Here is a 61981-nt window from a genome sequence, read left to right as displayed (position 1 = left end):
AAGCTGCAGACCCTCCAGACCAGGCAGTTTATGTATGTGGAGGTCCTGCCTAATTAATATTGGGAAATTAGCCAGATATTAATGAGGCAAGTAAAGCAAGAATCATATGTACATGATAGTATCCCTTTAAACTGATGTAGGTCATTAAATCATTTCACTCGATTGTCTCGTTTTTGCCTAAGCACCAGTTTGTTTTTTTTAGTAAATTTCTTGCTTTGTGCGCCGGGAGTCGTAGGGCACAGAGCTGACATTTCCCAATCAATGGCTTGTGTCCCACTGGGCTTTGTACAGCACATTCCGTTCCAACATGTTACACAGAATATACAGAGAATTCTCCGTCGCTCCTGCCCATTTATGTGTTTTTTTCTGCATTTCAGGAAAATCTCTGCTGCCTGAGGATCAGGGGCAAGAGGGTAATTGCCCGGGTAACGTGTCGGGTACAACGGGTACAGCAAAGCAAGATGTAGAAGATAACTGCGTCAGGGGTGCTGGGAGTTGTGCTTCAACAACAACTGAAGATGTTTGCTTCGATTTCTCTACATTACCGTCAGTAATAATGAATTCATTACCATGCAAATGCCCAGAATTCTCCTGTGCCCACAAATGCCACAAGAATGTAAATAACCCACTGACATTTGCTCTGATGAATTTTTCACCCTTTATTGAGGTCGGGAAGTCTTCTGGCATTGCCCTTCCTCTGCATTCCACTCTTCCTGATCAAGGTGCTGCCATGTCGGTTACATCCGGAAGTGATAATTGCAAAGGAGACAAACAAAAAAGTGGTCCCTGTAGCTACACCACTGCTTGTGCTGGGGGGTGATCATTCTGCAGCAATCAGGCCTAATGATGGATTATCATCCCCCAGCACAAGCAGTGATGTAGCTACAGGGACCACTTTTTTGTTTGTCTCTTATCACTTCCGGATATAACCGACATGGCAGCACCTTGATCAGGAAGCGCCAATGAGGAAGGAGACCCAGTGATAACCTGTGGCCCCCAGATGCGTCCCATACTAGGGCCCCAGGGGCACTGAATTAAGGAATTAATTAAAGGATTAAGGACCTTGTGCTCCTACTTTAGATGCTGCTGTTTCTTTCAGCCTGGAAATAAGTGAATTATTCCGGTTATTTGCCTTTAAATTGGTTTGAATCTGGCAGGATGGGTGGAGGTTCCATGGAATTATTTTATTCGAATTAATCGCAGAATAATATATAACTGTGTAACTGCCAGAATGTAAATAGCTGTACAATTATACAACATGGGAGTAAACTAGGAAACATCCCATGAGAGCCATGTACCAAGCAGTGACATTTACCCAATATATTTGGCTCCCATGAGGTGCCCTGTGTTATAAATGACAACTTGATTGTAACCGCTGCGTTCAACAGGACCTGACACTGTTACAGCGACAATATCAGCAGCCGTATATACGGCAAAGGGTAAGCAAAGAGTTATCAATGTATATTGCAAAGGGTGTTAAACTGTTCTGCCTCACTTTGGTGGAGATACTTTACTTCCCCTTTTATATTTTTTCAATGGATGATGGATTCAGCATTCTGCCACTAGGTGGCGCATAACAATGAAAATGAATGAGAGAAACCTTGATACTGGCGCTGCTGCTCAACATGCAGAATAGATTTGCCAGATAAAAGGTGAAGCTGCAAATCACAGTAATATTGACTTCCGTTGATTATAACTGGAGCATCTCAGGGAATGAGAGAGAGAGAGAGATGGATTGATGATAGATAAATAAACAAATAGATGATAAATAGATAGATGATGGATTTTGTGGCAAATTTGTGAATTTGCACATTTTGCCACTAGCTAATACATTTGCGAATTTGCTGCGAAAATTCACTGACAAAAATTCGCGACCGAATCGACTCCGGCGACAATTATACACGTCAATTTTGACGCCGGCGACATTTTCCCACCCATCAAATTATTGCGGGCATCAAAATCGGTGTTGCACAAATTTTTCGCCGTTATCGTGGCAGAGCAAAATGGGACAAATTCACCCATCACTAATAATAGATAGATAGATAGATAGAGATAGATGATAGATAGATAGATAGAAAGATAGATAGATAGATAGATAGATAGATAGATAGATAGATAGATAGATAGATAGATAGATAGATAGATAGATAGATGATAGATAGATGGATAGATAAATAGATAGATAGATAGATAGATAGATAGATAGATAGATAGATAGATAGATGATAGATAGATAGATTGATAGATAGATAGAGATAGATGATAGATAGATGATAGATAGATAGATAGATAGATAGATAGATAATATATAGATAGATAGATGATAGATAGATGATAGATGATAGATAGATGATAGATAGATAGATATATAGATAGATAGATAGATAGATAGATAGATAGATAGATAGATAGATAGATAGATAGAGATAGATGATAGATAGATGATAGAGAGAGAGAGAGAGAGAGAGAGAGAGAGAGAGAGATATGATAGATGGATAGATAGATTGATAGATAGATAGATAGATAGATAGATAGATAGATAGATAGATAGATAGATAGATAGATGATAGACAGAGAGAGAGAGAGAGAGAGAGGTGATAGATCGATACATTTGAATTAAAAATGCATTTATGCACTTAAACAAGTAGGATGGCTCTGGAAACACCCCACAGGGTCCAGAGCTCTAATATAAAACTTCAGTCTAGTGGGCAGAGTAGAGGACAACCAAGCCAAGTGCCAGTGGGAGACCTTTGGGCCAGTCTGATCTTGCCTACAACTTGATGACCAGGGGGTGGGCAATAGAAGTAGAAAGGGTTTCTCCTGAGTAGTTCAGTTCCCCTCTAGTTAGGAATTTAGTCTATACAGACCCTGCAGAACCAGGGAGACAAGGAAACTCATTTCTTCCCTGCCTGCTGGAAAGGAATGATCCTGATATGGAATTTATTGCAGTGTTGTATTATTTTCACAATTACCATGTATTTATAAAGTGTCAGATATTCCACAGTGCTGTACAATAAATGGGTGTATACACTGGTGTGTGAGGTTGTGTATCTATATATATATATATATATATATGTGATTATTTACTGTATGAGTCTATATGTAGGGTGTGTAGTACAGTAAGCAGGGCCGCCATCAGGGGGGAACAGGGGGTACAGTTGTCCCAGGCCGGTGGTTTAAAGGGGGGCTGCGCTTTCTGAATTAGCTGCGTCCCCCTTAAGAGCGTGGATGTCGCCAAAGACCCAAAGCCACAAATGGAGTCAAAAGCCGCCGATTGGAGCTGAAAGCCACAAAAACACCCGAAAGAAGCCGATTTGACCCGAAGAAGAGGAGGCTAAAAGTCGGCAAATAGACCCAAAGAAGAGGAGAAGGAAGAAGACCTTTAAAGGCAAGTTCCACTCAGCACCAATGGTCTTTTTTTATTTTTTTTAAACCTCTTGGCCACCAATGGACTTTTTAAAACTTTTATGGGAGACCCCTAGCTGAATTTTTTTTTTATAGGGGGGCCAATGATTTTTTTTAACTTGTAGGAGGGGCCTGACCACCAATGTTTTTTTGAAAAAATGTAATGGGAGACCCTGGCAGCCAATTTTTTTTTTTCTTATATAGGGGGCCTGGCCACCAATAAATTTTTTTAACTTGTGTGTGTGTATTAACCATTTACTGTTTGTGGCCTTTTTACTGTGGTGTGGAGTGGGTGGGATCTGGGGTGGGGCCAAGCTGTGGTGGGCGGGGACCAGGTACAGGACCCTGTGGTTTCTGGTGGCAGTTGGTATAGGTAGATATATGTATGTAAGGGTGTCTGGGCATGCTCAGTAGTATTACTATGACTCAGGGATTTCTATATTGGACTTTAGACAGTTCTCTATATACAGTGTCTGGAGACTACAGACTCTTAACAGTTAACTGGCTGCCTGGTGAGTAGCAGGACAATCTCTAGTACTGGATGTACCAGGCAAACGGAGTGGAACACTTAACCCCTTCAGGGCAGTAGCTGACACTTAGGAGTGGGCCCCTGGCAATGCAGAAAACTTGTGGGGAGGAGTAAAGAAAGGAATCATTTAGTATCTTCCAGCTGTTGTTGAACTACATCTCCCATGCCAACCCCAGCTAGAGAAGTGTCAGTTACCAGCATAGTGTAGTGTGTCCTTTGTTCACCTTTGAGTTAAATGTTAGTATGATGCAGAGAGGGAGATTCTGAGACAATTTCCAATTGGTTTTCATTTTTTATTACTTGTGGTTTCTGAGCTATTTAGCTTTTAATTCAGCAGCTCTCCAGTTTGCAATGTTGGCAGTCTGGTTGCTAGGGTACAAACTACCCTAGCAACCATGCATTAATCTGAATGAAAGACTGGAATATGAATAGGAGAGGGTCTGCATAGAAAGACGAGTAATAAAAAGTAGCAATAACAATAAATGTGTAGCCTTACAGAGCAATTGTTTTTTAGATGGGGGTCAGTGACCCCCCTTTCGAAAGAATCAGAAGAAAACATACACAGCACAAAACATAATGTACAACATTTCTAGCCGACTTCTTTACTCTTCTGCTTCTCACACTTGATGTACCCAGTATAGTCTTATGAATAGTCTCTGGAGGAACGTTATTTCGTTTCTACTATGTTCTGTGTATGGCTGAAATGGCAATAAAATCCACTCGACTTGACTTAGGGAAATAATTCAAAAACTATACAAATGGGATTGGCCATTCTATAACATATTAAAAGGTAGTTTAAAGATGAATCAGCCATTTATATCTGAGCCCCCACCCACATAGCACCCATTGTAAGTGTGGGACTGGGGTGCCACCCTATTGATCCAGTTATAAGTACCAGGGTGGGCAATTAAACTAGTTCCCCCCTTTGATACAGAGAGGCATTGACCAGAGCAACTAACAAACCCCCAGGAATCAGAGACTCTTCTCTATATCAACTTAATAACTATATAAAGCTCTCCTGCCCTCTCTGCTTCTCCCTTATTCTCCACTTTTACACTAGAGAACCCCATTGTAATTAACGGGAATACGTATATAAAGGAATATGTATAAGGGAATATGTATATAAGGGAATATGTATATAAGGGAATATGTATATAAGGGAATATGTATATAAGGGAATATGTATATAAGGGAATATGTATATAAGGGAATATGTATATAAGGGAATATGTATATAAGGGAATATGTATATAAAGCAATATGTATATACGGGAATATGTATATAAGGGAATATGTATATAAGGGAATACGTATATACAGGAATATGTATATAAGGGAATATGTTTATAAGGGAATATGTATATAAGGGAATACGTATATAAGGGAATATGTATATAAGGGAATATGTATATAAGGGAATATGTATATAAGGGAATACGTATATAAAGGAATATGTATGTAAGGGAATATGTATATAAGGGAATAAGTATATAAGGGAATATGTATATAAGGGAATATGTATAAGGGAATATGTATATAAGGGAATATGTATATAAGGGAATATGTATATACGGGAATATGTATATAAGGGAATATGTATAAGGGAATATGTATATAAGGGAATATGTATATAAGGGAATAAGTATATACGGGAATATGTATATAAGGGAATATGTATAAGGGAATATGTATAAGGGAATACGTATATAAGGGAATATGTATAAGGGAATACGTATATACGGGAATACGTATATACTGGAATACGTATATACGGGAATATGTATATAAGGGAATATATATAAGGGAATATGTATATAAGGGAATACGTATATACGGGAATATGTATATAAGGGAATACGTATATAAGGGAATATGTACGTATATAAGGGAATACGTGTATAAGGGAATATGTATAAGAGAATATGTATAAAAGGGAATATATATAAGGGAATATGTATAAAAGGGAATATGTATATAAGGGAATATGTATAAAAGGGAATATGTATAAGGGTGAGCTGCACCCCTAAATGTGACAGTTCAGCAGCCAACTCCCCAAACTGCTGAGTTTATTAATGGGCTGAGCTGGGAGGAGGCAGAGAGCACAGGAATGTGAGAGGAGGGGTGAGAGGAGGGGGTTACTGTGCACAAGAGAAGCAATTATATTGGGGAATTGAGTGTGAGTCCCAAACTAAGCCCAGAAGGGTTAATAAGAGGAGGGGCTTGGCTGCAAAGGGGCGGATCCTGGGACTTTGCTACGTGTCTCCAGCCTATAATAGCGCCTGCAGCCGCCGGGTCTGCACTCACTTGGCTCTGCTCTAGCGCTGCCTCCTCCTGCCTCTCTCATCCTCTCAGCTCAGCTCAGCATGTCCCAGACGGTAGGAAACTTGCACTTTATTCTTCTCTGTCCGACAACTTGTAACATAATAACTTGTCTCACTGTTCCACAGCTTCTCAGCTGCCTCCCTGATACACTGGCAAAGGCTTATTCAATTACCTTTTAGTATGTTATAGAATGGCCAACTTTTCAATTGGTCTTCATTATTTATTTTTTGTAGTTTGTTAGTTATTTGCCTCCTTCTTCTGACTCTTTCCAGCTTTCAAATGGGGGTCACTGACCCCATCTAAAAAAACATATATTCAGTAAGGCTACAAATGTATTGTTATTGTTACTTTTTATTACTTGTCTTTCTATTCAGGCCTCTCCTATTCATATTCCAGTCCCTTATTCAAATCAGTGCATGGTTGCTAGGGTACTTGGGAGCCTAGTAACCAGATGGCTAAAATTGCAAACTGGAGAGCTGCTGAATATAAAGCTAAATAACTCAAAAAACAATGAAGAACAGTTGCAAATTGTGTCAGAATATCACTCTCTACGTCATAGTAAAAGTTAATTTTAAGGTGAACAAACCCTTTAATGGGGCTGGCAGTTTTGGGGAAGATGCCCAATACCCACGGAAATGGAAATAGTGATCCAGCAACGAGGGGCATCACCTTTAAATGGATTGTTCACGTAGGATGTAGAGAGGGATATTCGGAGACAATTTACAATTGGTTTTCATTGGTTATTATTTGTGGTTTTTGAGATATTTAGCTTTTTATTCAGGAGCTTTACAGTTTTAGCAATCTGGTCGCTAGGGTCCAAATTCCCCTAGCAACCATGCACTGATTTCAATAAGAGACAGGAATATGAATAGAAGAGGACTGAATAGAAAGATGAGGAATATAAAGAAGCAATAACTATAAATGTGTAGCCTTATAGAACATTTGAATTTTAGATGGGGTCAGTGACAAAGCTGATAAGAGTCAGAAAAAGAAGGCAAATAATTCAAAAACGATATAAAAAATAAATAATGGCGACTAATTTATTAGTTGCTTTAAATTGACTATTCTATAACATACTTAAAGGTGAACCGCCTCTTTATCTATCCCCAATATTAATATAGTGTTAATATATGTTATATTTAACATAAAGGGTTAATGTACTTATCACTGGCACTTACCTGCCTCATTACAGGCATCAGGGTTAAAACCATTGCAGGGCTCCCCATTGGATATGAAAGGGGGATACAGAATAGCTTTATTCTTTACTTGTCATTCTTTTATCTACTAACTTTGTAAAGAGAAGTTTGATTTAATTCTGTATTCTGCATTATTGAACTCCAACTCCCAGCATCCTTGGTTGCCACAGTAAGAGCTGTATGAATGAATGGGCACTAACGACATGATTAATTGCACAATTTATACTGTACTGAGTGATAATATCATTTAGTGGGAGGGTGGGCTTTAGTTTGGACATGATTTTGGGCAATGGGACACCCCGCGGGGTCAGTTAATTATAGAGACATATTACACCAACTCTCATTTATTTGCATATTTCTCACAATTCTAGAGGTTTCATGGATAAATCCACCAGTGTGCAGTAAGAGTGTAACACCAGCGGACCTTTGTTTATTCTTTAAAGGAGAACTAAACCCTTAAAATGAATGAGACTAAAAATGCCATATTTTATATAATGAACTTATTGCACGAGGCTAAAGTTTGAGCTTGTCAATAGCAGCAATGATCCAGGACTTCAAACTTGTCACAGGGGGTCACCATCTTGGAAAGTGTCTGTGACACTCACATGCTCAGTGGGCTCTGATTGGCTGTTGAGAAGCTAAGCTTAGGGCTCGTCACTAATTATCCAGCAGAAAATGAGCTTCCCTGGCTGTAATATAAGCTGATGCTACAGGTTTGCTGATTATTCAATTCTGATGCTAATTGCACTGGTTTCTGTGCTGCCATGTAGTAATTATGTGTATTAATAACTAATCAGTCTTATATTGTGACATTTCTATTCTATGTGTACTGTATATTGTGAGTGGCTCCCTAAGCTCAGTAAGCTCCAAATTTTTTAAAATAATTTCCTTTTTCTGTGTAATAATAAAACAGTCGCTTGTACTTGATCCCAACTAAGATATAATTAATCCTTATTGGAATTATTTAATGTTTATATGATATGCTTTCAGATTTAAGGTACGAAGATCCAGATTTCAGAAACACCCATTATCCAGAAAACACCAGGTCCTGAGTATTCTGCATAACAGGTCCCATACCTGTACAGACCTATCCTTATAAATGATGGCTTAGTGATGCCACGTGTCATTTGAGTCATGTACAGTTGTACAGGTGTGGGACCTGTTATCCAGAATTCTCGGGACTTGGTATTTTCTGGATAATGGATCTTTCTGTAATTTGGATCTTCATACCTTAAGGGGCACATTTACTTAGCTCGAGTGAAGGATTAGAAGGAAAAAAACGTAGAATTTCAAAGTTTTTTTTTGGCTACTTCGATCTTCGAATGATTCGAACTAAAAATCGTTCGGCTGTTCGACCATTCGATAGTCGAAGTACTGTCTCTTTAAAAAAAGCTTCGACCACCTACTTCGCCACCTAAAACCTACCGAGCACCAATGTTAGCCTATGGGGAAGGTCCCCTTCTTTCCTAGAAATTTGTGATCGAAGGAAAATCGTTCGATCGATGAATTAAAACCCTTTGAATCGTTCGATTTTTTTTCCTTCGATCGTTCGATCGAACGAATTGCGGTAAATCCTTCGACTTCGATATTGAAGTCGAAGGATTTAACTTCGATGGTCGAATATCGAGGGTTAATTAACCCTCAATATTTGACCCATAGTAAATGTGCCCCTACGTCTTCTAGAAAATCATATAAACATTAAATAAACCCAATAGGCTGGTTTTGCTTCCAATAAGGATTATATCTTAGTTGGGATCAAGTACAAGCGACAAATAATCCAAAAAATTGGATTATTTGGATAAAATGGGGTCTACAGAAGATGGCTTTTCTGTAATTCTGAGCTTTCTGGATAACGGGTTTCCGGATCCCGTACCTGTATAAGTCAATGTATTAAATGAAGTAGGGCCGGGCCCCCAGACTCAGAAGGGCCCATTGGTCAGAAGTCTCCTTTGGTCAACGTCCCATTCATATGATTTATTAAGAGGGAATCAAACTGATCTCCTATTTATCCGGTAACCAAAGAAACATATACCCAACGTATTGGGTTCAAATGTGCTTCAAAAGGCTCTTTTTACTTTTGCCAATAATACCGGAGCGCTGCTGTTTTTATTGGATTTTTACAAAGAAACATATACCAGTCCCTGGAAGTGTCTCTGTACCTGAACTCTCAGGGGATGCAGAAAATTGTAGTTGAACTACAGCTAGATTGGATTTAGCTTTTCTTGTGCTTGGGGCCCAACTATTCCTGCATGGCTGAGTTCCCACTTCTCCGACCCTGATTATAATTCCTAGTTGAGCATTTGCCTCGCTGCTTTACATCACAGCTCAGTGATTATGCCACATACTGTATATATATATTGTGTATAACGTGTTCCCCCAGTAGCCTAATGAAGAGGATAACGTTTCCAAAATCATTTCCTGATCTAACTGAAGTAAATACAGATTAGAAGTCAGTGATGAGGACAAACCCGTTCTGCTCTGCCAAATATACATTCCCTAATTTCCTGTTCCTAAACCCGGGCCCCTCGACAGCCCCTCTTTGTCTTCCTCAGCCTTACGGGAAGCAAATATTTAAATATTTGTACAATCCAATCAGTTTATTTGCTTTCCAATTGCCGGGATCCCATACAGTGATGATTATATGGTAATATGACCTCCAGTTTCTCATGGCATCAGGCTTCTAAAAAGCCATTGTTGCCTGCTGATTGGTTGCTATGGGTTACTAGACCAGCATTCTGCACTTTTATGACATTAACTCCCGGGAGGTTTTTGTAGGAACATAAGGGTAAATGTTTTCTCCATTTACTGTAATAGCCAATGAGATGCCTTCTTTCATTATTCAGCCTGCAATGCTCCACTAAAAGCTGACTGCTGATTGGTTGCTGTGAGTTTTCAGTTATTGGCAAAGTTTTGCAGAGGTTCTTACATGACCCAAAGTAGTTCAGCAGAGTGAGGCTAAAGGGAGATTTCTCGGGCCAGCAAGTACCCAGGGAAAGGAGAATATCAGTATAGGCAGCAGACCCAGTAGTAGCTGGTGGGATAGTGTCGAGGCACTGCTCATTGGCCCAACACCTTGTCAGATATATGTTGGGCAGGTTAGTAAATCCTGTTCATTTTGATAAAGTCCTCACCCAATGGGTCTCATTGGCTAGTTCGCTAGATTGGCAGAGAATTTAACATGTATGGGCAGATTAAAGGGGTGGTTTACCTTTAAGTTAACTTTTAGTATGTTATAGAATAGCCAATTCAAAGCAACTATTCAATTGGTCTTCATTATTTATTTTTTTATAGTTTTTGAATTATTTGCTTTCTTCTTCTGACCCTTTATCAGCTTTCAAATGGGGGTCACTGACTCCATCTAAAAATAAAATGCCCTGTAAAGGCAAAGACACACGCTCAGCGACAAATCTCCTCTTCTTCGGGCGACTAATCTCCCCGAACTGCCTCCCGTCGGCTAGAATGTAAATCGCCGGTGGATGGCACTCGGTGTGCTTCGTTTTCCGACTATTTACATTCTAGCCGGCAGGGGAGGCAGTTCAGGGAGATTAGTCGCCCCGAAGAAGAGGAGATTTGTTGCTGGGCGACTAATCTTCCCGAATCTGAGTGTGTGTCTCGGCCCTAATTCTACACATTTATAGTTATTGCTACTTTTTATTCCTCATCTTTCTATTCAGGCCTCTCCTATTCCTATTCCAGTCTCTTATTCAAATCAGTGCATGGTTGCTAGGGGAATTTGGATCCTAGCAACCAGATGGCTGAAACTGCAAACTGGAGAGCTGCTGAATAAAAAGCTAAATAATTCAAAAACCACAAATAATAAAAAATTAAAACCAATTGCAAAGTGTCTCTCTATAACATACTAAAAGTTAATTTAAAGGTGAACACCCCCTTCCTTAAGTGCCCCCATATGTACTTTTGCATATTTATATTTATACCCCCCAAGTGACTAGTAGTATTTCCCAGGCAGCATTAGAAGTTACCTATAGCAACCAATCAGTGATTAGCTTTTTGAAGCAAATAGAACAATAAATGCAGCAATCTAATTGGTTGCCATGGGTTTCTGCCCATGGGCAAATTTGCCCAGTGTTGATAAATGAGCCCCAGTGTCTCTTTATACAGCTCAGTAGTAGTTGTATGTACAGAGTAGCGCCTACTAGAGGCAGATGCCATTGCTGAATTGTAATGGAGGAAAAAATTAGATTTCTGGGAATTTGTGCCTCCAGTTGGTACCCAGTGCTTTGTGGCATCATGGAGACCTTCCTGCACTGTAGTCTGCCTTTTATGTTTGTTTGAGAGACCCCCGAAATACAGGTATGGGACCTGTTATCCAGAATGGGTTTTCCAGATGACGGATCTTTTTGTAATTTGGATCTTCATATCTTAAGTCTACTAGAAAATCATGTAAATATTAAATAACCCCAATAGGCTGGTTTTGCTTCCAATAAGGATTAAATATATCTTAGTTGGGATCAAGTACAAGCTACTGTTTTATTACTACAGGGAAAAAGAAGATCAGTTTTAAAATTTTGGATTATTTGATAATAATGGAGACGGCCTTTCCGTAATTTTCTGGATAACGGGTTCCCAGATGATGGATCCCACACCTGTATCACTGAGAGTATTAAGGCAAGTCACGCTGCTTGCTCTGCAGCTTCCCATTGTACAACATTTACATTTCTAAAATAAGTGACGCGTTTTGTACCGCAAATTCTTGAACTGATTCCTAGATTCTACTCCATGAAGTCAACTTTGGTGGGAGACAGGCCACATTTGTAATTCCCACCGAACCACGAGCCCGACACTGTTATATTCCTGTTTAGTGAATGACCCACTGTGCCCCAGATAAGATACACACCCAGCGTAGGGGCAATTAAACTCTGTGTCTGCTTCGTTGACGCAATACGTTGTATTCCTGAATGTACAACAGCCCCACTGCAAGGCCCACGGGAACATTCCATATCACTGATACTCTAACTTCTTCCTGGGGGTGCCCAGATTATACCAATGGGAGCCAGTGTGTGTGGAGGATGCTGGGAGCTGTAGTTGAACCACAAGGAGCACAGTAGTAGACTTTTCATGTTTTTTACACTTCTGTAATTAATATCTGCACAGTCTCATTAGAATTGCATAATGTGTTTGCTCAGGGCTGGGCTGCTCCCACATTACATGACATAGAGTAGGAATGCGGAGACGTACAGACCTCCAGCTGCTCCACCGTCACATCATTCCCAGCTGCAGGTTTGACATCGGTAGCCTAAGTTGTTCCATAGTTCTGATGATGTTCTGGCTCTGTAGTCCAGGCAGGGACCGGCTGGGCCTATAGTAAGGGACTGGACTGTGCCTTAATATATATAGTTGGAATGGTGGAGAAGCTCATGTGTTTGGAAAATATGTATTTTGCAGAGCACTTCAACGAGGGTTCTGTCTTTGGGCAGTTGCTTTGTTTTTATTTATGGCATTTCGAGACATCAGTGGTGCATGGTGGTGATAACCGTTGAAGTCTATGGAGTGGATTTCAGTGGTGATAACTGGTATTGCAAGTCTCATAATGTATAAAAGTCAAAGATAAGTGCCACACTTACACTAATCCGCTGTTTGGAGCCTTATTCCTCTCTGCACAGGTTAATTCACATGAAAATAATGACTCCAGCAGCACTCCGATCAGTGATTTTTTTCCACTAGCAAGGCAACTTTTTGGGCTATACCAGCCCTTAATCAAGCCTTGATAAAGGGCTGGTATAGCCTGAAACGTTGCCTTGCATGTGGCACGAATAAAAGTTAAATCACTGATCGGAGTGCTGCTGGAGTCATTATTTGCAAGTCTCATAGTGACCACCAAATCCATCTTTGGGCTCGGATTCGATTCGGCCAGGCATTTGGCTTCAGCCAAGGCCGAATCATGCTGAAAAAGTCTCAGAAAGTCTAAATCCCAAACCAAATCCAAAGCCAAGGTTTGATTTGCGCTGAATCCTGATCTGAATCCCCAATTCTGTGTATCCCTACGATGAACCATAACCTTCTCACATTAGTTCTGCATAGGCCTCTGTTCTCATCTGATCGTTGCCCCACAGTCCAAACAACTAATGAGCCTAAATTGGCCCAAATTGGGCAAAAATATGCACCTTTGACCTGTGGGACCAGGGCCTTATTTACATAGTGGGCACCCCTAAGCCCGCTGCCGTTCGTCACTCCTGTCCCGTCCCCTTTATTCCTGCACATGTACAAATTTTCATCATCAGGTCGGGAGCGCTGGGGATTGGCGCACATGAAATCTAAAAACCGATTGTCTCTTATGAGCAGCACTAGAGCTTCCAAACCAATGTGGATACGGTTGGGCACAATGCCGCCCCCCTAAAATCCTGCTGCCCTAGGTCCGGGCCTTGGTGGCCTTTCCACAAATCTGGGCCTATGTGGGGCTCCAAAGACCCAACCACCGTCAAGCTCTAGCACCCACAGTATCTCCTGCACCCTTATAACTAGTAGCAGCACCTTCCCATCAATACACAACCACTGCATTAAGTGCTGCAGTCTCAGGAAAGTGCATCTCCTTGCTCTCCATTCTGTGCCCATGGTTTTCACCCTGCTCTTATACATTATTGTAAATGGAGAGTGCAGAAGGGAAATGCCACAAAAAACACTTTTCCCGCAAGCTGTACATATACATTTCTACTGTTGCTGCTTTAAAATCAACATTTTTCCCTACACAAACCGGTGTTTTAATGTAGTGAGACTGGGCTATGGGTCCTGGGACTGCAAGGCTCCCGTCTCTCTGATTAATTTGGCAATGACTTGATATATACTAAATAAACCTTAGGGCCACAAAGAGTCGAGTGTAGGGGACACACACATTTCTCCATCACTTTCCCTTTTACTCAGTCCAAGCTTTGTGCTCTAGTAGGTCCCACACCCTGGAAATACACAGCCCGTCTTTCACTTGGCTGCAGTTCATTGTGGTCGGAGGCTACATCACTTCTATTTATGTTACTGCCTCCTCCACTCATTTACGTTACACTCACACAACTTCTTTGTCCACTGGCACAGAAACCTCCTGAAAAAAGCATGTGCTGCTTCTCATTGACTTTAGTAGAACCCACCTGACTCTACTGGTACAGGTTATAACCTGAAAATGCTCAAATATATATATTTTATGCCAAGAATGACCTGTAGCTGCGGTGCTTGGCAGATTCCATGACCTCCTCTGGTGAGACTCTTGCTCCTCAAGCTTTTTTTCCTCAAGGTCATGCATTTATTACCCAAAAAGGGCCCAATGCAAAAAAAATACAAATGGATATGCAGGGTACAAATCAATGAACCCTCGCTCTCAAGGGAAAGGCTCCAATATCTCCTAAATCCTGTGGCCATATTTCTCCTCAGTCTTCACTGAAGCTATAGAAGGACCTTTATCTTTGGCCATAAGGCACAAAGCAACAAGAATCTTCAGACCCTTCTTCACCTCACGGGTCCCTTCCCTCAGGCCCATCCAGGACTTCCCCTGGGGTTTCTTCAAGTGGAGGTTAGAAAACCTTATCCCTCCCTTAGATCTTTGGGGCAGATCGGTAATGGATCTTCTGCCCCCCAAAAGTATTAAAGGAGACATATGACATAACTTAAAACCTTTCCAGTCTTGCAGACAATAATGAATAATATATAGTGCTGGCTTTACTTTGGGCTAAATTTTTTTTATAATGGCCATTTTATTGGGGCTCCCTATAGATCTGCTATGGTCCCTAGCAAAGACAGGCTTTGGTTCCCTATCAGGTCAGCCTAGATCGGTTCCTACCTTACAATGCAGAGTGCTGCCGGCTTCCCTGGTCTCAGGGCACCTTCTTTGAGTGATTGTTATTTATAAATCAAATAGAACAGAAAGTCAATATTTACTGCAGGCTACATTGTTTCAGCTGAGTGTAACCGTCCCGCTCCATGAAGTCTACTGATGCAGGTGATTTACATTTCCTGATAAATGGCTGCGAGGTTTTACAGAAGGAACGATGGGAGGGGACGGCGGCAGATTAAGTGGAGCAAGATGGCGGCAGTTATGGGATACTAGTGATGTCCAAATTGCTGCTATTCATTTAATGTTGAAGTTCTGTCGGGGAGGCTAGGAGCTGGACCTTCAGGTTCTGAGGATTAACTCACAAGTAGGACAGGTAGGACTAAATTAGGAGTTTAGGTTGGGTGCATGTCACTCCTCCTCTACTTCTGAAGATTCCTTCTCTTGGAACTAAAGGCATGTGCAGAAGTCTTGTATGGAGTGGAATGATAGGGATACAGGTTGGGTGCGTCCTACAAGCCCATATTTTGTGAGTTAGGGTCGGTTGCAGTTGAGATTTCCCTTATTCGCACACCACTAAAGGCTATGCAAAAAAATTGCAAATAAAGATAGTAGTGGAACTTGAGGTGAACTCAGTGGTGGACTGGGAAAGAGCCAACGTTCTAAGAAAAACACAGACAAGACAAAGGTGAATAAATTCCACACCTTGTGCCTCCTACATCCAGAATGACTGCAACATATCTTGCACTTTCAGCTCATCTGTAACATTAGGCTGCAGTGTAGGGCGGACACAATGTATTGGCTGGGTTGGGAGATGACCTCTTGTGATTTCATGTTGTGGCTCAATGTGGTGGGAGCTGACTTGCTGTGGCTCCATAGGAGGCACAAATAATCACTCACCCCAAATCTTCCTCTAACTGACCTTCAGGCTAGGCCCCCTTAGCTCATAACAAGGTTACAGATATATAGAAACATTGGGGTGTCACTCTGCTATAGTTCCAGGGGTACCCAGGGTACAAATAAACACTCACCCCAAATCTTCGTCTAACTGACCTTCAGGCTGGGCCCCCTTAGCTCATAACAAGGTTACAGATATATAGAAACATTGGGGTAACAGTCACCCTGCTATAGTTCCAGGGGTACCCAGGGTACAAATAAGCACTCACCCCAAATCTCCCCCTAACTGACCTTCAGACTGGGCCCCCTTAGCTCATAACAAGGTTACAGATATATAGAAACATTGGGTGTCACCCTGCTATAGTTCCAGGGGTACCCAGGGTACAAATAAACACTCACCCAAATCTCCCCCTAACTGACCTTCAGGCTGGGCCCCCTTAGCTCATAACAAGGTTACAGATATATAGAAACATTGGGGTAACAGTCACCCTGCTATAGTTCCAGGGGTACCCAGGGTACAAATAAGCACTCACCCCAAATCTCCCCCTAACTGACCTTCAGACTGGGCCCCCTTAGCTCATAACAAGGTTACAGATATATAGAAACATTGGGGTGTCACCCTGCTATAGTTCCAGGGGTACCCAGGGCACAAATAAGCACTCACCCCAAATCTCCCCCTAACTGACCTTCAGACTGGGCCCCCTTAGCTCATAACAAGGTTACAGATATATAGAAACATTGGGGTGTCACCCTGCTATAGTTCCAGGGGTACCCAGGGTACAAATAAGCACTCACCCCAAATGTTACCCTAGCTACATTTCACGGAGTCCTGACAATTTGAAGCTCTCAGTTGAATGAACGTCTCTTTAGACAGAGGGCATATTGTGCTCATACTATGAAAACGTTACCTTAAGCAACATGAACCTTTCCCCGGTGCTGCGCGAGTCAATGAATGTCTGTCTGTAGTGTGGCCTGACGTTGTGGTTTGGGTTCCACAAGCCAATGGAAAGTTACTGAGACACAGTTGCTTGTAATTGCGTATGAGTATTTCTGTATATACATTTGGAATCATTCATATACCCCCCTGGGACACATACAGTATGTTAATTAGTTACCGGCTTCCTGCAGCAGAAAAGTTATGATTTATGAGCCAACGTGGGGATATAAAATATCACATTGTAACTGACATGAGCCCGAATTACCCGCAGATCTGGGGAGATCGAATATTTATGCAGAGGAGATGAGAGTAGCGCAGTTATACAGCAATGAGCCAATGGGAGTGAGCTTAAAGGGGTTGTATATCTTTAAATTAACTCTTAGTATGATGTACAGAGGGACATTCTGAGACAATTTGCAACTGGTTTTCATTTTAAATTATTTGTGGCTTTTAAAGTTATTTAGCTTTTTATTCAGCAGCTTTGCAGCTTGCAGTTTCAGCCGTCTGGTTGCTGGGGTCCAACTTACCCTAGCAACGATGCATTGATGTGAATAAGAGACTGGGCCATGAATAGGAGAGGGACAAAAGAGAAAGATGAGTGATAAAAAGTAGAAATAACAATACATTTGTAACTTTACAGACCATTTTGTTTTTTTTAGATGGGGTCAGTGACCCCCATTTTAAATCTGGAAAGAGGCAGAAGGTAAAGGCAAATAATTCAGACGCTATAAAAAAAATAAAGGTCAATTGAAAAGTTGCTTAGAATTAGCCCTTCTATAACATACTAAAAGTTAACGTAAAGGTGAGCTGTCCCTTTAATGCAGGGGCAATTGCCAGCTGTGAGGTGGCAATACACTAGCAATTGCCACATGTGCCCCATAGGGAAACTTCAACCATTATCAAAAAACATATGTTTCTACCTGACAATAACCGTGAAGTAGCAGCTTTTAGGTGTCTCTAGTGTTTCTTTCCTTAAAAAATCCCTTTTCTTTACAAAAATGCCTGAGAGGTGGCAGTTGCACAGTTGGCAGTTGCACAGACGCAGTCAATAGACAGGAGACTCCATTGACTTCATTAAGGCAGAGAAATGAAGCCGTGGCAGGGAAAAAGCAACAAGCAAGGGGCCTATTGATAACGGAACGGCTGGCCGGGGGCCGAGCGAGGACCAACTCAAAGGGCCCTTTTGTACAGGGGGCTGCAGGGTTAACCTGAGACTTATCCCCATGCAGCAAAATCCCCCCCATCAACAGGCTCAAATTCAATGAGTCAGTGTCCATGGAAACAGCAATGACTGTGCCTCTGTTTGGATTGGACTCATATGTTCCCTTCACAAATAGAAAAGCTTCAGTAATCACAGCTTCAAGGGGAAATATACCCTATTCTTTTATTTTTTGCTGCAGAGCTGTATTTTATATAAGGTGGAGCTGCCATAGTGCGGCCATCAGTTACATTTATCTGGGTGCCCATGGGCCATACACGGCCTTTCATTCAACTTGTGCTGCTGACCTCGCTACACTTCTGTGTGTGCCATTGGCCAAGGAACAATGGGGGGTGAGTGGGTTAATTTATATCAAATCTGTAGGGGCCACACAGCCCAGGAGTAGCAGCAATCCAAGCCCAGGGATGAGTATAAGGACTGAGAGTATGTAAGAGCCATTGGGGTAACGTTACTTCTCTGGCCATTTCCATCTGAGCAGGAGCTGCCATACCACTTGCTGTTGGAATCAGTAAAGCAGCCGTGCAGTAGTGGCAGATATATACTATAGAGTAGAGAGTATATAGGAGTAGGGATGCACCGTATCCACTATTTTGGATTCAACCGAACTCCCGAATCCTTTGCATATGCAAATTTAGGATTGGGAAGGGGAAAACATTTTTTAATTAGGGGGTGTGTCACATAAAGGGGCGTGATCAAAACATTTTGCTGCGCTACATGCGAAAAAAAAATTTGTCCCTCTTTTTACTTCCAAAATGTTGGGAGGTATGTATGCATATGCAAATTAGGGTTCGGATTCGGTTCGGCCGAATCTTTTGTGAAGGATTCGGGGGATCGGCCGAATCCAAAAAAGTGGATTCGGTGCATCCCTAAGTCTGACCCTTGTAGTGGGTTCAAGCTGGTGGGGCTCATATAGGATCTGAATCTGCTTTGCACATGCCGGAAGCTCACTGAGCCCATCAGCCCAAATCTGCCCATACAAAGGCTGATAAATCGTATATGTTTATGGGAAATATCTTCATTTAAAATGAATTTGTCATGGGACCCGGTGAATTGTTACCCCACTGCTCACAAGCCGGGCCCCGGCAGTCCAAGATGGGGCCCAAAAACACATAATGTCCTGGAGAGAACAACTGAGACAGGACAAGATTATCTGTAACATCTGCTTTTCCAAGGGCAGAAAATGTTCCCTGATTGAAACAACTGAGCCTCTTGCCCTGAGCTGCCCTTGTACTTTTCCTTTCTGACATCAGGTCGGTGAACTTGGATGAACTTGGCATTGATGTTTATGGGCCGAGCTTCACAGATGCCCTGATCAACCCATTATCTACTCCAAGTACAAATGCTGCTTCTGTCCTACCAAAGTTAAAGGGAACACTATAGGTTTCTGTAGGGCGATGTCCAATGGATGGGGAGATGTTTTAGAAGCACATTATTTAGGTAAAATAGAACTGATGCTGCTGCACGCACCACCATGAATTCTGACATCCCATAAAGAAACGCAGCTAAAAAATTGCAGTATGCGCATACTTTCCCTTTAAACAGGTTCTGCTACTGAGATCCTTCCACTGTGCCAGATGGTTATATTGGAAACACTGGCTCTATGGCACAAGCTGAGAGGATCAGGGAAAGGTTAAATGTCTCAAGCTTGAGGGCCATATGGATTGTAGTACTCTCCCCCAATTCCCAGGATCTTCTCCAAACCGGTCACAGTCCAACCCTAAATGCACCTAAATCTTTCTTCTGCCCTTAGGCCCCTATGCACCAAAGGAGTGATCCAGAATCCAGAATTGCTGCACACTTTCATTGAGATCAATGAACTGTTGACGATTCCTATATAAACTTTATAGATCTATATTTACTTATTCACTGGCACGTTCCACCTTATCATGAGGATTCCTGTACCGGTAACTTGCTGTGCCTGGAAGGGTTGTCTCACAGCAGAACTATTCACAGCTTTACGGCCTTCTCTAAATAAGGACAAGTTAATCTACTTTCTTTAAACGTCTGCATCACATAGTGGTACATAGGGCACAACTGCTCCCAGTGATATCTGAGTATAGTTTATTGTAAGGGTTGTGCCACTGACACTGCAATTCCTTCTTTTTCCCAGGGCCACATATTGCGATCCACGAATGTGGTTTACCAGTCGCACCATGTCAGCAGGAGTAAAAGAGGGCAAGTTGTGGGCACCAGAGGGGGCTTCCGTGGCTGCACCGTGTGGCTCACAGGTGGGACATTTCTACTATTCAATCAAATGTGCCTTTTTTGGGTTGTCGATCAGCAGTCTTAGCCTGACCGGGAATTCCTGGACTCTAGCCTTAAGGTTTTCATATTAAAGGGATACTGTCATGGGAAAAAACATTTTTTTCAAAATGAATCAGTTAATAGTGCTGCGCCAGCAGAATTCTGCACTGAAATCCATTTCTCAAAAGAGCAAACAGGTTTTTTTATATTCAATTTTGAAATCTGACATTTTGTCAATTTCCCAGCTGCCCCTGGTCAGCTGACTTGTGCCTGGAGAGAAATGCTTTCTGGCAGGCTGCTGTTTTTCCTTCTCAATGTAACTGAATGTGTCTCAGTGGGACATAGGTTTATACTATTGAGTGTTGTTCTTAGATCTACCAGGCAGCTGTTATCTTGTGTGAGGGAGCTGCTATCTGGTTACCTTCCCATTGTTCTTTTGTTTGGCTGCTGGGGGGGGAAGGGAGGGGGGTGATATCACTCCAACTTGCAGTACAGCAGTAAAGAGTGATTGAAGTTTATCAGAGCACAAGTCACATGACATGGGGCAGCTGGGAAATTGACAATATGTCTAGCCCCATGTCAGATTTCAAAATTGAATATAAAAAAATCTGTTTGCTCTTTTGAGAAATGGATTTCAGTGCAGAATTCTGCTGGAGCAGCACTATTAACTGATTCATTTTGAAAACATTTTTTTCCCATGACAGTATCCCTTTAACTAATCTCAACTGCCAGAAAAATTGACCCCTTGGTTGGGAATGAGGGGATGATAGACCCAACACTGTTGCCTACAGCTTAGTTTAAGCTCAGCCATCAACACATGAAATCAACTCTTGCAGTTAGGAACAACCAAATGTGGCTGTGACTGCTTTTGACTGCCATTTCCATTGTTGACTAGTCATCGGCAACGTGATCAGTACTGGCCAGATATTTAGAGTGAAGTCCAAATAAATCTTGTTGGGTGACTGCTTTGGTCTGCATCCCTTATTTGGTCAGAATTTTGGCCAGAAGGATCTCGACTTGGTCCACCACTTGTAGTAAAAATCTGGTCTTGTAGTAAAAATGGTCTATTGCTGGGTATGCTCAGGTCTTAACCAATAGGACCTTCACTGATGGGAGGCTCATGGGTGTAAACTTCCCAGTTGGACCATAAATGTGAACCTTTAATATATATGAGAGTTATCATCTTCTTGAAGTTGTGGGGCCCAGTAACTTTCATTTCAATCAGTTTTTTCTCCACCATCCCAGGTCTCTCCGGTGCTGGTAAGACGACCTTAGGCTTTGCTTTGGAAGAGTACCTTGTCACTCATGCCATCCCCTGCTACTCTCTCGATGGTGACAACATTCGCCATGGGCTCAACAAAAACCTGGGCTTCTCCTCAGCTGACCGAGAGGAAAATATCCGACGTATCGCTGAGGTGGCCAGGTTATTTGCAGACGCTGGTCTGGTCTGTATCACCAGCTTCATCTCACCCTACACCAAGGTAATGCACTGGGTCAGGAACTGCAAGGGGAGAACCAAAGTTACCCTTGGTAGACCAACCTATGGTCAGGGTTCCCCTAAGCTCATTTATTACACAATATACTGTTTATATACACATTCAGGCTGCAAACCTCATTTTAGGAAAGAATAACAATTGACACAAATAATTATTATTTTCCCTCTTACACTTTATGGTACTGCAGTTTTTTATAATTACGGGAATTGTTTTCCTTTAATAAGGCCAAATTCATGAAGTTTGAATATTTAAATGTTTATATCATATTTTAATATGGTTATTTTATATCCATTGCGGATATGCATTTTATTGCTGAGCATCTGTAAGGGTGGAGATGTTATGTTATTTTATTCTGATTATAACAGGATCGCGAGGAAGCAAGGAAAATACACGAATCCGCCGGCCTTCCGTTTTTTGAGATCTTTGTTGATGCCCCGCTGGATATCTGTGAAAGCCGAGACGTGAAGGGTTTGTACAAGAAGGCCAGAGCGGGAGAAATTAAGGGTGAGTATATGGGTGTCCAAAGCATTTCTTACATCGATGTTATTTTGGATCATTTCTTTTAGACACCTGTGCGTTGCACAATAAAATCAGTACCAATTCCATGTATAATACCCCAGAATACATTCAAGGATAAATACAGTACCAATTTAATGTAGAATACCCCAGAATACATTCAAGGATAAATACAGTACCAATTTAATGTAGAATACCCCAGAATACATTCAAGGATAAATACCAGGGGTCCTCAAACTTTTTAAGCAGAGGGCCAGTTCACGGTTCCTCAGACTGTTGGGGGGCCGGACTATAGTTTAAAAAAAAAAATCTGCGCCCCCCCTCCCCCCATTCTGTAGGACCATTTACCACCTCCTAATCACTTACAGTTTTTTTTAATAAAGAAACCTTACAACACATTAATGAATTCAACTTTTCTTTTATATAAATATGTAATGTTAACAAACAAAAATAAAGTACACTAAAAAAATATCATAAAAACCAAAACAGTAGGATAATTTTATCCTGTTAAACAAAGTGCAAATACTAGAATATCCACAACATTTTACTTTTAACACAACTACTAAGAGAAAAGTGCAATCCATCAATTATCCATGCAAGCAGCAGCCAAGATATTCTGCCTGTGCCAACAGCACACAAAATCTGTACCTGTGCCAGCCAGCAGCACCTAAAATATTGCCCCCAATATGTACCTGTGCCAGCCAGCAGCACCCAAAATATTGCCCCCAATCTGTACATGTGCCAGCCAGCAGCACCTAAAATATTGCCCCCAATATGTACCTGTGCCAGCCAGCAACACCCAAAATATTGCCCCCAATATGTACCTGTGCCAGCCAGCAGCACCCAAAATATTGCCCCCAATCTGTACATGTGCCAGCCAGCAGCACCTAAAATATTGCCCCCAATATGTACCTGTGCCAGCCAGCAGCACCCAAAATATTGCCCCCAATCTGTACATGTGCCAGCCAGCAGCACCCAAAATATTGCCCCCAATCTTTACATGTGCCAGCCAGCAGCACCCCTGAAAATATTGCCCCCAATATGTACCTGTGCCAGCCAGCAGCACCCAAAATATTGCCCCAATATGTACATGTGCCAGCCAGCAGCACCCAAAATATTGCCCCCAATATGTACATGTGCCAGCCAGCAGCACCCAAAATATTTCCCCCCCCCAAATCTGCACCTGTTGTGCCAAAAAAATTCATTGCCCCCAGCCCCCCCAAATCTGTACCTGTTGTGCCAAAAAATTCATTGCCCCCAGGCCCCCCAAATCTGAACCTGTTGTGCCAAAAAAATTAATTGCCCCCCCAAATCTGTACCTGTTGCGCCAAAAAAATTCATTGCCCCCCCAGCCCCCCCAAATATGTACCTGTTGTGCCAAAAAAATTCATTGCCCCCAGCCCCCCAAATCTGTACCTGTTGTGACAAAAAAAATGCATTTCCACCCCCCAGCCCCCCCCAAGTCTGTACCTGTTGTTGTTGTGTGTCTAATATCAGCAGCAGTTCAGTCGCCACTCACCAGGCACAGGCAGCCACCCACAGTTTTTCAGGAGCCAGGAGGAGGAGACTTTTTGCAGACGAGTCAGAGGCGCCTCATGCAAGAACGCCGGCCGCAGCCATACGACGCGCCAGGGCCCAGGCCACACTACACAGGCGCACAGGTCCCAGCGTGGCGGCGCGCCTCTCTTTATGCCGGCGCATCATTGGATGGATGCGCAAGTCACTGGGCCGGTTTGCTGCTGCCTCTAGACGGATCCAGCCAGCAGGACAAGTAGAGACTGCCTGGCTGGGTCTCGGAAGTCGGAAGCAGAGCGGAACTCTGCATGGGGCCTGGGGCAGCCGCACAAAGTTTAAAATTTAAATAAAAATAAAAAAAAAATTTCCTTTTGTATATTGCGCCCCCCAATTGTCAGCGTGGGCGGGGGCCGGGTAAATGACATTGGAGGGCCGTATCCGGCCCGCGGGCCGTAGTTTGAGGACCCCTGATAAATACTGTACCAATTTAATGTATAATACCCCAGAATACATTCAAGGATAAATACAGTACCAATTTAATGTATAATACCCCAGAACCCATGCAAGTATAAATACAGTACCAATTTAATGTATAATACCCCAGAACACATGCAATGATAAATACAGTACCAATTTAATGTATAATACCCCAGAACCCATACAAGTATAAATACAGTACCAATTTAATATATAATACCCCAGAACACATACAGTACAAGGATAAATACAGTACCAATTTAATGTATAATACCCTAGAATATATGGCAGAATATATAAAACACAGTACCAATTCCTTGTATAAAACCTCAAAACACATGGCAGTCTGAATGCAGTACCATTTCCATGTATAATGCCTCACTTCTGTCCCAATTCCTAACCTGTATCAGAACAATTAGAGATTATGGTAGAACTTCCCTCAGTGACTCTCCCTTTGTAACTTGTCTGTGTGCAGGATTCACAGGAATCGACTCTGGATATGAGAAGCCCGAGGCCCCCGAACTTGTGCTGAAAACGAATGACCACTCTGTGAATGATTGTATCCAGCAGATTGTGGAGCTGTTGCAGGAACGGGTAAGGAGCCTTCATTTGCTTCATGTTATCTGCTGGTTTCCATTATCTGTGTGAATTAAGGACAAACGAATGACAAAACGGTATATCAGTGATTTATGTCCACTAGTCTAAAGCCACGTTTCTTTCTTCTGGATTTTTCATCTTTCTTTTGCAAATAGTTCCATTTAATCTTCAACACGTACTGACTTTTCGCTGCATTTCTTCCCAGGCGATTGTCCCATCGGGAGCTACAAAAGAAGTCCATGAACTGTTTGTTCCAGAGAACAAGTTGGATGAGGTGAAGCGGGAAGCTGAGACTTTGCCGTCAGTAGAGATCAATAAGGTACCGGCCATCATGTATTTATTGTTCTATTGTTATAGGGTAGTGTTGCAATTCAATTATTTACTGAAGGTTCTGGGGAAAATACCGGTAAGTGAACTTCTGTGCTTCCGTGATGGGGCAGTGTCCTGTATTGTTCCTGGGGTGGCCGTTTGCTTCGTTGTGTCTCTTGTGCCCAACATTCTAGAACAGAGAATGACTTTCAAGGTTCATAGATCCTCTGTCAAAAAAGATTCAAGAATTCTACTGCTTAAAGCAATGGAACAAAAATTTGAAGACCAACCCCATCTTTTTTTCTAGCAATCCAAGCGTGGCGCATATTTATTAAAGCTACATATCCGCCACTGTTCCTCAATTCCTACCTGGCTTCTTACAGGCATAAAGGATGGTGAGGAACCCAATATGAATTTGTTTCCAGTTTGCCTCAGAAAAGGAAAGTGACATTTTTACTTTCTGTTTTAAATGGGAGGCATCTATGGGAAATCAGAGGTGGAGTATGATGGAGGCCGTTGCACCAAGATCAAGCCACCATATTGGTTCAGGCTAACAGCAGAAACTGAGAGTAAGCTTCTCTCAATGAGTTGACCCTTTTGTTCTCTTGCTCAATCATCTCACCCTCTTCCTTCCAGGTTGACCTCCAATGGGTGCAAGTTCTGAGCGAAGGCTGGGCCACTCCTCTCAAGGGCTTCATGCGCGAGAGGGAATATCTGCAGGTCCTTCACTTCGACATTCTCTTAGATGGTAGATATCTCCTCTCTTCTATTACATATATGGGTTGGGAGATCTATAGATAGTTTCCACCATAGTTTATTGTCAGATAAACGGGGGTTTGCCCAAGACATAACAATGATGATGATTTTCTATCAGCACTTGGCAATTTTGTCTCCGGAGATTTGTCCACATCTCTATAATAGAACCCCGGCACCCTTTAGAGCTGCTGGGTGAATATATAGTAGATTGTTATGGAGAAGGGTAACTGACACCAGTTGTCATGTCCCTCCAAAAACTGTGCCAACCTAATTGTTTGCTTTAGCATTATTGGATTAATTTATGAGTCACTTGAGGACCAGAACTAGAAGGAAATAATTGGCCTCCTGTGCCTTAAGGTGGCCATACACTATAAGATCTGCTCTTTTGGCCACCTCGGTGTGGATCTTTCCCCGATATGCCAACTAACGTCAGGGTGATATCGGGTTAATCCGAACGTTCGGCCCAAGGCCAAACATTTGGATTATACGAAGGAAATGGGCGCTGACGGGTCGTAGGACTTCATCAACTAGCTGAGCAGGAAAATCAAACCTGCCCAATTGATATCTAACCGATTTTTGGCCTGATATCGATCGGGGAGACCCGTCGGAAGCCCACACACTGGCAGATAACCAAATCGGTTTAAAGGACCGATATCAGCAACTGTAGTCTGCCCGTGTATGGCCACCTTTATTAAAGGGTTGAATGGGGCCCGATGCCTCAATGGGCCTTCTCCTGATAAGCCCCATTACCAACTATTACCGTGGATTGTTTCTCCCTAGAGTCAATGGGAAACAGTCACAGCGACCTGTGTTTTAGGGCCCAGCCAAAGCTGGATCAGACTTACAAGTCCTGTTTCTAAACCAGCAGTGATATAATGTGGTTAGAACATTGATTTCTTTTATACTGATCACCTATAAAATGTGAGTGTGCACCTTGTGATGTATCAAACTGCACTTTTCTTTAGACTGGAACCATAACTTATACCTCAAGTCCAATGGTGAGTTCACGCTGCCTACGGGGCACTTGTACTAAATCACATTCAGATGAATGGACCCTGTTCTGTAAGGGCCGTTTCATATCTCCCGAATACAAGGAGTGTCTTGCACTTGTGGATTTGCAATTTAAATTTTGGACTGAAAATGGTGACAAAAAAATCCTGATTATATTTCCTTTATAACTCCCCCCAAGTGTAACACACCCATTTGTGTATCATCTGAAAAAATAAAACACAATTATTCAAATAAAATAATTGGTCTATACCTTTACTGAACTATAACAAAAAACGGTGAATTTGTAATTGTAAGTTCTTCGATCGGACGGAGGGCACAGGGGTGGCAGGAATCCGCATGTTACTGAATAAGACCCTAAGAAACGATTCGTATTCTCCAAACTTTCAAAGATTTTAATACATTTGCATTTTTTTTTAACCTTATTGTAATAAACTCGCCACCCCTGAACCTTCTCCATCATCGTAAAGGGAACAAATTCCCTGTTTATAAATAGAGATAATCTTGTGTTGATTTTAGCTTGGACAAATAGAAAAGTAGGAGGACTGGGGTTATTATACTCACGGAACATCCCTTCTCTGTTTATTTGTGTAAATATTGTACAAATCCGAGGCTTAGACTTTCCTCCCAGTAACAACTGCACCTCTGGCACTGGGAGAAAGCAATATGGCAGCTTCAGGCTCATATGTGTGAATACAAATAAGCAGAGAAAGAAGGATCCATATGTAATATACTCCAACTATCCTGTTTGTTTAACATAATGAGATGCAAGATATCCCCTATCTATAAATGAATGAATTAATTATGATAAGGCTCTTGCCTGTGTGTATTACAGGGTACCATTAATTAGAAATCATTACAGTTTCTCTGTGTATAATGAATCAATTGACATTATCTTTACAATTATTAGCGAGATGATACCTTATGCCCCATTATAACTACTCTTAGTATAGGTACTATTCTGCTATTATCCCTGTTGCTACTTTAGGTACTACTCTGCTATTATCCCAACTGCTACTATAGGTACTACTCTGCTGTTATCCCCACTGTTACTATAGGTGCTGCTCTGCTATTATCACCACTGTTACTATACGTACTACTCTTCTATTATCCCTACTGCTACTATAGGTACTACTCTGCTGTTATCCCCACTGTTACTATAGGTGCTGCTCTGCTATTATCCCTAGTGCTACTATAGGTACTGCTCTGCTATTATCTGCACTGCTACTATAGGTGCTGCTCTGCTATTATCTCCAATGTTACTATAGGTGCTGCTCTGCTATTATTCCCACTGCTACTATAGGTGCTGCTCTGCTATTATCTCCACTGTTACTATAGGTGCTGCTCTGCTATTATCTCCACTGTTACTATAGGTGCTGCTCTGCTATTATCCCCACTGCTACTATAGGTGCTGCTCTGCTATTATCTCCACTGTTACTATAGGTGCTGCTCTGCTATTATCTCCACTGCTACTATAGGTGATGCTCTGATATTATCCCCACTGCTACTATATGTACTGCTCTGCTATTATCTCCACTGCTACTATAGGTGCTGCTCTGCTATTATCTCCACTGTTACTATAGGTGCTGCTCTGCTATTATTCCCACTGTTACTATAGGTGCTGCTCTGCTATTATTCCCACTGCTCCTATAGGTGCTGCTCTGCTATTATCTCCACTGTTACTATAGATGCTGCTCTGCTATTATCTCCACTGCTACTATAGGTGATGCTCTGATATTATCCCCACTGCTACTATATGTACTGCTCTGCTATTATCTCCACTGCTACTATAGGTGCTGCTCTGATATTATCCCCACTGTTACTATAAGTACTACTATAAGTTATCCCCAGTCTTACTGTAGGTATTGCTATGCTATTATCCCCACTTCTACTATAGGTATTTGTCTGCTCTACATTCCCTATGTACCCACTGGTGCCCTTTGATGCTAATGACTGTTTTGCATTGACAGGAGGAACCATTAATATGAGTATCCCCATTGTGTTACCCGTCTCCACCGAGGACAAGGAACGATTGGCCAATGCCGAATCGATCGCTCTCAAATACAAGGGCAAGAATGTGGCGATTTTGCACAACCCAGAATTTTTTGAACACAGGAAGGAAGAGCGTTGCGCCCGAGTTTGGGGTACCACTTGTGCAAAGCACCCCCATATCAAGGTACGTTAGTGATCCTCCTAAATCCTTAAAGGGCCAGTAACACCAAGACCTGCTTATAGATCTTATCTGACACTCTGAAGATTTAATGTTAATGTACTGCATAACTTACACTCATAACCTCTGTGCATACACATGCCTTCAACTCTTCCTTGTGCTCTTTCACCTTAAATGTACCTCTAAAAAGTGCTTTGGGGTCCCCATCTTCTTCTCACACCACCTTTCCAGGCCTCCATTGTCCCCCACACCCTCAGTCTGATATGAAGTTACACCACTGATTATAACCACCATACCCATATATCTGTATATCTGCTTCAGATGGTACTGGAGAGTGGTGATTGGCTTGTTGGTGGAGAACTAGAAGTCCTGGAGAGAATCAGATGGGGAGATGGATTGGACCAGTACCGACTCACACCCCTGGAATTAAAGCAAAGAGCAAAGGACATGAATGCAGGTAAATTCTATTGTTCTGTGCACCAACAGGCAGAATTGGCTAAATTGCATCAGATTTTTAAGGACAGACATTAAAATATATATTGAAAATCAGAGTGTTAGCCAAGAAGCAACAGGAGGTATTGTGATCAATATTTCTACAAAAATATAACCTTTTTATTCACATTGTAGTCATGGCAGTTCACCTAGTAGTGGAGACTGGAGCCCACTGTTACTATAGACACCATCTCTCCCTACTATACCTGCTATCCCACAGTCACACTCCCTTCCTAGAGACTATTATCCACTGTTACTATAGGCACCATCTCTCCCTACTATACCTGCTATCCCACAGTCACACTCCCTTCCCAGAGACTATTATCCACTGTTACTATAGACACCATCTCTCCCTACTATACCTGCTATCCCACAGTCACACTCCCTTCCCAGAGACTATTATCCACTGTTACTATAGGCACCATCTCTCCCTACTATACCTGCTATCCCACAGTCACACTCCCTTCCCAGAGACTATTATCCACTGTTACTATAGGCACCATCTCTCCCTACTATACCTGCTATCCCACAGTCACACTCCCTTCCCAGAGACTATTATCCACTGTTACTATAGACACCATCTCTCCCTACTATACCTGCTATCCCACAGTCACACTCCCTTCCCAGAGACTATTATCCACTGTTACTATAGACACCATCTCTCCCTACTATACCTGCTATCCCACAGTCATAGTCCCTTCCCAGAGACTATTATCCACTGTTACTATAGACACCATCTCTCCCTACTATACCTGCTATCCCACAGTCACACTCCCTTCCCAGAGACTATTATCCACTGTTACTATAGACACCATCTCTCCCTACTATACCTGCTATCCCACAGTCACACTCCCTTCCCAGAGACTATTATCCACTGTTACTATAGGCACCATCTCTCCCTACTATACCTGCTATCCCACAGTCACACTCCCTTCCCAGAGACTATTATCCACTGTTACTATAGGCACCATCTCTCCCTACTATACCTGCTATCCCACAGTCACACTCCCTTCCCAGAGACTATTATCCCACTGTTACTATAGACACCATCTCTCCCTACTATACCTGCTATCCCACAGTCACACTCCCTTCCCAGAGACTATTATCCACTGTTACTATAGGCACCATCTCTCCCTACTATACCTGCTATCCCACAGTCACACTCCCTTCCCAGAGACTATTATCCACTGTTACTATAGGCACCATCTCTCCCTACTATACCTGCTATCCCACAGTCACACTCCCTTCCCAGAGACTATTATCCACTGTTACTATAGGCACCATCTCTCCCTACTATACCTGCTATCCCACAGTCACACTCCCTTCCCACAGACTATTATCCCACTGTTACTATAGACACCATCTCTCCCTACTATACCTGCTATCTCACAGTCACACTCCCTTCCCAGAGACTATTATCCACTGTTACTATAGGCACCATCTCTCCCTACTATACCTGCTATCCCACAGTCACACTCCCTTCCCAGAGACTATTATCCACTGTTACTATAGGCACCATCTCTCCCTACTATACCTGCTATCCCACAGTCACACTCCCTTCCCAGAGACTATTATCCACTGTTACTATAGACACCATCTCTCCCTACTATACCTGCTATCCCACAGTCACACTCCCTTCCCAGAGACTATTATCCACTGTTACTATAGACACCATCTCTCCCTACTATACCTGCTATCCCACAGTCATAGTCCCTTCCCAGAGACTATTATCCACTGTTACTATAGACACCATCTCTCCCTACTATACCTGCTATCCCACAGTCACACTCCCTTCCCAGAGACTATTATCCACTGTTACTATAGACACCATCTCTCCCTACTATACCTGCTATCCCACAGTCACACTCCCTTCCCAGAGACTATTATCCACTGTTACTATAGGCACCATCTCTCCCTACTATACCTGCTATCCCACAGTCACACTCCCTTCCCAGAGACTATTATCCACTGTTACTATAGGCACCATCTCTCCCTACTATACCTGCTATCCCACAGTCACACTCCCTTCCCAGAGACTATTATCCCACTGTTACTATAGACACCATCTCTCCCTACTATACCTGCTATCCCACAGTCACACTCCCTTCCCAGAGACTATTATCCACTGTTACTATAGGCACCATCTCTCCCTACTATACCTGCTATCCCACAGTCACACTCCCTTCCCAGAGACTATTATCCACTGTTACTATAGGCACCATCTCTCCCTACTATACCTGCTATCCCACAGTCACACTCCCTTCCCAGAGACTATTATCCACTGTTACTATAGACACCATCTCTCCCTACTATACCTGCTATCCCACAGTCACACTCCCTTCCCAGAGACTATTATCCACTGTTACTATAGACACCATCTCTCCCTACTATACCTGCTATCCCACAGTCACACTCCCTTCCCAGAGACTATTATCCACTGTTACTATAGGCACCATCTCTCCCTACTATACCTGCTATCCCACAGTCACAATCCCTTCCCAGAGACTATTATCCACTGTTACTATAGACACCATCTCTCCCTACTATACCTGCTATCCCACAGTCACACTCCCTTCCCAGAGACTATTATCCACTGTTACTATAGGCACCATCTCTCCCTACTATACCTGCTATCCCACAGTCACACTCCCTTCCCAGAGACTATTATCCACTGTTACTATAGGCACCATCTCTCCCTACTATACCTGCTATCCCACAGTCACACTCCCTTCCCACAGACTATTATCCCACTGTTACTATAGACACCATCTCTCCCTACTATACCTGCTATCTCACAGTCACACTCCCTTCCCAGAGACTATTATCCACTGTTACTATTTAGGCACCATCTCTCCCTACTATACCTGCTATCCCACAGTCACACTCCCTTCCCAGAGACTATTATCCACTGTTACTATAGGCACCATCTCTCCCTACTATACCTGCTATCCCACAGTCACACTCCCTTCCCAGAGACTATTATCCCACTGTTACTATAGACACCATCTCTCCCTACTATACCTGCTATCCCACAGTCACACTCCCTTCCCAGAGACTATTATCCACTGTTACTATAGACACCATCTCTCCCTACTATACCTGCTATCCCACAGTCACACTCCCTTCCCAGAGACTATTATCCACTGTTACTATAGGCACCATCTCTCCCTACTATACCTGCTATCCCACAGTCACAATCCCTTCCCAGAGACTATTATCCACTGTTACTATAGACACCATCTCTCCCTACTATACCTGCTATCCCACAGTCACACTCCCTTCCCAGAGACTATTATCCACTGTTACTATAGACACCATCTCTCCCTACTATACCTGCTATCCCACAGTCACACTCCCTTCCCAGAGACTATTATCCACTGTTACTATAGGCACCATCTCTCCCTACTATACCTGCTATCCCACAGTCACACTCCCTTCCCAGAGACTATTATCCACTGTTACTATAGGCACCATCTCTCCCTACTATACCTGCTATCCCACAGTCACACTCCCTTCCCAGAGACTATTATCCACTGTTACTATAGACACCATCTCTCCCTACTATACCTGCTATCCCACAGTCACACTCCCTTCCTAGAGACTATTATCCACTGTTACTTTAGACACCATCTCTCCCTACTATACCTGCTATCCCACAGTCACACTCCCTTCCCAGAGACTATTATCCCACTTTTACTATAGGCACCATCTCTCCCTACTATACCTGCTATCCACAGTCACACTCCCTTCCCAGAGACTATTATCCCACTGTTACTATAGACACCATCTCTCCCTACTATACCTGCTATCTCACAGTCACACTCCCTTCCCAGAGACTATTATCCACTGTTACTATTTAGGCACCATCTCTCCCTACTATACCTGCTATCCCACAGTCACACTCCCTTCCCAGAGACTATTATCCACTGTTACTATAGGCACCATCTCTCCCTACTATACCTGCTATCCCACAGTCACACTCCCTTCCCAGAGGACTATTATCCACTGTTACTATAGACACCATCTCTCCCTACTATACCTGCTATCCCACAGTCACACTCCCTTCCCAGAGACTATTATCCACTGTTACTATAGGCACCATCTCTCCCTACTATACCTGCTATCCCACAGTCACACTCCCTTCCCAGAGACTATTATCCACTGTTACTATAGGCACAATCTCTCCCTACTATACCTGCTATCCCACAGTCACACTCCCTTCCCAGAGACTATTATCCCACTGTTACTATAGGCACCATCTCTCCCTACTATACCTGCTATCCCACAGTCACACTCCCTTCCCAGAGACTATTATCCCACTGTTACTATAGGCACCATCTCTCCCTACTATACCTGCTATCCCACAGTCTCACTCCCTTCCCAGAGACTATTATCCCACTGTTACTATAGGCACCATCTCTCCCTACTATACCTGCTATCCCACAGTCACAGTCCCTTCCCAGAGACTATTATCCACTGTTACTATAGGCACCATCTCTCCCTACTATACCTGCTATCCCACAGTCTCACTCCCTTCCCAGAGATTATTATCCACTGTTACTATAGACACCATCTCTCCCTACTATACCTGCTATCCCACAGTCACACTCCCTTCCCAGAGACTATTATCCACTGTTACTATAGGCACCATCTCTCCCTACTATACCTGCTATCCCACAGTCACACTCCCTTCCCAGAGACAGAAGAAAGAAGAGGTGAAATTGTGGTTCTTTTGAACTTTCCAACTCCCTTGTGACTTTGTTGGCCTATGTGTTGGCCTATGTGTTGGCCTAACCTGCTTGGTACAAAAGAGATCTATATACCAAGTGATACTCTCTATGGTGCAGATACAGATTTGCCTTGGAGGTACAAGGATCACTTTCTGTAATGAGACTGGAACATCACGTGTAGTAAAGTGGACGGATTAGTTTAACACGTATCAGGTTACTGAGGTCTGAGCGTGACCTGGTGCCTCACACTCACTTCTTTACAATGATGAGTAGACGTGGAAGTGGGATGTGCCTGAGTATCTTTGCACTCACGTAACCCTGGGGAGAGAAGGAAAAAGCTTAACCCGTTCCTGTGAAACATGGTCATTCATTTATTCTCCCATAACTGCACCAGGTGTAAGTCAAGGAACATTAAAGATTATAAATAAACTTCTTATATGTGAAAGGATATACAGGTATGAGACCTGTAATCCAGAATGCTCAGGACCTGGGGTTTTCTGGATAATGGATCTTTCCATAATTTGGATCTTCATCCTGTACCTAAGGTGTACTAGAAAATCATATAAACATTAAATAAACCCAATAGGCTGGTTTTACTTCCAATAAGGGTTAATAATATTTTAGTTTGGATCAAGTAAAAGCTACTGTTTTAATGTAACTGAGAAAAAGGAAATATCTTTTTAAAAATTGGATTAGGTATAGGATCCCTTATCCGGAAACCCAATATCCAGAAAGCTCCGAATTACGGAATGGCTGTCTCCCATAGACTCCATTTTATCCAAACAATCCAAATTTTTAAAAATGATTTCCTTTTCCTCTGTTATAATAAAACAGTAGCTTATACTTGATCCCAACTAAGATATAATTAATCCTTATTGGAAGCAAAACCAGCCTATTGCTTTTATTTAATGTTTAAATGATTTTCTAGTAGACTTAAGGCATGAAGATCCAAATTACGGAAAGATCCATTATCCGCAAAACCCCAGTTCCCGAGCATTCTGGATAACAGGTCCCATTCCTGTATTTGATTATAATGGAGTCTATAGGAGACAGCCTTTCTGTAATTCTCAAGTTGCAGTTTCAGCCTTGTATAGGTCTCTGTTGTTCCCTCGTATAGTTACAGCCTCGGAGTTCCATGACTTATAAAAGGAGCTTTGGTCTGATGCCTCTATGGTCACGGAACTCCTTGGAGACTTATAATATCCTTATAGTTGACCATAGGGGGTACATGATTCCCTATATAATTTGGAGATTGAGTAATAACACACATCCTTCCTTTGCAGATGTCGTATTCTGTTTCCAGCTGCGCAATCCGGTGCATAACGGGCATGCGTTGCTGATGCAGGACACCCGGCGCCACCTGCTGTCCAGAGGATACAAGTGCCCCGTTCTTCTGCTTCATCCCCTCGGGGGCTGGACAAAAGACGATGATGTGCCTTTAGACTGGCGCATGAAGCAACATGATGCCGTGCTGAAGGAGGGGGTCTTGGATCCGAAGACCACCATTGTGGCCATCTTCCCATCCCCAATGCTTTATGCCGGACCCACCGAGGTAACTTGCCATTTGTACTGCAACTCCCAGCATCCCACTGACAGTCGCTGTTTGCCATTGTATGTGCTATAGCCAGGGCACCCAACTTTTTTTTACCTGTGAGGCAGCGTGGTCCTAGCGCCCAACCACCTGGCCCTTGCACCCGCCGCCTGCACCCCCCTAAGTACAAATGCCGGAGCACTGGTTCTCTCCAGCAAGTGGCCGAGCGGCAATCCTGCCCTAATAATTTGCCGTCCTAGGCCCGAGCCATGGTGGCCTTGCCATAAATCCAGGCCTGCAGACCCTGCGGCTGCAGTGGGGCCCAGGAGGTATAGGGGCCCCATGAGGCCTTAAAGGGGAACTAAAGTCTAAAATAGAATAAGTCTAGAAATGCTGTATTTCGTATACTTAAAGGATAAGTAAACCTTTAAAATAAGTGAATGTAAAATTGATGAGGGGGCTATTCTAAGCACTTTTGCCATGTACATTCATTATTTATTTATATTTAATTCCAAGATATTAAGGGATACATGTACTGTTAATAGGAATGAATTTTGTTACAACAGCGCCACCTGCTGGTCAGTTTCCCACCAGTCTGACCACCATGTAGTCAAGGAAATTGTCAGGAGAAAGAAAGAGGCTGATGTTCTTCTGCTTAGGAAAGATTTGAGAAAGGTTTCTAATTTTATTCCTAAGCAGAAGAACATCAGCCTCTTTCTTTCTCCTGACAACTTCCTTGACTACTTGCTGGTCAGACTGGTGGGAAACTGACCAGCAGGTGGCGCTGTTGTAACAAAATTCATTCCTATTAACAGTACATGTATCCCTTAATATCTTGGAATAAATAATGAATGTATATTGCAAAAGTGCTTAGAATAGCCCCCTCGTCAATTTTACATTCACTTATTTTAAAGTTTACACATCCTTTAACCTTATTGCACCCGAAGCCTAATCAAACAAATGATTTATGCTTTTAAAGTTGGCCGTCATCTTGTTAAAAATCTCTGTAAGACCAAGACTACGCACATGCTCAGTGTGGTCTGGGTTGCTGGATATCTGCCATAGAAGCAGATTTAGCAAAACTGATAAATAATCACAATATACACTGGGTATAATATAGACTGCACTGGGTCTGTGGATACGAATTTCTACACAGTCGCCGGCTGCTCATTGAAACAAACAAAGCTGCTCAAGTTCTGGGAAGTAAGGAGGGGGGCTCCCCCTGCTGTTTGAAAATATGATCGTTTCCCTGCAGAGCAGTTAGGGACCGTCTGAAGTTGCCTATCCTCAGCAGTCAGAGAAAGTAAAACGAAGGGGGAATTTCACTGCATACGGTCAGGTTTCTTATAAAAATAGTAGATATTTTTTAATTAAAGTCTATTGGAGATAGGTTTGTTTTTCATTTTATTTGCCTGTACACGCCCTTTAAGTCATATACAATTTCAATGAATATTGGTAAAACAGTTTAACCTCTAGACATTTTGGGGGGCCTGAAAATGAATTTGCAGTGGGGCCCAGTAATATCTAGTTACGCCACTCTTGTTTTCTGTAACGCTATCACTTGATTGGCTGTTGTCACTGAGCCTATCAGCATTCCAGTATGTTTGAGTCTCGTTCTGCAATGGCCAGACCCCCAAGATCTCTGCTTTGTAGACCAACACAATAACGTCTGTATTTATTGCAGGTTCAGTGGCACTGCAGGGCCCGGATGATCGCGGGGTCCAACTTCTACATTGTGGGGCGCGACCCAGCGGGGATGCCCCACCCAGAAACCAAGCAGGATATGTACGAAGTGACGCACGGCGGGAAGGTGTTGAGCATGGCCCCCGGCCTGACATCGGTCGAGATCATTCCATTCAGAGTCGCCGCGTATAATAAAAAGAATAAAGCCATGGAGTTTTATGACAAAGAAAGGTAACTCCCCCTCGCTGAGCAAACACACGTATTTTCTTATAATATTGTGCAATAAAAAGATGCGACGTGATACAAGCGCTGGCCACAAGTGACCCCAGTAGCAATTCAATTCTGCAATTCCAGAATAAGAATAGGGGTGATTGCTATGGGCCTCACCGTGGCCCCAGGGTGATGTTTCCAGGCAATCGATTCTCATAGGGGCCAATGGAAGCCACTTCAGATGCTTTGCCCCTGTGCGTTTGGGCTGCTAACAAGCCAGGTAGGCAAAATGCCCAAATTATCTCCATGTGTCATTGCCCTTATAAAACCATGTTACCTATGTTGTTTCATAACAGGAAAAGTCATTGATTTGTGATCTGAGATCTTCTTCTGTTAAGGGGAAGTATGCATTTACAAAACAATTTAGTTCCGTATATCTAAGCGAGTTTTGCCTTCACTGATTGAGATATATCCAGTGTTACACTGACAAAGAATGATGGGTAATTGGGCAGTACCAGTTATAGGTTCATTTGAGGTGTTCCTAATATTTTGGGGTGCTGGATAAGATATATAAGTGGTACATTTAATTTGTATCATGTGTATGGATGTAGTTACAGTATATGTTGGTTGAGCCTTTATCAAACCGCATAGACATAATTATTGGTAGTAGTATTAGTGACGTATGTCTTTTCAAGGCCTCTACAATGTATCTTTCAGTTAAGTGCTTGGTTTCAATGTAATAGGTGCTTGTCTTGCTCCAGTTCTAGTAGGTGCTCTTCTTGCTTCAGTTCTAGTAGTTGCTCTTCTAGTTCCAGTTCTACTAGGTGCTCTTCTTGATGCAGTTCTAGTAGGTGTGTGTTTTGCTGCAGTTCTAGTAGGCACTCTTCTTGCTCCAGTTTTAGGACGTGCTCTTCTTGCTCCAGTTCTAGCAAGTGATCTTCTTGCTCCAGTTTTAGTAGGTGCTCTTTTTGCAGCAGTTCTAGTAGGTGTGTGTTTTGCTCCAGTTCTAGTAGGCAGTCTTCTTGCTCCATTTCTAGGAATTGCTAATCTTGCTCCAGTTTTAGGAAGTGCTAATCATGCACCAGTTCTAGTAGGTGCTTGTCTTCCTCCAGTTCTAGTAGGTGGTCTTCTTGCTGCAGGTCTTGTAGGTGCTCTTCTTGCTCCAGTTCTAGTAGGTGTTCTTCTTGCTCCAGTTCTAGTAGGTGCACTTCTTGCTTCATTTCTAGGAAGTGCTAATCATGCACCAGTTCTAGTAGGTGCTTGTTTTCCTCCAGTTCTAGTAGGTGCTCTTCTTGCTCCAGTTCTTGTAGGTGCTCATCTTGCTCTAGTTCTAGTAGGTGCCTGTCTTGTTCCAGTTCTAGGAAGTGCTAATCTTACTCCAGTTCTAGTAGGTGCCCATTTTGCTCCAGGTCTAGTAGGTGCTTCTTTTGCTCCAATTCTAGTAGCTGCTTATGTTGCTCAAGTTATAGAAGAGGCATGTCTTACTTCTGTTCCAGTAGGTACTTGTCTTGCTTTGGTTCTTGTAGTCACTCTTCTTGCTCCAGTTCTAGTAGGTGCTCATCTTGTTCCAGTTCCAGTCGGTTCTCCCGTTGCTGCAGTTTTGGCAGGTCTTGTCTTGCTCCATTTAGAGTAGCTGCTTTGTATATCTATTAGGTGCTTGTATTGCTCCAGTTCTAGTAACCCAAAGTAACCAACAGATGTTTACTTTTAAATCACTGAGCAAACTGGTCTTCTATTTGAAAGCAAACACTTGGTTGGTCGTTCTGGATCAGATCAATACCTTCATCACACTACAATGAATTTTAAAGCCAACCTCCTCAATGGATATTTCTGTATTTCCACAGACACGGTGAGTTTGACTTCATCTCGGGCACGCGCATGAGGAAACTGGCGCGGGAAGGACAAAACCCACCCGACGGTTTCATGGCCCCCAAAGCCTGGAAGGTCCTGACAGATTATTACTGCTCCTTGGAGAAGAACTGTTGACTCTGAAGCCTCGGTTGGAGACGTTGTAGCCGAGTTATTTTATATCTAACAATTCTATTATATGCCAAGTAGTACACACATTTTGTTTTATCCTTGTTCCTTTTAAGAGATCTTTTTGTACTTTATAACTGAAATGAGCCAGCAATGTGCAATGGAATCGAAGGCAGAAATTACAGGTCACAGCCTTGTCGTGCCCAAGAGCTTACACTCGTCTATTAATTGTGCTCTGGGACCTGTCATGGCTAAAATATCTCTTTATATGTGAATTCATGGTACAGTGGAGTATGAAGAAGCTCCAGCTACATATACCCGCCATGTGCTGTCATTGTGCAGACTAGCGAGATTTGGGCACAAGATCCTATTATTACACTTTAGAATATGAATATATGGGTAGCATAAGCGGGAACCAGTACATATTGCATCTACATGTGCTTGGGCTGTGCCTTCTGCTCCAAATGTTGTGCCAAAAATGTAAAAGAATAGTCACGCCACCTACAGGAGAGCACGGAGCAGTGCAGCTCCAATTTAATGGAAGCCTCTGTTTCCAGGATGAAAGTGGTGGCGGTATCACTTTAAGGAGATATTGACGAGCCTAATTGTGAATGTTACAAGATCATATACAGAAGTAGCACCAAGTTCATCCCCCAATAAGAAATAAATCAGTTATAAATAAAAGCAGCACATGCCGACCCAAAGCAAGTGCCATCCATATTTATACATTTCAGCTGCAGCACAAACCGACCTCAAACCTTAAAAAACACCAAGCCAGTGATTTCAATTTAGGATATTTAGGGTAGCTTCTTAATTCTTGCGCCTGATTTCTATTTGCTTCTATTCTTAAAATAAATGTAATAAATGTGTATTCCTTTAAATGAATTCATTAAAACAGGGTAATCGGAGAAATGACGTGGAATATTTAGGCTCCAGCACGAAAGTGATTTTTGCTTTGCTTTGTTCTTACCCCGCGTCCAGTAATAGGCGAAAATGCTTTAATACGAGATTTATTTTTATTATTTTTTATCATTGTGTGAATTAATGAAACCAACTTGTGTGTAACAATGGACCAAATATGTGCCCCCACTGTCTGTGCCTTTTTGAAAGGGTTAAATTGTGAATTTGATGTTTGGAATTCTCTTAATTAAAGGTGGGTCTTAATGAAAGGGATTTCAGCCAATGGGGAAGCAGCTGGGAAGTCATTATTTCATAGGCCACATGGGGGCGATATCACACACCTCGTTGTTGACAGTTTATAGGGGATTCCTATAGGGGGCGACACCTTTGCCTAATTCTGCAATAGAATTTCTCATAAAACTCTCCATGAAGGACACAGTTTGTGATACACAGTAATAATGCAGAACCTCTTGCTTTGTACAGTCCTTTGATTACCTACAATAATTGGAATAAATTTTGTAGCTGATTTTTTTTTTCTTTTTGTAAAGAAATCTATTTATTTCCGGACAAGACGGGACTCTTGTGTCTTTTTAAACGATTGATATCTTTATGCTTCATAATGTGCCCATAGATGCGATACGAATGTATTTCATATAGAATAAATATTTCTTATTTAACGGGTTTCTATGAGAGTTTATTTTCTGGATGGCGAGGGGGTTTAAAGTGGTTTTCCATATATTTTGTTTCGAGGCACCTTTTAAGGTGAAATATATGAGCAGGTCCCTATTAGCTCATAACAAGGTTACAGATGTATAGAAACATTGGGGTAACAGTCACCCTGCTATAGTTCCAGGGGTACCCAGGGTACAAATAAGCACTCACCCCAAATCTCCCCCTAACTGGCCTTCAGACTGGGCCCCCTTAGCTCATAACAAGGTTACAGATATATAGAAACATTGGGGTAACAGTCACCCTGCTATAGTTCCAGGGGTACCCAGGGTACAAATAAGCACTCACCCCAAATCTCCCCCTAACTGACCTTCAGACTGGGCCCCCTTAGCTCATAACAAGGTTACAGATATATAGAAACATTGGGGTGTCACCCTGCTATAGATCCAGGGGTACCCAGGGCACAAATAAGCACTCACCCCAAATCTCCCCCTAACTGGCCTTCAGACTGGGCCCCCTTAGCTCATAACAAGGTTACAGATATATAGAAACATTGGGGTGTCACCCTGCTATAGTTCCAGGGGTACCCAGGGTACAAATAAACACTTACCCCAAATCTCCCCCTAACTGACCTTCAGACTGGGCCCCCTTAGCTCATAACAAGGTTACAGATATATAGAAACATTGGGGTGTCACCCTGCTATAGTTCCAGGGGTACCCATGGCACAAATAAGAACTTACCCCAAATCTCCCCCTAACTGGCCTTCAGACGGGGCCCCTTAGCTCATAACAAGGTTACAGATATATAGAAACATTGGGGTGTCACCCTGCTATAGTTCCAGGGGTACCCAGGGCACAAATAAGCCCTCACCCCAAATCTCCCCCTAACTGGCCTTCAGATTGGGCCCCCTTAGCTCATAACAAGGTTACAGATATATAGAAACATTGGGGTGTCACCCTGCTATAGTTCCAGGGGTACCCAGGGTACAAATAAGCACTCACCCCAAATCTCCCCCTAACTGACTTTCAGGCTGGGCCCCCTTAGCTCATAACAAGATATATAGAAATATTGGGGTAACAGTCACCCTGCTATAGCTCTAAGAATATCTAAGGTACCAATTATGTTTTCACCCCAAAATTGGAAGCTTTTTGACCTTCAAATAGATGTTATTCTCAAACACCTTCTAGACTGACCTTTATGCTGATCCCCCAAGACACTTCTCCCAGATCTTGGGAACCCCAGTAGTAAAACGACTTTCCTGCTCTCTTATTTCACCTCCACATTTCTCCTCTTATTATTATTTTATCTTCTCTTCTTTCTTTTTTCTCTTTCTTCTGCTTCTTCCCTTTTATCCTCTGCCCATCTGCTCCCACCTATTTGGGTCTCTGGCCAGTGCTGGACACCAATTACAGGGGACAGTGCTGGGTGGGTGATTGGTGTCTTGGGGTGCAATGGAACGTCATTTTGGGGGGTTGGGGTCGGATGACATACGTTTTTTTAAACATTTTTTAATTGGGCCCCTATCCTACTTAGTTAGCAGAGCTCACTGGCCTGGGACCCTGGGGCTATAACTGTGTATGGGACCCGATGATTTCGGAGAGTGGCCCTCTGCACCCCTTATGTAGCCATCAGATCAGTGGTCTCATTGGGCCCCAGCCAGAAGCTGTGCTTGAGGTTTTCCATGATAAGCAATTGAATTATTTATTTATTGTTATATTAGCTGCAACTCTTGTTCGTCATGCCCCCTTTTTCTTGGGAAAGTTTTCCCTCTCTGGCTGATCCTGCCTCTGGTTATTCCGCACAATAAGTTCCATTTGGCTCATTCGGGATCAGGAAACTGAAAACAGACGCGGGAAGTCTCTTCGGATAAACAAAGTACCGTGACCGTATTCACTTGGACTCTATGAACACAGGGAACAAGGTTTTCTTTTCCTTCTCTATCTTTTTGGATGAAGGGTTCACGGTACAGGGATGTTATCCGGAAACCCGTTATCCAGAAAGATCTGTATTACAGAAAGGCCATGTCGTATAGGCTCCATTGTATCCAAATAAACCAAATTTTTAAAAATGATTTCCTTCTCTGTAATAATAAAATGATAATTTCTATTTTATAAGATATAATTCATCCTTATAGGAAGCAAAACCAGCCTATTGGGTTTATTGTATGTTTACATGATAATTTACATTTATAATATACTTCGGGTATGAGGATCCAAAACACGGAAAGATCTGATATCCGGAAAACCTCAGGTCTCAGCATTCTGGATAACAGGTCCCATACCTGTACTAAGGGATATTTTGTCAATATCAAAAGGGACTCTTACAGCTCCTCCTTTTAATTCCTTGGAGTTTTGTTTAATTTGTTAACTCTTAATTCATTGGCTGAGCTTTCAATGTAGGAACTTGCCTTTAATATATAACATGCCTTATGGGAACAGTTGTATTTGAGCAGCGACATAAAGTTTATTGGATTAACAGAAAATATGCAATATACATCATAACAAAATTAGAGAGGTGCATAAATTTGGGCACCCCAACAGAGACAGGAGATTGTAGAGATAAACCAGTAGAACACACAGAGATCACTTGCTGTAAAAGTTGTGTTATTTATCCCTTATACATTTGCACAAAGGGCAGGGTTTGGGGTCCCCAGACCCCTTAAAGGAGAAGGAAAGGCTCTGTTAACTTTGTATATACAGTAAAACCTCTATTTTACATCCCCTGAGTTTAAGTTTTCCCTCATTTTACATTGTTGTTTTGTGGTCCCACCTATATATTATACATAATACATTTCCCTCATTTTACATTTTCCTGAAATCTACACTTGTTTTTTTTCTGGACCCCTGAAAAAAGTAAAATGGGGGTTCTACTGGACTTACCTGGCCCCCCGGGCTGGTGCTCCTATCAGCAGAAAACTGCACCGGCCCGGGGTTCTTCCAGCGAGCACCACGGAGCCCCTACCCTACGTAGAGCCCCTCCACCCGGGGAAATGCCCCTAACTTTTTACTTACCCCTCGGTGCAGATTCAAGGATCGCACTTCACGGCAGCCATCTTCCGGGTCTTTGTGTCTTCTTCCGGCGCTTCAGCAATTTTCGTCCATTTCGGCTGATGCGCCGTTGTTGCAAACCGATAAATTGTTCCAACTGCGCATGCGGCGATTCACCGGTCTCTGTCTCAAATTACCCAGAAGACGGCTGCCGTGAACTGCGATCCCTGGATCTGCACCGAGGGGTAAGGAAAAAGTTAGGGGCATTTCCCCGGGGGGCAGCTAGGCTGGGGGGAGGAGGGGTCTACTTAGGGTAGGGTTTTTTTTAGTTACGGGTTGAATTCTTCTTTAACCGCGAACAAAGTCGCTATTTCCTTCTACTGCGCATGCGTCTGCCCCGGGAAATTTGAAGAAAGAGGAAGAGGATGGCTCCGTGGTGCTCACTGGTATAACCCCGGCCGGTGCAGTTTTCTGCCGATAGGAGCAGTGACCCAGGGTTTCAGGTAAGTAGATACAATCGCTTTTGGCACCCCAAGTAAATAGGCCTTTCCTTCTCCTTTATCAAGTCTTGTTGGAGCAACATGAGCAATAAGCACACGTCTCATAGGAGGAACCCACAGCCGGTCTTCAGTTGTTGATATGAAGTCACAGGCCAAAAGGGAAAGAAGAGTCAGATGAAGTTGTATCAGTGAGAGGAGACAAGAGACCAGGGGAATAGGAATGAAGATGACAAACATCATGTAAAGGTCTCACTATAGATTCGGAGTGTATTTCTGCAACAGAGCTGCTGTACAGGATCACCAATTCTGGACCTTGTTTCCAGGTGCCGCCAAGCACTTACACAATGCTGCAAAATCCTGCGCAGGAAACTGTTGCAGCGAAAACATATACAATGCTTGGACCCTTCCATTCCCAGTCTCGTTCAGCCCATACAGAGCGCAAGCTTCTGGCTCATGGAGACCAAGACTGGGAAGGGTCAAAAGATGGAGTCGGCCAACCCCACTGAGATACGGGAGAACAGTGGCAAGGACATTGACGTGGCACGTGAGCTTACATATTTTGGCCATAGCGTGGTACGAACACCTTATTTTTTGTAATAATTATTTTTTTAAAGGCAAACCGTGCCCTTTTTCTCCTTCTCTTAGTGGGAAGCAAAGAGTTACGCAGCTAAGGCTAATGTATACGGTTGGTTTATTTCCCCTTTAGAATAAAACAGTTAAATAAGAGCACAATGGAAACAGCCGTTTCAAGGGAAAAGAAAAACTTTATTTACTTCTTTTTCCACCAATCAGAAAGCTTCCATTGGTTTGAGTCAGTGCATCATCCTTCCAAGCCAATCTCCATACAGAGAACATCATCACACACACTATACATTTCTATTATTTTTGAAAAAGCAAAAACAATCATATTTCTTATATTTACATGATTTCAAATAAAAATATTCATTCTAAAATTAAAAAAAAAAAAATCATAAAATAATAATTTCCAGCCAATGAGAAACCGGTAGTGGAATTGGAAGACGCTATGTAAAGTGAATTTGGGCCATTCCGGTCGGTACAAGGAAAAAATACAGTGAGGCTCAGTTATAAACTACAGCAACCAATCAAATGCTTTCACTGCTCAACATGAACGTAGTTGGGGGAAAAAAAGGCTATGGTTGATTGGTTGCTATGGGTTACTTCCCATGTGCAAATTTACCCAGTGTTTATAAATACACCCCCAGTGGGAGGGGCTACTCGTGGAGAGGCGGAGCAGCAGGAGGGTGAGGAATTCGTTGACACAGCTGAAATTTAAAGGACCAGTAACGTCAAATTTTTTTGTATATAACGAAAAAAACAAAAAACACCAAGACATATTTAATTTTAAAATCGCAAAGTATTAAAAATTAACTTAGAGATACTCCGCTTGCGCTCCTCTTCAGAAAAGGCGACGATCAATCGTGCGGCGCTCGATTTCTCCTCCTTGCCTTCTATAGGAGATAGCCAGGGATGAGAAATCGAGCGCTGCACAATGGATCGTCGCCTTTTCTGAAAAGGAGCACAAGCGGAGTTTCGGTAAGTTATTTTTTAATTAAGACTTTGCGATTTTAAAGTTAAATATGTCGAATTTTTAAAAAACTAATTTTGACATTACTGGTCCTTTAAGGGATATTCCCAATTTCCCACTTTGTTACGAACCTGATGGGGTTATGGCACATGTGGGTGCTCTGATCTCCACTTGCCTTGGGCCGGGTGGGGAAACATGGCTGACATGTACTACATTCACAATCTCAGGTCTCTAAATTCTAGTAGCACCTCCCATTCTCCTTAAAACTTCTGCAGGGGTCCCCCAAGTTCTGAGGGGTAGTATGACAATGGGCCATAGAATTTAAGTTGGTCATAAGTAGCTCAAACCATTCTGATCTGACACCCCAAATTATTGGCCTATCTAAGGGGCTCCCCTGTTCAGGGGCTCCATCAGCTGTCAATAAGGAATAGGGACTATGAAATCTTCTACTAGATATGATTGTTAGCCCTAAGGCCTAGTCATAAACAATCAGCCATATCTTCCCATTTATATATATTAAATAACAAGGAAAGTGCAATTCACTGGGGTCACCAAATTCTCAGGCACCCCCTATGGTTAGTGCTTATACTCACGGGGGTCACCAAACTAATTGCCCGACCCCCTTTCCTTGTCCTTTAACGACAGCCCCTTTATTTACTTTGCAAGTGACATTAAATACAAGCGACTCCTATATGATAAATATAAAGTCCTTCAACATTACGGGGCAGATTTATCAAGGGTCGAATTGAAAAATTCGAAATTCAAAGTTTCTTTTATGGTCAAAACTGCCAAATTTGACCTCGGAATGATTCAAATTCGATTAGGGTTTTTCAAAGAATTTGATTTTCGAGATTTTCGAATTCAACTATTCTCTACCTAAAACCTGCCGAATTGCTGTTTAAGTCAATGGGAAACGTCCAGGGATCAATTTGGAGTTGTTTGCAGCCTTCCTTAAATTTGAGGGTTTTTTTCAGAGAAAAAAAACTCAAATCGAGTTTTTAAAATTTGAATCAGATTGGTATTAGAATCCAGTTTTCGGGTCGATCCTATTCACCAGAGTTTAAAAAATTAGATTTTTTGAATAAATTTCGATTGGTAGAATTTCGAGTTCATGGGAGTTTTTAATAACGAAATTTGACCTTTGATAAATGTGCCTCCCCGTGTGCATTAGAAATCCGAGGCTAGAACTATTTCTATATACAGTATAGACATATAGACAAGCTGTACTGGGCCCTTACTATATACACAGCAGACCCACAATACTGAATTATGGTTCCTAATATGCAGTCACATGACTTGCAAGTCACTCAGGGTCTCAAAATAGCTTTGATCAATTACAGTGGTTGCATTTAAAGGGGTTGTTCACCTTTGTGTTAACTGTTAATATGACGTAGAGAGGGATATTCAGAGACGATTTTCAATTGGTTTTCATTATTTATTATTTGTGGTTTTTGAGTTATTTAGCTTTTTATTCAGCGGCTCTCCAGTTTGCAATGTCAGCCATCTGGTTGCTAGCGTTGAAATTACCCTAGCAACCATGCACTGATTTGAAAGAGAATATGGGTTATTCATAGGGGAGGGTCGGAACAGAAAGAGGAGTAATAAAAATTAGCAATAACAATAAATTTGTAGCTTTACAGAGCATTTGTCTTTAGACGGGGTCAGTGACCCCCACTTGAAAGCTTGTAAGAGCCAGGAGAAGAAGGCAAATAATTCATAAAGTAAAATAAATAAATAATGAAAACCAATTGAAAAGTTGCTTAGAATTGGCCATTCCATAACAAACTAAAAGTTAACCTTGAAGGAGAACCCCCCCTTTAAGTGATAAATAAACGGTTATGTGAAACGTGAAATAATTAGGTCTCCGGCCACGACTAATTCCAATTATACAAGCACGAGCAAGTGAGATGTTGTTGATCTACAAACCATCAGCGCCTCCTAGTAGGGGCTGAAGTTCAACACATTTAAGTCTGCTTTCTAGTTGCCAAGGCTCAACAGCCAAGCAACCAGGTTTTTTTTTAATTTTCTGAAATCCAGATTGAAGGGAAATAATAGAGTAAAATGTTGCAAAGTGTTTTCTTCTACAAGATAATACAAGGGCAATGTCCCATTTAGCAATAAAAATAAAGATTGAGGCTCTGGTATAAATAAGAGACATTAGACTTTAAACTGGGGAATAACTGGAACAAATGGGGTGCAGAAGGGGGTCTTGTCCCTGGCATAAACCTTAAAAGGGTTGTTCACCTTTAAGTTAACCGTTAGTATGCTGCAGAGAGGGATATTCTGAGGTAATTTCCAATTGGTTTTAATTTTTTATTATTTGTGGTTTCTGAGCTATTTAGCTTTTTATTCAGCGGCTCTCCCATTTGCAATGTTGGCAGTCTAGTTGCTAGGGTGCAAACTACCCTAGCAACCATGCCTTCATCTGAATGAAAGACTGGAAAATGAATAGGAGAGGGTCTGCACAGAAAAACAAGTAATAAAAAGTAGCAATAACAATAAATGTGTAGCCTTACAAAGCAGTTGTTTTTAGATGGGGTCAGTGACCCCTATTAGAAAGCTGGAAAGCGTCAGAAGGAGACAGCAAATAATTAAAAAAACTATACAAAATAAACAATGAAGACCAATTGAAAAGTTGCCTGGGATTGGCCATTCTATAACATATAAAAAGTTAGTGTAAAGGAGAACCACCCCTTTAAGTATTTAAATAAAATAATAAATGTTACCCTTTATTATACTCATTCATCCACACTACGTTCTATGGTCCAGATACTTCAATTGTAATAAAGGAAGGAGACTGCCGCCTAAAGGCCTATTGAGGAACTACACGTGGATCCTAATTCTCTCTCTTACCCTACACACTATAGCAACACTCACAAACAGTAATGGAAAGATATTGATCCAAGTTATCACAGCACAACATCTCAGCTATGCTTTATGGCTGGCTGTCAGGACCTTGATTTGCTGGAAATGTGGTTTAAATTTATAAAAAAAAAAAAAAAACAATAAAAGGGGAGGGGGGTGCAGGAGATCAGATTCCCTTTTGCAGCCGACGTCCCCCGTCCCCGGTTGGCTAGTGTGATGGAATGGGCGGCTAGTCCAAGCTCACGTGCATGAGAACTCCCTGGTTTGTCGCACTCTTAGATTTCTTCATTTTATCAATCGCCTTCAGCAAATCCTTCTGGTGTATCGGCCGGATTTCCTCGCAAGGACTAAAGGGAAAGAAACAGAAAAGGCAAATTATATTTATTATAAGTGAATGACAAAACAACAAGTTGCCTCCCCTGCACCCTCTGTCTCATCATGAGATTTCCAGGCTGATGATATACAGGGTCATATACACAGGGGGGAATGTAAGATACAACCTAAAGCCAGTTGCCCAGTTGGCATAGACCAAATTCTTCAATGTCTGCTGGAGGGTTGTAGTTCTTGCAATTCCATAGACCTTACTTATTCAATCTCAGAAAGATCAGTCAATGTAATGAATCTTTTCAAAGGTACAAACTGTATAAACTATAGTAGTACTTACGGTATGTGTTATCTACTGTGTATCCTGTGCTTGAATGGCTGCCCCCATGGCTACACAGCAGCTTCTTTATATAAACTATAGTAGTACTTATCTGTTATCTACTGTGTATCCTGTGCTTGAATGGCTGCCACCATGGCTACACTACAGCTTGTTTATATAAACTATAGTAGTACTTATCTGTTATCTACTGTGTATCCTGTGCTTGAATGGCTGACCCCATGGCTACACAGCAGCTTGTTTATATAAACTATAGTAGTACTTATATGTTATCTACTGTGTATCCTGTGCTTGAATGGCTGACCCCATGGCTACACAGCAGCTTGTTTATATAAACTATAGTAGTACTTATCTGTTATCTACTGTGTATCCTGTGCTTAAATGGCTGCCCCCATGGCTACACAGCAGCTTGTTTATATAAACTATAGTAGTACTTATCTGTTATCTACTGTGTATCCTGTGCTTGAATGGCTGCCCCCATGGCTACACAGCAGCTTGTTTATATAAACTATATTAGTACTTATCTGTTATCTACTGTGTATGCTGTGCTTGAATGGCTGCCCCCATGGCTACACAGCAGCTTGTTTATATAAACTATAGTAGTACTTATCTGTTATCTACTGTGTATCCTGTGCTTGAATGGCTGCCTCTATGGCTACACAGCAGCTTGTTTTTATAAACTATAGTAGTGCTTTTGAAGCAAATAGATCAGTTTTACCAGTGCAGGGCAACAGTACATGGTATTTTTGGTGTTACTGTTCCTTTAAGTTGGCCACACATTTAAAAATCTGATTCACGGCCCTCGGGACAAGGACCACACAACTTTATTTGGGCCTTTCAGGATGGCTGAGCTTCCCTTTTCAGTATAATAAGTATAAATGCAAATATAGAGGGAAGGATTGTTGCATACACACAATGAGCAGCATTGTTACACATAAGGCCATCATTAATAGAGCAGAGTTAATTATCATTTCCTAGGCACCTATTTGCCGCCACCATTACAAACCTGTCCTCAGCGTATCCAATCACACTATCCCTAACGCACAGGAGCGCTGCATCTCTGCACATTTCCTTTAGATCACTCCCAGAAAAACCATCGCTGCTGCTTGCGATTTCCTGCAAATCCACATGGCTGTCCACCTAAGAGCAGGGAAAGGAGAGAAAGCAGTGAGAAAGAGAATGTTAGCTTCATAAAAGTAAAACAAGAGCGCCACCAGATCGAGGCTGGACTGAAAGGCAAAGGTTTAATTTGCTGAGGCAGGAAGCATCTCCTGACACTAATGTGCTCAACGCTAGAGCTCCAGCGACAGAACCGAGAAGGGAGGCGTCAGAAGATGCTTCCTGCACCACTAAGTCCAGCACAGAGATGGTGCTCCTCTTACACATTCACAATATCAGCAGTTACAAGTGTAATATTTCCTGCAGTTAACGATTTGATTATGAAAAGCGTGTAAACATTTGCAGTTTCTTTTGGAACAGAAATTGTGGTGGAATGTTGAAACACATGGTACAATGTGAATGAATTGAGAAAGGTTTACACCACCGCAGAGCAGGGACGATGTTAAAGGGGTTGTTCTTCTTCAACTAGTTTTCAGATAGATCACCAGAAATAATGACTTTTTCCAATTACATTCTATTTTCTAGGTGTCACCGTTTTTCTAATATTGAAGTGTAAAGTGTCTAAAGCAGCTCTGGGAGGAGGGGGGGTCGCCGACCCTGTAAACTGATCTGAATTGATACAGGCAACTGTTAGACTTGATACAATAGTTGCTAATACACCAGAGATGCTGCTGAGAAATGGATCAACTAAATGTAGTAAAATTGTAACAGTTTAGAGCTGTCAGACTCAAACACCAGAGACACCAACATTCAACTTTACACTTAGATTTTAGAAAAACAGTAAAAAATAAATAATTAAAAAAAATCTATTTCTGGGGAGTAATCTGAAAACAACTGAACTGAAAAAAGTGTTTGGAAGGTGAACAACCCCTTTAAACAAATATCAGATAAAAAGTGCTGCACCCAAATATCACTAAAAAATAATAGAATATTTACACAATGGTTCGCTTACCCTTTCGTTCCTTAAAATAAGGTCAAGAATGGCCTCTCGCTGTCTCATAGACTGTAAAAAAAACAATTTTAAGCACATGATGTTAGTGCACATAGATGTGCTATACAAAGCAGGAAGCTGCCATATCGCTGCGTGTTATGTTTTCTAGAAATGTACATACAACGCATGTTTTACTACAGACCTCTGACTACTGACAAGTCTCCTGCTCGTTGATCCTCACTAGCATGGGGCAAGTTCACCCGTCAATCGGAAAAAAGTAGTGAAATCTGATGGTCACTTATATTTGCCCTTAGAGTAAGTAACAATGCTGAACATTATACAGCTCAATGGTGCAGATTTATTAAAGGGGAACTATCGCGAAATTGAAAATGTAAAATCAGCTTCTTCATACTGAAATAAGAAACTTTCTATATACAATCAATTAATAATTCTGCACTGTTTCTGAAATAATCAAGTTTATCTTCACTATTCCTCTCTCAGCATCTGTTTCTCTTCATTCTGTCTTCATGCAGCAGTTGGGTGTCAGATATTCATTGACAGTTAGATCCAATATATCTTATAGGGGGCTCCTTTTGCCTAGAAGATGTATTAGATCTCACTCTATTAAACTCACCAGACATCATGTCTCTCTACATGCAGAATTTGTGCAAAAGGCAGTTATTTTGTTAGATTTTGTTTGTACTGGAATCAGTTATTTGAGTGAGCTCTAATACATCTGATAGGAAAGGAGCCGCCCTATAAGATATATTGGATCTAACTGTCAATGATTATCTGACACCCAACTGCTGCATGAAGAGAGAATGAAGAGAAACAGATGCTGAGAGAGGAATAGTGAAGATAAACTTGATTATTTCAGAAACAGTGCAGAATATTTAATTGATTGTATTTAGAAAGTCTCTTATTTCAGTGTGATGAAGCTTATATTAAATTTCCATTTTACTGATAGTTCCCCTTTAAGTGTTCTGATCAGTACAGCATCAACACTCCTGCACAAGGCAACGGTTTAGTCTGGGCCAAAGCAAACATTTAAGAATTATGAATTTTTCGGAATTTATTAAACCCAGAGGATGGCAAAGTCCGAATCTGAAAATCCGGCATCTCAGACCTGTTGAGGTGCAAATAAGTCAATGGGAGAAGTTCCAATAATTTTTTGATGTGCGCTGGGTTTCGTGCAATACCCCAATGTTTTTAGGGGTTTTCGGGCAAAAAACATAAGAAATCTGAGTTTTCCTGTGAAAAATCTGAAAAAAATCGCGAAAATCTGATTTTTTTCCCCGCAAAGCAAATTTTCAGGAAAATTTAATAATAAGTAACAGGGATGCACCGAATCCACTATTTTGGATTTGGCCGAATCCTTCTCAAAAGATTCGGCCGAATAATGAACCGAATCCTAACTTGCATATGCAAATTAGGGGTGGGAAGGGGAAAACAATTTTTACTTCCTTGTTTTGTTCCAAAAAGTCATGCAAATTCCCTCCCGCATATGCAAATTAGGATTCCTATTCGGTTCGGCCCGGCAGAAGGATTCGGCCAAATCCGAATCCTGTTCAAAAAGGCCGAATTCAGAACGGAATCCTGGATTCGGTGCATCCCTAATAAATAAGCGTAAGAAACCAGAGCAGATTTGATCGGAGTTTGTAGCAGAAAATATTGAGATAAATTTGTGTAGCCGCCATTGTATCACTTACTGGCTGGTTAACGTGGAACCTGGTGGGCATTCTCCTCATTATTGCGGTGTCGAGATCTTGAGGCCGATTGGTTGCACCCATGACAATCACCTACACAAACAGAAGTGGAGAATTAGAGGCCACTGTATTTTTTTGCTTTTGACATTAACAAAAAAAAGGAAAAACACCAGCTTGTTGCCGGGCAATTATACACAGATATGAATTTAAAGGGGTACCTGGCAGTTGAATTCAGTGTCGAGTCCGTCCCAAAGGCTCATGAACTGAGCTTTCATCATTGCTGTCGCCTCGTGGTCAGAGCTTGAACGATTTCGGAGAAAAGAATCTGCACAGCAGGAAGAGTGATATGTAAAATATGATCCTTGTTTGGGGTTTTCCCACAACTTTTAAGCTCCTTCCACAGAATCTTGTGTTACGTACAGCAGAAGCACATGATTCAGTGTAAAGGAGCGTCATGTCCTTAGACCTGCCCCTCCCTCTCTATTTCCTTCTTAGCATTAAACTCTAAAAATGAATGTGGCTAAAAAAAGTTATATTTTATATAGTGAACTTATTGCACGAGGCTAAAGTTACAGCTTGTCAATAGCAGCAATGATCCAGGACTTCAAACTTGTCACAGGGGGTCACCATCTTGGAAAGTGTCTGTGACACTCACATGCTCAGTGGGCTCTGATTGGCTGTTGAGAAGCTAAGCTTAGGGCTCGTCACTAATTATCCAGCAGAAAATGAGCTTCCCCTGTAATATAAGCTGATGCTACAGGTTTGCTGATTATTCAATTCTGATGCTAATTGCACTGGTTTCTGTGCTGCCATGTAGTAATTATCTGTATTAATTACTAATCAGCCTTATATTGTGACATTTCTATTCTATGTGTACTGTATATTGTGAGTGGCTCCCTAAGCTCAGTAAGTGACAGCAGCACAGAGTATGTGCAGTGAATCAGCAGAAAAGAAGATGGGGAGCTACTGGGGCATCTTTGGAGACACAGATCTTTACTGCTAAAGGGCTGTGGTTGCCTTGGGCTGGTACAGAAGCACAAAACGTCATGTACAACATTTCTAGCTACTTCTTTAATTAGGCTTTAGTTCTCCTTTAAAGGTGATCCAACCATTTAAGAGCATCACAGATTTACCTATTTCATCAATGAAAATGATGGAGGGCTGGAGTTTCACAGCCAGGGAGAAAACAGCGGCAGCCAGTTTCTGGGACTCTCCGTACCACTTGTCAGTCAGAGTAGACGGCTGCAAATTGATGAAACGGCATCCGGCTTCCTTGGCCGTGGCTTTGGCAATCATAGTCTTCCCGCATCCAGGAGGGCCATATAGAAGTACCCCTGGGAAATAAACAGTATTACACTGTAAGCTAAAGACAGAAGCTGAGCACAGTTTTTACAGCCTGCATAATAATTGACTCCACTTCCAACAATAAAAGTTAACAGTGGTATGTCTTTCATTTCTCAGGTACATCTGAGTACTGGGGTGTTTTCTGAACAAAGATTTCTAGTGAAGCAGTATTCAGTTGTATGAAATTAAATCAAATGTGAAAAACTGGCTGTGCAAAAATCTGAGTACCCTTGTAATTTTGCTAATTTGATTGCATGTAACTGCTCAATACCGATTACTGGCAACACCAAATTGGTTGGATCAGCTCGTTAAGCCTTGAACTTCATGGCTAACTTTAAGCAACCTTTCAATTGGTCTTCATTTTTTCTTTTTTGAATTATTTGCCTTCTTCTTCTGACTCTTTCCACCTTTCAAATGGGGGTCACTGACCCCATCTAAAAAACAAATGCTCTGTAAGGCTACAAATGTATTGCTATTGTTGATCCTTCTATTCAGGCCTCTCCTGTTAATATTCCTGTCTCTTATTTGAATCAGTACATGGTTACTAGGGAAATTCTGACCATAGCAACCAGAATGCAAACTGGAGAGCTGCTGAATTAAAAGCTAAATAACTCAAAAGCACAAATAATAAAAAATGAAAAACAACTGCAAATTGTCTCAGAATATCTCTCTACATCATACTAACAGTTAATTTAAAGGTGAACAACCCCTTCAAGATTGGTCTGATATTTTAATATAGGGCTAGCATAACACTTAATGCACTGGCATGCAACTTTATTCTATATTTATACAGATCTACAGAGGAAATTAATCATACAGTGAGGGGAAACAAATAACTCTACTGAAACATAGCCAGTACAAAAACAGACGTGATTGGGCCCCTTAATTTGTATAGACACTTTATACTGCTTTTCATGTACAGGTATGGGATTCGTTATTCCGGAAACCCGTTATCCAGAAAGCTCACAATTACGGAAAGGCTGTCTCCCACAGACTACATTATAATCAAATGATCCAGATTTTTCAAATTAATTTCCTTTTTCTGTGTAATAATAAAACAGTACTTTGTACTTGATCCCAACTAAGGTATAATTAATCCTTATTGGAAGCAAAACCAGCCTATTGGGTTTATTTCATATTTAAATGATTTTCTTATAGACTTAAGGTATGAAGATCCAAATTATAGAAACATCTGTTATGTGGGAAAACCCCAGGTCCTGAGCATTCTGGATAACAGGTCCCATACCTGTATTACGCTAGTAATACATACGTATACATCGCTGTGCAAACATTCTTTATCTTATATATATTCCTTGGATACTATCTCTGCAGTATAAAGCACAGTCCTTTATCAGTCCAAAGGTAAACACATTTGTCATGTAGGCAGAAACCTTTGGATTATGAAAGCAATAAATACAGGCTAGTAATTTGTATGTGAGTAATGGCAAATCTTTTAGTATGTTATAGAATGGCCTCATCTAATTCTAATCAACTGGTCTTCATTGTTTATAGTTTTTTGCCTTTTCTTTGGATTTTTCTCAACTTTCAAATGGGGGTCACTGACCCCATCTAAAAACAAATGCTCTGTAAAGCTATAAATGTATTGTTATTGCTACTTTGTATTACTCATCTTTCTATTCCGACCTTTCCTATTCATATCCCAGTCTCTTATTCAAATCAATGCATGGTTGCTAGGGTAATTTGGATCCTAGCAACGAGATTGCTGACATTGCAGACTGGAGAGCTGCTGAATGAAAAGCGAAATAACTCAGAAACCACAAATAATAAATAATGAAACCCAATTGCATTTGTGTCAGAATATCACTCTCTGCATCATACTAAAGGTTAATTTGAAGGTGAACAACCCTTTTAAGAAAATGAAAGGGTTGCCTTGCCCAGTACCTTTTGGGGGTTGCAGAAGCCTTGAGTTTTCAAACAGATATCGCTTCCTTATTGGCAGGATCACTGTGTCTTTAAGGTCAGTGATGACATCATCCAAACCAGCGATGTCACTCCACGTTACCTGTGGAAAGAAATTGAAGAGAGAAAGGTGATGGACTGAGACCAATAGGGATGGGATAGGGTTGTTTTTTTTGTTGTTGTTGGGGAAAGCACATAAGGTTGTAAAGGGTCAAAAGGAAATATGAGTTTACACCCAACAGACCTGCCAATTTCTACCTGATCTCTATACAGCGCAGGGCAGAGAGACAACAGGGAATCCCTTACCAACATGCTGAGTGGATCCACCAAATGTGCAGCAATGCTCATCTCATACTCTGTAAGCTTCACATTCTTCACTCCAATCTGCCTCATCAGCTTCTCAGCCTGCACAACAGAGGATCAAACTTTAATTCAAGATAAGTCCTGCACCTGGGATGTAACAATATCCACTTATACCCTTAATGGGACTGCACTAGGCAAATCCATAATGGAGACGGAGCTTGGAGTCCTTGTAGATGATAAACTTGTCTGTAGCAAGCAATGCCAGTCAGCAGCATCAAGGGCAAATAAGGTCTTGAGTTGTATTAAATGGGGCAGAGATTCACGGGAGGAGGGGGTCATTTTTCCACTGTATAGAGCACTTGTAAGGCCCCATCTACAATATGCCGTACAGTTTTGGTCTCCATCACTCAAACAGGACATTATTGTATTAGAGAGGGGACAGAGAAGGGCAACTAAGCTGGTAAAGGGAAAATCTTAGCTATGAGGAAAGACTGGCCAAATTGGGGATGTTCACGCTGGAGAAGAGGCGCTTAAGGGGTGATATGATAACTATGTATAAATATATAAGGGGATCATATAATAATCTCTCTAATGATTTATTTACCAGTAGGTCTTTCCAGCTGACACAAGGTCACCCATTCCGATTAGAAGAAAAGAGGTTCCAGCTAAATATTGGGAAGGGGTTTGTTACAGTGAGAGCTGTGAAGATGTGGAATTGTCTCCCTGAATCAGTGGTACAGGCTGATACATTAGATAGGTATAAGAAGGGGTTGGATGGTGTTTAGCAAGTGAGGGAATACAGGGATATGGGAGATAGCTCATAGTACAAGTTGATCCAGGGACTGCTCCCATTGTCATTTTGGAGTCAGGAAGGAATTATTTCCACCTCTGAGGCAAACTGGAGAGGCTTCAGATGGGTTTTATTGCCTTCCTCTGGATCAACTGGCAGTTAGGCAAGTTATGTATAGACTTAAGGTTGAACTTGATGGACTTTTTTCAACCTAACATACCATGTATAAAAAAAAAATATAGTTATAAATAATAATTTCAATAATCAACAGCAGGATTAAAAACCCCTCTGCTATGTGCCTGTCAAATGCTTTCCTTCTGTACATATGGACATCACAAAGGTGGGAGGGAGGATGGCAGGTGACGTTGCTCTTACTTCTCTGTACATTGAACTGGCTATAAGAATGTCACAAAAAAGGTTAGTACCTGTTTTTGGGCTTCCATTTTCTGTTTCCTGGTGGGATCTATGGCATCCACCATCCATTTAATGGTGAAATAGGTGACCGCCCCAAATATTGTCAAGCGGAAGATCAGGCCGACGACTTCGTTTCGACTCAGAGGACGAGAAAAAGCTTCGCCGTGGACCATTTTCTGCAAAATGAGGCAACACAGAGTTACAGTGAGACTTAATCCAAATGGATATGTGGGGAATGTTATCCACACTGAGACCCACCTGCTGAGACTTATAGTTCACCTGCTCTGAATGAGCAAAAGTGTTTCCTTTCAGCAGCTTTTATGCTTCACTGAACTAACGGCATCTGGAGGAGTGTGGCAAGAACATTCTTGTATCTGTTCATATTAAAATATTTCGCTCATGAACAGCTTTTAAGGCAGATTCATGTGAACACCCTCGTCACATGACTCCCCAAAGCCACAGGGCTCATTTAGAAACAGACTTTTGATCACCCGCTTAACAATTAAAATATGAAAGTAAAAAATTGATTTGGTTGTTAAGGGTAACTGCAATTGTGGAAGTGAGAACCTATCTTTATAAACATGCCCTCATGTCTCTTTCAATGTTCAATATCAGATACTGTGCCAAATGTATGTATTATAAGGGATAATGTACCCCCTACTGTAAATGATAAGGATATTAGGAGTCACTGAGGGGTTGTTCTGTGACCATATAAAGACACAAGGCTGCAGGCTGAGTTATACAGGGAACTCTGAGTATCACTCATGTATTATAAGGGATAATGTACCCCCTACTGTAAATGATAAGGATATTAGGAGTCACTGAGGGGTTGTTGTGTGACCATATAAAGGCACAAGGCTGCAGGCTGAGTTATACAGGGAACTCTGAGTATCACTCATGTATTATAAGGGATAATGTACCCCCTACTGTAAATGATAAGGATATTAGAAGTCACTGAGGGGTTGTTCTGTGACCATATAAAGGCACAAGGCTGCAGGCTGAGTTATACAGGGAACTCTGAGTATCACTCATGTATTATAAGGGATAATGTACCCCCTACTGTAAATGATAAGGATATTAGAAGTCACTGAGGGGTTGTTCTGTGACCATATAAAGGCACAAGGCTGCAGGCTGAGTTATACAGGAAACTCTGAGTATCACTCATGTATTATAAGGGATAATGTGCCCCCTACTGTAAATGATAAGGATATTAGAAGTCACTGAGGGGTTGTTCTGTGACCATATAAAGACACAAGGCTGCAGGCTGAGTTATACAGGGAACTCTGAGTATCACTCGTGTATTATAAGGGATAATGTACCCCCTACTGTAAATGATAAGGATATTAGAAGTCACTGAGGGGTTGTTCTGTGACCATATAAAGGCACAAGGCTGCAGGCTGAGTTATACAGGGAACTCTGAGTATCACTCATGTATTATAAGGGATAATGTACCCCCTACTGTAAATGATAAGGATATTAGAAGTCACTGAGGGGTTGTTCTGTGACCATATAAAGACACAAGGCTGCAGGCTGAGTTATACAGGGAACTCTGAGTATCACTCATGTATTATAAGGGATAATGTACCCCCTACTGTAAATGATAAGGATATTAGAAGTCACTGAGGGGTTGTTCTGTGACCATATAAAGACACAAGGCTGCAGGCTGAGTTATACAGGGAACTCTGAGTATCACTCATGTATTATAAGGGATAATGTACCCCCTACTGTAAATGATAAGGATATTAGAAGTCACTGAGGGGTTGTTCTGTGACCATATAAAGGCACAAGGCTGCAGGCTGAGTTATACAGGGAACTCTGAGTATTGATGTCAGTTAGTGACATAAGTGACATTGGTATAAAACACAGACAGTCAGTGTAGGGAGCGGTTTATGAAGTTTGGGTTCCCAGATGCTGTTGAGACAACTCCCAGTAACACTTGATTACTGGTTAAGGTTACAGGGAGTTGTAGTGCAGAATCACAAAGGAAGGGGCAGGTGTGGGGGGTCAGTTGGTATTTAGCTCAATGATTATACAGGATCAGACCACTGTGACAGAAGAAAACACCCCTTTGTCAGGACATATAGTTTGTCCCACACATATCATCCCTGTTACCCACAAATGACGTAGAATGGTGACTCCCAGAATGCTCAGCCAGGCACAGGCCTCCCATGTGACAAGTGAGAAAGACGAGTATCCGGTCATTGTGACCTTCCCTGTACGTCCCCATGAGCGGATTCTCTCACCAAGACTTGGCAGCTCCACCGACTCCAGCCCCTGCCCTACACGTGCCACCATCCTACCGACCCCCAACCCGAGCCCCGACACTGGCAACTTACCGGCTTCCTGCCACTCGCTGTTCCAGAAACGAAACTAAAATTTGCGCCGGCGCAGTGTCCAGCAATCCCTTTCCCCCGGAAACGTGGGCTCAGTGTCTCTAGTTCCGCCCCGGAAGCATGTCATGAGGGAAGCCATAGTTACTGAGCGAGTGATTAGAGATCTCTCTAGTGTTGTCAGGGTGGCTGTTTCCAGCCAAATTGGGCTACTAATTTAAAACCCAGGCCGGTTTTGAAAGTACAAACAAGCCAAGGTGCAGATTTGGGCTACTGTTTGGGCCTTTGGTTGGTTTGTACTTTGGAAACCAGCCACAGTTTTTTCTTGCCCTAATGTGCCAAGTCTGTCTCCCAGTGCATGTTGGGTAATGTAGTTTTTGTTTAACAAAGTCTAAAAAATAAATACATGTGAAACTACGCCTTTTTCAATGTTCACTGATTTGCACATTTTTCTTTAAGGTTAGGACTCCACGAGCGATTTTGTCGCAATCCGACAAAACGCATGCGTCGGAACAGCGCTGCGACACCATGCGATAATTCTATCTTTTACCTTATTTTTGTTGCATGCGACAATTCGCAGGCAAACTGGGAAAGATTCGTCGGTCACCAGGGGAGTAACTACAGAGGGGGGGGCCCAGGAGGTACAGGGGCCCCATGAGGCCTAATTCATATACAATTTCAATAAATATTGGTAAGACAATTCAACCTCTAGACATTCAGGTGACCAGCAGATTTTTGCTCCAAAATTGCCTGAAATTGAGGAAAATCACCTATAATGCAAGAATGCTTAAAGGATAAGGAAAGCCCCAGGGCGCAAAAGCCCTCCCCCCTCCCCTGTGTTGCCCCCCTCCCTCCTCCCCCCTGGCCTACCTGTCCCCCTGGGCAAATGCCCCTAACTTGTTACTCACCCCTCTGCGCAGGTCCTGTCCACGGAGTTCACAGTCGCCATCTTCTCCCACGCGCGTCTTCTTCCTGCTCTGACCGGCGTCTTCTGGCGCATGCGCAGTA

The 61981-nt window shown here is 42.1% G+C and overlaps 2 protein-coding genes across 4 annotated transcripts; one reads left to right on the top strand and one right to left on the bottom strand.

The window, feature by feature from the left end:
• Positions 1 to 6203: 6203 nt before the first annotated feature.
• On the top strand, positions 6204 to 41564 carry papss2.S (3'-phosphoadenosine 5'-phosphosulfate synthase 2). Of its 2 annotated transcripts, NM_001089939.1 has the most exon segments (13): positions 6247 to 6309; positions 20387 to 20504; positions 21766 to 22001; positions 22382 to 22520; positions 25000 to 25118; positions 25327 to 25440; positions 26067 to 26178; positions 27152 to 27184; positions 29165 to 29370; positions 29686 to 29821; positions 35870 to 36138; positions 37802 to 38031; positions 39855 to 41564. In NM_001089939.1, coding segments are annotated over 13 exon segments (1866 nt in total). In that variant the 5' UTR covers positions 6247 to 6297; the 3' UTR covers positions 39997 to 41564.
• Positions 41565 to 49188: 7624 nt separating this feature from the next.
• Positions 49189 to 61124, bottom strand: atad1.S (ATPase family, AAA domain containing 1 S homeolog). 2 transcript variants are annotated; one of them, XM_018227311.2, is made up of 10 exons: positions 60980 to 61124; positions 58655 to 58819; positions 57443 to 57541; positions 57119 to 57239; positions 55006 to 55206; positions 54091 to 54197; positions 53876 to 53965; positions 52188 to 52238; positions 51123 to 51256; positions 49189 to 49802 (listed from the first exon to the last, which is right to left on the bottom strand). In XM_018227311.2, the coding sequence occupies exons 2-10, from the start codon at positions 58814 to 58816 to the stop codon at positions 49685 to 49687; spliced, it is 1083 nt and encodes a 360-aa protein (XP_018082800.1). In that variant the 5' UTR covers positions 58817 to 58819; positions 60980 to 61124; the 3' UTR covers positions 49189 to 49684. The 2 variants fall into 2 exon arrangements, with proteins under 2 accessions (XP_018082800.1, XP_018082799.1); XM_018227310.2 differs by lacking the exon at positions 60980 to 61124 and adding an exon at positions 60760 to 60885.
• Between the last annotated feature and the right edge of the window lie 857 nt (positions 61125 to 61981).

Source organism: Xenopus laevis, chromosome 7S, assembly GCF_017654675.1.
Source record: "Xenopus laevis strain J_2021 chromosome 7S, Xenopus_laevis_v10.1, whole genome shotgun sequence".
Lineage (NCBI taxonomy): Eukaryota > Metazoa > Chordata > Amphibia > Anura > Pipidae > Xenopus > Xenopus laevis.
The sequence above is the reverse complement of the archived record's forward strand: the minus strand, read 5'-3'. Positions and strand labels throughout refer to the sequence as shown.

Excerpts from the sequence above, each read along its gene's own strand:
- atad1.S (XM_018227310.2), bottom strand. The coding sequence starts at position 60,870 with ATGGGGACGTACAGGGAAGGTCACAATGACCGGATACTCGTCTTTCTC. Across the intron at positions 57,240-57,442 it reads TGGATCCACTCAGCATGTTG|GTAACGTGGAGTGACATCGC; the intron begins GTAAGGGATTCC and ends TTCTTTCCACAG. Across the intron at positions 49,803-51,122 it reads ATTGGATACGCTGAGGACAG|TCCTTGCGAGGAAATCCGGC; the intron begins GTTTGTAATGGT and ends CTTTCCCTTTAG.
- papss2.S (XM_018226873.2), top strand. Across the intron at positions 22,521-24,999 it reads CAGAGCGGGAGAAATTAAGG|GATTCACAGGAATCGACTCT; the intron begins GTGAGTATATGG and ends GTCTGTGTGCAG. Across the intron at positions 26,179-29,164 it reads CTTCGACATTCTCTTAGATG|GAGGAACCATTAATATGAGT; the intron begins GTAGATATCTCC and ends TTGCATTGACAG.